The following is a 72,089-nucleotide window of genomic DNA, read 5'->3' on the forward strand; positions in this document are numbered from 1 at the left end:
CACTCGCCGTTAGCGGTTTGGGATCTGCAAAGATGATGTATTTTGTTTCTTTGATTGTTTTCCGCAGAAGACGCACCATGCTTCGGTTCTCTAGTCTTCCTACCTTGCTTCTTTTCGCACTCATCCTGGGTAAAACTTTTTAAACTTTGTTACGATTATATCATTTGTCATTTGGTGTTTAGTCGGTAGTGAAACCAGCCGCGGTGGCTCAGTGACTAAGACGTTGTGCTACAAAGTGCGACTACGCGGGGTCTATCCCGGTCGCGGCGACCGCTCCGTAGTAATTTACAGTAATATCCGTAGTAATTTACAGTTAATTTGCAACATATTGCACTGGCTTTGAAATGTGCGTGTGGTTTACTGTTACAAATTGTTTTACCAGAAAAAATGAAACCGTTTTTTGCACAGTGGGTACTGTAAACATAACACATGCCTTTCCGGCTTAATATCAGTATGTTTTGCTAAAAAGTAGTGCAGCGGTCACAAATAAACTTTTTTTTATTTCTTTTTATTTTATTTTTTACTAGCAGTTGATTTTTTTTGTACCTTTAGTTTCATCAGCATGAGGAATTTCACAGGTAGGCAGAAATATATGTGAAAATAACATTTCTTTCTATTACGTATTCTTACATGTCCCGCCCGGATGAGAGGATTATGCGTCAGTAGAGAAACCTACAAGTAATCTTAATGCATGTACAGTCGCGGACAAATGAATTGTAAACAGGATAATATGAACTAGAACGTACAAAATCAACGATAATGGATTGCGGAGACCAAATGTCAGCCTATTGGCGTGTATTTACAAACAAACATTTCCAAGCTTTGTTATTGTAATTGAGCCAAGCGACAATTTTTCTTGCTTACATAGAAATAGCGCAGTTGGTGTGTTCTGGTTCGTATTTTGATGCTCGAGTTGAATTTGTCTATGGCTGTACACGGCCGAGAATAAATGTTACATCATAACAAAATAACAATGAGTTGATGAAAGATTGCGAAAAAGCACGTACCAAGCCCAGTCAGCTACAGCGCTTGGCAACTCATTCCAGGAGACGGGTTGCAAGCCTTCCCCCCATTACCGCCGCCTCCATTTTGGGGAGGTGGAGCACCTCCTCCGTTACCACCTGGCGTCGGCTGGCGTAAGTGAGGACTGCATCCTATAGTACACCGCCGCAATCTGTAATTTCAAAGCATTTTAAACGTTACAGTAACCAACGCAAGAAGGCTCCACCGCGCCTAAGGGTAATGCCTGCGTCGTGACGGGGTGGTGACGCCATTTTTAATATTCTGCTTCTTCCGCATCACCCGCAAAGAAAAGTGGGAGCAAGCGCACTGCGAGCGGCACTGTTAGGAGCCGGCGTTTTCGGCTGACTGCACAATGATAACGGGATCGCTTGTTCCTTTTCTACAAAATAATACTCTGCCGAGTGCCCCACAGCATATCTGTGCAAATTGCTACCTTTAGACTGAAAGACGTAGTTGAGGGCACTCACATATTTTTTCTTTGTAACACCGTTAATCAGAATAGTAGGTTCATAAAAATTTACATCTACCTCAAATACGCAACAATACGAAATATATTACGTAAAGAAGGCTAACAAAAAAAATACGTACCTCTACCCATCCGTCACAGAGCTGAAACCAGAATAAACAGGTCCCCGTAACCAAAACGAAACACCCTCCAAACCTAAGAAAAGAGACGAGCCAAGTCATGCCTCTCACTTGCCCAAAAATGCCTACTTAGTAATGTTAGACTTTTATTTGTTGTAATACACTTAATAGAAGAAATTGTGGAAAATCTTGACAAAAAATGCAGACAGACGTAAAATTTATAAAAACGAGATCACAACATCAAAATACGTATTTATACACCCCCAATTTTAGAAAAAAGGAAATAAAAATCCCAAAAAAGAAAACGAAAGAAAAATAACAATCGTGAAAATTAACCAACTCTCAAACACCCTGCGTTTGGAACAAAAATATCTTTTTAAGCTAACGCATTTAAAAGGTATAGACGGGAAAATGGGGATGTTTCGTCGGAGTGAAAGTGTAAAACTAAATACAAATGAATCAAAAGAGTTAGAGGCATCCATGGAAATCAAAGATGAGAATTTCAGATGCGCGACGTATTTTTTTTCTATGACACTAGTGATAACAACCAGGTCGGCTCGATTATCCTACCAAAGAAATGGTGCCCACCCATTTACCATTTGACTTCTTAGACCGGCAGTTGTTTTAGGCGCGGTTTAGACGAAAATAACTTAGAAATACTCATCATCAATTCCAAAGAACAAAACCTGAGGACAATGCAGCAAGAACTACGCTGTTGTGGGACACTTGTGACAATGTGGAAGTCAAACGTTTGTGGGGCATGAACGTAAAGTGGGTGCAAGAAGATCGGAAATTATAACTATTCTTTTCTAGTAAGTTTCTGGTAAACTAATTTGTTTTCTTTCAAACAGCAATCCCCGGCCGAGCCCTTGACGACGGAGCTGCAGACGCAGTCGCCCGTGGAGAAGAGAATGCTGCAGAAAAGTAGAGCAAACAGTGGCGGCCAAAGGCCATGACAGCAATGTTACGCAAATAAAGAAATACACGTTTCCTTCGCTGCTTCCATCTTCTTCTACTTAGTGATTAGGGTTCTTTTGTTTAGATCACAGCCTACGAGATTCATATCAATATTATCACAAACCCTGACTCCAGTTTTGATACTTCAGTAAAGCGTGCTGTTGGTCCCGTGGTGCAATATGACATAAAGAATATAGCCCTACTTAGACACACAAAGGAAAAAAGACAAACAATGCGCATTGTGCGCATTGTTTGTCTTTTTTACTTTGTGCGTCAAGCTTGCGCTATAGTTTGCAAGACTTGTGTTTCGTTTACTTCTGTGATATGTTGCCATCGTTTGGGTACGCCCCCCAGAATTATCGGTGTTCGTAGCAGAGCGTGTTTTATATGCGAATGCATTTATTATCCGGGGGTTGTCTTTCTCCGTTGGCCGGCGTGCGCTGGCATTCCTCCAGCGCGAGCGCACGTGAGCGCACGCCTCGTAGTTCTGCCTTCGTCGTCGTCGTCATCGTAAATGCGAATGCATTTCTTAGTAGGGGTTGTCGTGCTCCGTAGGCGTGCGCCCTCAGGTGTTATCTCTCCGCGCTCCTCCTCGCCCCTAGCAACAGCTGTGGCGTGCCTAGCAAACGGAGCAGGTGGTAGCTCGGGCGGGGGCAGCGGAGGGCAAGGGGAGAGGACACGCCCGAGGGAACTTGATATCGCACGCCGTTGCTACGTCTCCCGTTCGAGACACGTCTGCGTACAAGGACTTGTACACCCTTACCTACACCGGAGACGGAGTCCTTGTGGTTACCGTGTACCTCGCGCCCAACCTCGCTCGAGACGCCGTTGCCGCGCAGCTGGACGCGGCTATGGAAAGTGTGCGCGTGCGCTCCAAACCCTCTGACCCCATAGTCTTGGTTGGCGACTTCAACGTTGACGTGCGCAAGAAGAGTGGCGAGTGGCTGGTCGAGTACATGCAGACCAGGCACTCTATTCATTGTCTCTCTGCCGGCTTCGACACGTGCCCCACTAGCATTAACGAGAGTTGCATTGATCTGGTCTTTACGCGAAACTGTGACGCGCGTATGCTTCTCAAAGACCCTTTGACCGTGCACTTTAGCGATCACAAGGCAGTGATTGTGGCCGTCAGGTACAACGATAACACAAACAGGTGCTGATGAATAAATGGTTATGTTCACACTCTCGTCATTATTACGCCATTACTCGCAACACATTCATCGGTGCACCCAATGCATTCGCACTTCTGCACAATTCCCTACGGGGAGGTGCGGAGGAATTTTCTTTGGCTTGTTCTTTTTGTGAGTCGCACAGGCTACTTTTTTGGATAGGGAGGCTGTATAGCCCTGCCCCACCTCTCCGACCCCCCCCCCCAAAAAAAAACACAGTATGTTGCTCTTTGATCCCCAGTTTTCCCGATCTATCTCGACGGTGCCAGAAAGAATAACGCCGAGAAATTAGTGCTGGCATGATAAACGCCGCAGCCTTCTTTTTGCTGACGATCGTCTGTGCACGTGAAATTCTTCATTGCTTCCTCTACGCTTGCGCATTACTCATGCTCATCGTGGAGCATACGTTAGCTCCAGTAAACCTTGTTTACTGATGTGAGCCTTCATTGTCCTTGGCTACGTGACAAGATAATTTGAGGCGTCAGTGTCCCCAAGTAGCAATGTTTGTGTAAGCTTCCTAAGCTCACGGGAGTCCGTGAATGATGAGTTCAATGCTTCGTCTAGCTGCGATTGCAAATCCGTAAAGGCTGGTTAATTTATAGTGATGCATCAACAAACAATATGAGGAGATGTTGCAAAATGCCAATATTCGCAGAACGCAACTCCGTGTTCTGAATCAACAAAATAAGAACAGGTAGATGCACAGGATTTAAGTACGAGGTGTCCCAGCTATCAAGCACCAAGATCCTAAAGAAACGCTATGGCGTTACGCGAAGAAAATCTAGTGCATAATGTTCACATTGATGTGAAAAAGCGGATAGCAATTTCTTCGTTATGAAGCCTAATTAATTATATGTAAATAAATATGTCACTCCATAAGTACAGTCCTAATCAATGAAGTATCAATGAAGCACTTGTGAGTGGGTACTCACAAGAGAGAGGTACCTAACTGCGGTATGTTCAGCGAAACATTAATTGCGTACTCATTTATTGTGACTGAAAAAGAAACCCCCGAAAATTTCCACGTATATGCTGTGTTTGTTGCAAATGTCGCGAAAGACGATAGTGGATTGGCGCCCCTGGTAATTAAATGTATCCCTTCTCTTTCCCGCTCACCTCTCATGCTGTTGCTCTCCCGTCTCGTTCCTCCCAAGATAACACGCTAGAGGTTTACTCAAGTAAATTTAAATCTACTAAATTCTACTGCTTGAAGACGGGTCCCCCGATGCCCGCGCTGCTGTACGGCAGAGACGCGCGTGAATCGAGGCGCCCTACTACAACGTTTATTGCACCACCTTGCGCTACTCCCCGAGCGTTCCAAGCGGAACATGAAACCTATCGAGTGGAATCTTTCGTTGGTATTGCCGCTTTGATTTCTTAAAATAACGCCAGGTAGCGCTGGCAACACGAGGTGTCGCGTTTCAGCAGTTGATGTATTGTTATAGGGAACGACTAAAAACCAACCGTCGAAGTCTCCTCGCCGTAACAGGGGAAGCTACCAGAGACGCAACTATGGACGATAAACGCAAAATGATAAAATAAATGAAACAGGGGTCCCAAAACCAATCAAAACGGCGAATGAGATGCCAGGAGATAAAAACAAATAAAGCACACAGGACTGATAAAGGGCCGAGTGGCAAGAAGAAACATGAAATCTGAATACAATGAAGAGAAGACGAAGTGAAGAGGCCAATATATATAAAGGGCTACATAGGCGAACCACGACAGAAAAATTGTCCGTGTATCTGCTCCTTTTGTTGCAAATGTCGACAAATGACCATAGTCTTTATAGAGTTTTGCTAAATAAATGCCTCCCTTCGATTTCCCGCTCACCAAACACGTTGTTCCTCTTGCGTCGCGCTCTTCCCAAGGTAAAGACGCCGAAGGTTTGCTAAAAAATTCCCCCGCATTTCCCCTAGGGGGAGAATGTGAAAGTGCGAATGCACGGTTGTCGGCCCGCTTGCGGCGCTTGCGCTCGGCCCCCGCAGCCCACCGCCTCGCCGCCTTCTCTTCCATCTCTTCCATCGGGTTTGTAGTATCACGTGTACACCACGCAGTTATCAAGCCGCTATAACGCCGCTGAGTCGCCAACGCACGCCGCTGACGACGTAGTTTGAATGCGTTAAAGATATAAGGCGCGTCACTAACACTAATATCACCGTCGCGTCCGTGGCTTGGTCGGTAGAGCGTCGCGCTGCGGCCGCAAAGTCCTCGGATCAAAACCTGGCGCCGGATGCTGTTTCTTTTTTAAATATAGAGGAGCACTGCGGACGCCGCCGCCGCCGCCGGCGGTGGATGGTTTGGGGTCGCTTATAAAGTGCATTACTTAAAACACTTTAAATTTACCGCTTTCCACTGCTCCAGGCCGGGTGTCTCGATGCCAACGCTGCCGTACGGCGCAGGCGCGCGTGAATCGAGGCGCCCTAGTTCAACGTTTATACAGCCACTTCGCCCTACTCCACGTGCGTTCCAAGCAGGACGTGGAACCTATCCAGTTGAACCTTTGGTAACTGTTGCCGGTTGATTTCTTTAAATGGCGCCAGAAGCTATAGTGGCACGGACAACATCAGGCGACGGCGGAGTGATTTTTTTTCTGCAGTTTATGAAGTATTTAATTTCGCAAAAATCAAGCATGTACAATTTATTAAATGAACACTGCAAATATACCTTCTGTATTAATTTGTTGTCTTATATTTGCGTAATGTGTCGTTCTTCTTCAACAATGTTGACAAGTAAGAACGTTACACCGGACTTTGACGGGTAGATTTAGCTGTGACTATATAGAACAATTGCGCAGGCCTTATTTTACTTTGGCCGGGTGGCTGAATCGAGTGACAGACAGACAAACAGACAGACAAACAGACAGACAAACAGACAGACAAAGAGACCAAAATTTCTGCGTTTAAGTAGCCCAAGAGAGACATCGCTTTAAAAAAACTGCGTCCTCAGAGGGAGATGATCAGTCTGTGTGATACCGTGTAAGTTCATCAGTTGTTTTCAAGAGAAATCGGACCGGCGTGTCCCGTCAACGACTTTTATTTTGACAAAACTCTCATATATAGCTCATTGTTTCCAGGCAAACGCGTATGTGAAGATATTTTGGGGAGAAAACGTTTCCCCTTCTCAATATATTCCCCAAACCGCCTCGTGTCAATGGCGCATTGAGCGGCTCCCGAAAAATTGGAAACGTGTATTGCTGTGTCATAAACTACTGCAACTATCACCCTAGTTTTTTTAGTTAACCCTTTGCATACTCTCAAACGATATAACATATTTGTGCTTGGCTTGATACGTGAATTTCTATATAGAAATAGCAAAATTTTGAAATTTGCCCAAGTGCGGAGCTTTTATTTCTCAGAAATAAACAAGCTAGCAAGTTGTTTTTTTTATTTTACTCATCTTTTCTTATTCATGTCTCACGCCAATTTTAGTTTACGTGGTCAAGACGCGTCAATATGATAAACTCCCTGTACGGCCACAACGCAACGCATTTTGGTATATTTTGAAAGCCAATAAAACGACATCTTCAATTTGTTTTCAAACTTTCACAAAAAAGTATGTTGCAATATATGTTGCACTATTTTTGTTGGTTTGCTGCTAGAAAGCGCCCCATATGGCCTTTTTCTCAGTATTGCCGAGGCATACCGAATTAGGTTGTTTGAAGCTTGTGACCACAAAGTTGGGCAATAGATGGCCGTTACACGGGCAAAATCATTAAATAAACATTATGGTGTGCATGGTTTGTTGAAATAGGATGCCTATGGAGTACATCACACCAAAATCCCATGTTGAAGCTCCTGGTTCCGGTTCCATTTTTTGTTGTGTGTGCAGTTATCTCTTGCTGGTGCCTCAACCACGCACATCGAGACCTGCACTTTTGAAGTTGTAAGTTTTAAATGATTGCAGTAATATTCTGGCTGAGAAACGGCGGAGACATGTAGTGATTCAAAAATGTCATTAATGAACCAAGACTGCATTTTACCCGTTCGTTCAAACTATATCCATTTCAGTTGTCCTATCTGGTACTCGCGCTGTCGTCAAATGTCCGTAATAGCACTCTTGCAAAATTGTCTGTTCACTAAACTGAAGTACACATGAAATGGTACCCGATTATTTCTCTGGCCCTTTATGTTACTGCGGAGCACCTATGACCGACAGGGGCGTACTTTACTGCCATTCACTCGAGCATGAAGCAGGAGCGCAGTGAGACTGATCCAAGAGGTCAACAGCGGGTTATCGGCAAAGTGTGTTAGATGCTAATAGTCTCTGGGAGGCAGCTGTCTGGTGACCTCAAAACAGGCTTGCTAGAACGTGCATGCTGGTTAGTCAGCTGAACAGGATCTTTTGTTACGGAGGACAGATATTTCACCCTAAGAAGTTCATTGTTGCGATAATTTTTTTTCTCTTGCCCTCCTAAATATTCTGCACAAAGCATGCGCGCCTCACTACTCTAGGGCTATTAGCCTCGTCTGGCTGCTCGGTGTGAGTATAAATCGCACCAGGCGATGATCAGGAAGACACTGTTGCTGCCTAGGGCAGTTTTTTAACCCGCCCGATGCAGTTTTCGCTCACGGTGGTTAAGTGTTGTATGTCTTGCTTGATACTTTTTATTGTGTGGAAAGCATGGAATCATACCTTTCTGAAACTGAGCGGGAAGTTCAGCCGCTATCCTTCAGTACTTACTTCCACAGGAACGCTTCCCCGGGCTCCTCAAGTTATTCTCAGCTCGTGCATAGCCAGAGCTCCGTGGTCGTTCCCGAAAGGCACGGATCTGATCTTACCGACTGGGCGTACGCGAGTGGGCTTACACAGCCTACAAACATGGAGCAGAGCATGAACAGATGCATCCAGAAGATCGAGTGGGCTTGATTGAACGACCAACTTAGGATGCTTTTCTACAACTTGTTAGAATGCTGGCTACTTTGTTCACCATAAATTTCAACAAAGCATGCTCACCGCAAAGTTTATGTAATGCTTTTTTTGTTTTAACAGCCATTTCTCGAACTACATTGCGGTCATAACCTTCTTACAAACCACTGTGGTATGCGACTGCAATACTGTAAAAGGCCACATTTGCAGCTTTGTATCTGCAAAACAGCAAAGATAGTACAACATCTTTTAATGAAGGCGATAAAAAGGTACCATGGCTTCTTGTTTGTGGAATAGCTAAAGCATCAAGAATAGCCTTTTTTAATTGGCTTTCGAAGTATATCAAAATGAGTTACCTTGCTGCAGTACTTAGGTTAACTCCATATTTAGGTGTCTTGACGACATAAAAAATAGGCACGATGCCCGAACAAGGATAGACATATAACACTGAGAAATTGCAACCACCTAGCTCTTTTTATTTTCGAGAAAAGATAATCCACGTCTAGGCAATTTTCAAACTTCACGCTATGAGCTATGTCAGATAGCGCAAATTGGCTGTGGCAATGTGCCAATACTGTGGTTTCTTGGAACTGTGGTTTGCATTCGCCAGGTTTCCCTGATTCTATTCTAAAGACTTCTTAATGTTTCTTGTCATTCTGCTGTAGGAGCGTGCCAATACTGTTGTTTCTTCGAACTGTGGTTCAAATTTTCATTGTTTTTTTGCAATGAGAGTAGAAATTCCCAGGCGCTTGTAGCTTCGCACATGCGTTCTTGTGCTCTCGCAGCCGCTCGTTCAGGCACCTTCCGGTTTGCCCTATATAGTACCTCCCACTTTCCAAAGAAATCTTTTACACGACGTGGGAATTGCGCCTCAGGGAGGGAGTTTTGTGTTTTACCCCACAGCGTAGTCGTTAAGCATCATCTTTCTTCACCCGCTTGCACGTTCCCTTCAGCTTTTGTGGTGCTGAGAAGGCGACTTTCACATGATATCTATCAGCGACGTTTTTCAGCCCGTGCGAGACGCTATGGATAGATCGGATGACTGCCAGCGGTATTCTGTCATCTTATTGGGTTTGCTGATACACTACGTTGAATTTTACGTTTTTTCGTGCATTTCTCCGCGGCGATTAGGATTATTCGTTATGGAAAGCCGGTTTTTCTGAGACGATGCGTTTGTACATTTGGGGTTTTTTTGCTGGAACGACCAGACCAGAAGCTAGAAAAGGCCTCCCAGCCGACTCAGGGAATTCTAAACTCGTGAAAACAGGAATCGCCACTGCATGCAGTATTCAACCTCTGTTCAAATCTTGTTATCACGCTAAAAAAACCCTTAATGTGCGGACGTGTGGCTCAAGGAAAGCGGCTTTCTAGAACCATTCCTTTTAGGCGTGGCGGAGAAACGCCTAAAAAAAGTAAAACGCGGCGTAGGTCATCAGCTTGAGAAGAATTCCATACATCGGACACGTCGCGCACGGGCAGGAGAACGTTATCGATAGATATGATGAGAAAGTAGTCTTCTCAGCTCCACAGAAACTGAACGAAATGTGCAAGCTCGTGAGCAAGAATGTCGCAAAACGGCTCGTTGTGCCGTAAAATACAGAAATTACGTCGTAAAGAGCGATTCAGAAAAAGTCTACAAAACCCTGTTGGACTGTGGGATCTCCTAAATGGGACAAACCAGAAGGTAACTGAACGAGCTGCTGCGAAAGCACAAGAACGCACGTGCGAAGCCACAACGGCTTGAGCACATAGCCGCTCATTGCAAAGAATGAAAACGCCAACCGCAGCTCGAAGAAGTAACAAAATTGGCATGCTCCTGCAGCAGAATGACCAGAGAACTGTAGAAGCCTTAAGTATGGCACCGGCGAGACATGAAACATAGGTCAGTCAGCCATCGGTGCTGCTAAGAAGGTACGAAATTCACTTTTTTGCAGAAAGACGCGCCGAGTGTGACTGTGAGTGAAAGACAAGAGAGGTGGGTGCATTGTGACAAGCTCCGAGTGACACTGCGGGAAAAAGATGTTGCGATTAAAACTAGCAAGAATTGAACACAGAGTTTTGTGTCGTGGCTTAGAGTGTTTTCTGTTTATACTTACGTTTACAATGTTTTTTGATAGGGTCGGAAAATAAACTAGTTGATAGTCGCGGTTCACTATGTGTGCATCTTGTGTTTCGCCGGCCTTCGCTTCGTTAATGTTAGCATAGCGCAGTAATTTATAAGAAGTAATGTAGCAACTAGCCCAGAATCAAGCTCTCATTGCGTATCCCTAGCGTACATTTTTGAAGCCGGAGTGCGCCCGCTCGAATAATTCACCGTAGTGCGAGTGACCAACGCGACCACAGGCAGCTTAGCGTACCAACCCTAAATATTGCTCCGTGCGAGCAATCCGCGTTGGCTTGAAATTATGATTCACACGCTCAGTTATGTTTTCCTGAGAGTTATACGTAGTTGGCTGCTTGTGCTTCACGCCCACGGCTAGACAATTGTCTAGAACCAACTTGATCGTGAAATGCGTATCGTTATCAGTGGAGTTAGGCGGGAAAGCCAAACCGCGCAAACGGTACCATGCGCCACGTTCATACAGTCTGTGTATTGACGATGCGTAGCTGGAACAGCTCTGCCCAGTTTGTCAAGTGGTTTTTTAGTACAAACAAGCAGTAGCAGTTACATCGTACTATTCGAGGGGGAGGGCCCATGATATCAGGAGCAATGACTTTTGAGGGGTCTCAACTTCGACTGAATGCATCATTCCATGAGGACCACCAACTGGGATCCGCTCTCTGACACGCATGACACATTTTGGCGTATCCCGGCACACCCTGCTTCATTATTGGACAAGTGACGGTGAGATGTAACTGTAATGCGTCTGCGTCCGAAGATGTGTCCTTCCAGTCCAGAATCACAGAAGTAACACTGGAAAGCATCTCTAAGCTTTCGTGGTACAACAGCGCGGGAAGGCGAATCAGGTACGTCATCGGCATGCAAAATATACTTTAGTAGGAGACCATCTGCGGACTGCACGTATGAGTCAAACTTACCGCTCTTAATCGCGCGAACAGCACCTAGTGTTATCACAGCGCCTTAAACAATCACCTTGCAGCTCAGTCTCTCAGCCAAGTCCGCCCAAGAGGGTCTGCCCTGCTGACCATCGTAACTCTGCGTGCATAACGTTTTACTGCGGCCGCCAGTGGCGGAACATCCGCGTCCGAAGATTACGGTAGAGGCGCGATGTTTGGGGCATAAGCGACTTGCCTGTCCAAACCGTTCCTTTGCCGGAGCGTTCCCCTAATGCTACAGCCATGATATTGCCACGTGGCCTGTCTAAACCATAAAATTGGAACCGCTATACACTTTTATGATTTTTTCAGTGCAAACACGGTTGCTAGAACTCGCGTTCGGCGCCTGTGTAATTGCGTTGAGCCACGGTGAGGGTACGGCTAGCAAATACGACCAGAAAAAGACCGCCATTGAACTCTTGAATAATCATTGCGGTGAATCCGGAGTAGCTTGCAATGGTCTGTAAGACAAAGTTCGTTGCTGTTTTGCACATTTCTCTTGAAGCCCAGATCTCAAATGACGCATTTTTCAACGCCGGCGAATCTCTGACGTCGTTCACGAGCTGTGTCCATTCTTTGGGAAACTCTTCACTCGTCAGAGGGCCAGGTGGCTCCGGATTTGAAACTACAGACAGTTGGCGTTGTTTATTCTTGGTGTGAGCTATTATAAACTCGCTGCATAGTTCACCTCTAACAAGGATACACTTTGATGTTGCAAAGCACCCTTTTTTCGGTTTGTTCTTGTTCTTCTCTTAAACGGTTGAGCGGCGTTCAGCCTCCATTTCTGTAAAATAGTTACCAGTTATAAGCTTGTAAATCTTGGAAACTGCACGCTCTAATCTCATGTCATAACAAAAGAACTGGTCTTAATTTGCAAAGGCCCTTGATTGTTGTCTCACCATTTATTTGTTGCGGCAAAGCCGGAAATTCACTCACTGTAGCCTCCCTCAATACAGCTTCTTGAAACTTCTCGGTATCGGATAATGCTGGCACCAAAAATAGGCTGAAAAAAATTATTACATGATAAAGAATTAAAGACATCGAGAAATGTAAAGATGTTTACCACCGGCGTCCCTTAAGGTTTGTCGATAATTTTTAATTGTTCTTAACAATGGCAAGTGTGGAATAATTGAGACGGAGGCTTTTAATGTAGTAACAAAAGTTATGCAGTGCCTCGCACCGCTTGAATTAAAACAAACGTCCTGACAATGGGTCAATTGGATTTTTAGATTTACGTATTTCATTTTCGATAAAGATGTGTGCTGGTGCTATGCACCACGAGCAAATAATCAACTCTTCCCTACAGATCTAGGCATTCAAAGCTTGCGAAAATGGGGATCGTAAATTTATGCCTCTGGAATGAAAAAAATAAATCATGTCCCCATTTAATGAGTCAGAGCTTTTGCAGTCAAGATGCGTGCTTGTCTCTGGCCGGGTACCAGAAACATTTGTTAATTTCGGTAGTGGAAGAATTGCTCAAGGAACAGAAAAAGGTGGCAATGGTGAGATCGAGGTACCGCCCGTGGAAAAGCAAAAAAAACGGCAGTTATACCCTACGTACACAAACTTCCCCACAATTTCAAAATGGTAGCCGAGCGGTCCCAAGTAAGGGCTGTTTTTTGCTTCCTAACAAATTTGTCAAGCTATGCAGACTGAGAGACCCCAGCCTTCCCATGAAACCCAGGTGGAACAAAAAGCATAAAAATTTCTTTGTAGCCTACGCAGAAAGCGTTGTTTACAGCCTTTACGGTGTTTCTTTACGGTGTTCTTTACGGTGTTCTCTAACACACAATTTCCACCGCATGGACATTTTTCATTTTCCTTTGTTAAGGGCAGACCTGTACTGACCGGCAGCAATAACTTGGGACAAACCCCAAAGTAAAGAAGAGATCACGTAAGCGAGATTTTTTCCGAACAATGAAAATGTCTGTTAATGTGCTTTCTATATTGTTCGTGGGAATTTAGTTGCCGGCTTACAATTAATTATATCGCAATGAAATGCTATGCCAGACCGTGGCGGGCTATAATTTTCTACCACCTATTATAGCGCGGAAGAAGGCACGTTTCCGGGTGCACGCTGCTTCGTCCAGCTCACGAGCAGCGGATTCGGTCGCGCTGATGCCTGCGAGCGGCAATGCAACCAGCGCTCCTCTATAACCCAGCCCTGCCTTTTGAAGACCGTCTCGCCAAGCATAACACGCCAGCATAGCGGTGATTAAACATATCAGATAGGGCGGCGGGGCCAGCGCAAACACTCTCTTTGACCGGTGCTCCATAATTCCCGTCGGCGCCCATACGAGGCGCAGCGATGCAGTTCGGCATAGAGTTCCTGTATATAGCTCCCCTACGGGGAGGAGTGGCGAGGAGCCGCCGGGCAAAAACTGGCGCACGATAATAGGCCACTTATCAGATCATCGGCCGCCGCTGCCGCCGCTTCCACAACCGCCGATGCCCAGTTGATGAAACTGACTGTGCACGGCACTGAAGGCCGGCTTTCTGTCGAACTCGAACCCGCAGCATGTGGCAATCAGGCGCGCAACACTTTCGCTACGCTATATATAGGAACTCTTGTTCGGCCACCGCTCCCGTGCTCTGTTTCCTTCTGCGCGGGCCTGTACGGTATCACTCCACCTAAGCGACGGAGGCGGATGTGAACTGGCGCGCGTGTTTTGAAAGGAGAACCTGTGAATGCGTTACAGGCTGTGCTTTTTCTCACCTTGTTTTTTGTCGTCGTCGCAATTGTTTCAGATGAACATTGTGTTGAAATATTCACGGAAACGGCTCGGGCTGTGTTGAAATATCTCAACCACGAGTTAGAAGCCATACAGAATCTTGCCGCCTGCTTAATCTGCTCACAGTACTCACCAACGCCAGCATCACTGCAGCAAAGCAATCTTTCAACATGCGTGCACTTGAGTCACGCCGGATCACATCCCGCATCTGCCTTCTTCATGCCTTTTATTATCACCCGAAATCTGGACACCCTATCTCGAAACCGCCACACCAAACGTCGTCCCTTATCAGCCACAGCGACGCCATAGCATGACTAACCAACCGTACTTCATCAATGCTCAACTCATTCTTTCCTAAAGCAATAACGCTCTGTAACCATTTGCCCTATACAATTGCCTCCTGCGCAGACCGCAAATTATTTCGCGAGAAATTGCTCAGCCAGGTTCGGTGATACATGCGTATCAAATGTGCCTCCTGTGTTTTAAAGCAAAGTTTTTTACCTCTACCCACCAAGGGTTCTTCGCGCCCGTTGGTGTCAACACAAAACTCCCGCGAACAAATAAAACAAGTTACTGGCACCGCCAGGATTCGAACCTGGAACTGATATAGTAACTTAATTGTCTTACCAAATAAGCTACGAGCTCACGCGAAAATGGAGGACAGAGGCGGTGCCCTCACCAAGCACATCTACGGGTTTACCACCTGTGTTCTTCCTGAATACCACGTGATAGCGTCACGCGACCTCTCGCGACGCAGTGAGCTCCGCCTACTGCACGTGTAGCGGCTATGTGCGCACCTTGAGGATGCGATAGGAGCTACAAAAATAAAAGGAAGTTCATACCGACGCATGGAATCTCACTTTCAGTACGCCAATATTCTAAAGCTTGTGGCCTTCATTGTTCACCTCAAAAATCGGAGATCCTTGTCGTCCGCCCTCAAGCCAAACGGCACATCAAGGAAGACACTAAAATACTCCTTGATGGCCAGGCCATCACTCCAAGCTCCATCATCAGGATCCTGTGCCCACATCTCCAGTCAAACACCAAGAGTGACGATCCTTGCAGGGACAGCATCAATCAAATAATACACCTTATCGGGCGGATTGCCACCAAGAAACGAGGCCTCAAGCAAGCCAATACGCTTCGAATATTTCAAGCTTTTGTCCTCTAGAGTGTCACTTAAGTAACTCCCTATCTTCTTCTTGGAGAGAAGGACATAAAGATGCTTGATATAATTATTTTAAATGCGGTTACGAGGGCCATTGGTGTTCCCATGAGTACGTCCATGGAGATGCTGCTTAGGAAGGGCCATCTTTCAAACCAGAAGCTCCGATTCAGCAGAACTCAGTGGTTCGCCGCGTACTTGACCAGGTTGGCTGGGGAGCACAAAATGTCGCTCCCAGGCTATTGGCTACAACAACTAACAAGTTCCCCTTTACCTAGAAATATGAACCTCTCACACCACGATGGGTCGCCGACAAGCACGCGCTCAATCCCTCAGCACCACCCTCGGCGTGAATCATGTAGTTATCGACATAGGCCCCTCCCATCATCGAGGGCCGCCGTACACCATCATTGTAGCTACCACCAGAACAACCACCTCGCGTGTGTCTCACTCAAGATAAAAGACATTACGGCAGCAGAAGAGCTAGCCATCGCCTTGGCTCTCGCTCAACCATGGGTTCGGAATGTAGTCACTGATTCCCAACAAGCCTAGCAGAATTACCAGTCGGGGTGGGTGTCCCAAGGTGCGCTGCGTGTGCTAAAAAACACTCACCAACGGGTTTCATAAAGCTCCTCCATGGAGGGAACCGAAACCACCCACCAACAGACCAGTGCTTTTACCCCGCGCCCCTCATGCTATGAAGCTGCACGAGGACAGTCACACGTTTTTCACGTTCGAGAACATAACCCAGCATTATTGCCTTCCGTAGAGACCCTACCTTAGCCTCACCCTGACCTTTCTAGGGAACAACCAACTACCCTACGGCTCATACAATCCGGCTCCTTTCCACACCCGACGTGTCTTCATTTAATGCACCCGAATCGCTACGGCGCTGAATGTGAAATTGCTCAGAAATTGAAACACTCCCCAAAAGAATCGAGGTGTGCAACTTTAGCCCTGGGAACCCTGCTTTTTTCCCGTCAACTACACAACAAGAGCAATGGGAGATGCTGCTGGCGATTCCCTCTCAGCCTACCCAGCGTCAGCTGGTGGACAGAGGACAGGGGCCGCGGAATGCATTGTAGGCTCCAGTGAAGCAGGAACCACTCCCCTGGTGGGCCGCGCTTTGGTCCGTTCATAAATCTGAAATGAAGTATTTCTCCCTCCTCCTGCTATCAATCTCTCTAAGATTTTGTGCCCTCTCTCGGCGGCGGCACAGACTGAGAAGTGAGGTCGTCTAATTCCGGGTGTGAGCTTCCTTTAATTTTATATAAAAAAAGCATCCAGTCATGTGCATCTCCAATACAATCAAACACCGTTCAGGAATCATGCATTGATTTGACCGTAGCAAAGAATATCTCTTTCAAGTAATAAAGGGTGTGGTTAAGTGCATTTCACTTGTCTCTGGTTTAACTTTTTGTAGAACCACGTGAGTGAATTTAAATGATGTCGCGTTCGTAATTGTTGTGGCCGCGGCTTACAGCTTGGCTTTCCAAGCATATTCACCGGGTGGATTAGCCCGCATTTTTTTTACTGCTGAATCATTTGGACTTTTGAACTGTAGTTTTTGTACTGTAATTTTGTACGTGCTGCTAGTATTGCTGTACCTTTGTGATTTTTCCTTTGTCTTTCTTCCTTGTCCATTCTAATCTTTTTCATAACGCTGTGTCATACGTTTTTGCACATGCATCCCCCCCCTAAGAAATGCACAGAGTGCCCTTAAGATGAAAATAAATGAAATGAAATGAAATGAAATATCCCCAGTAACGCACTACTCGCGCCTCACAGAGTAACATCCGGCCGTGGTGATGAGGCACAGCGGCTACTTCCGTTCTAGTTCTTATCTTGTGCCCGAGTATAGTGATACTAGTCGTGACTATCATTCATACATAAGCTGCAATCATATTCTTTGCCTGCAATACCTGGTACATCGGGTCCCATTGTTCACAGACGCTTTTTAACCCTGATGCGGTTTTCTTTTTTGTTTTGTAGTTTTTAACGAATAATAAGCTATACGTTCTGTGCCTGATTGCGTGACGCTTGCGCTCCGCAATCAGGTACAGTTTGCGCTTGTCCCCGCGTCATTCGTCTTGTGTGTAAATTTGTTGCGCTTTAAATTTTAACTATGGAGTACCAACTAGCTCGAACCCTCACGTTGCGCTCCGCGTCATAGGCGAAAACGTCTCGGTCCTTTCGGGGTTTTTGTTTATGGCACGAAATTTTCCGTCCACCTATAGGCCAACAGCTTCACTATAAAGGCAGTAGGATACCTGAAAAATTAAGTGATGCTAGTCCGAAAGTAAAAAGAACAGAAATGATTGCAAGGCGAACACAGCCTGGGAAAAACCGCCTCCCACTCTGCTGCGTATGTAATAAAGACTTTGCTAGTAAAGCACTGTACTACCTTCCCTTCTGTTTCTACAGAAAACTGCCCTATTATGAGGCGCGTTAGGGGCACAAGCGTGTGTTCACAATCAATGACGAGTCGCGAACGCCGTCTTTTGGCTCCACATAACGCGTTTTGTTCATTTCACAAAAAAGGTTAGATCAAATTGACTGCTTTATACATTATTTTGTCCCAGCCAGCAGCCACTTGCACCTGTCACGCTCCTTATCTCTATCCGCCACGGGACATCGCCTTAACACAACAGAACACGCGAGGACTGCAGAACTCCAAAAATCTCCAAAGCCTACGAATATACTGACAGCTGGGTTGAGCTTTTATGAACACTTGCGCTGGTTGACGCATATGCAGCCCTTCCCCTCTTCAAATGGGGCGTTTCCGCCTCGCAGTATAAAAGTTAAGTTACGGTCATAAGCTTTGCACAGCAAAAGAACTACCAACAATAAAAATCACTAGCTGTGTGCACAGCGCGTGTTATGGCCTAGGATTTTTACACTCGTCTAAATGTGCATCGAATTCACCCTGCACTCTTTCTTTTCACAATGAATGTATTTTGCCCCGTCATATTTATATCCCGTATTTATTGCACGTCTATGAAACGGTCCATTCCGCATTAAGTCAGTTATTCATACTGCCCTCTTTCTGTTCAAAAGGAAGTTATTTCCTCTGGTCATATTTTTATCCCGTATTTACCGCACGTCTATGAAACGGTGCATACGGCATTCAGTGAATTATTAATCCTGGCCTGTTTCTTTTCAAAGTAAGCCATTCTGCGCTGTAGTATATTTATCCCGTATTTACCATTCCTGTGTGAAACATTTAATACGGAATAAAGTAAGTTATTTATCCGGCACTCGTTCTGTTCAAGACGAAGTTATTTTGCTCTGTCATATTTTTATCTTGTATTTTTCGCACGTGTGTGAAACGGTCTATACGGTATTGATTCAATGTTTTCATCCTGCACTCTTACTTTTCAAAACTAAGGTATTTTGCCGTGCAGTATTTGTATCCCGTCTTGATTGAACTTGTGTGAAACGGTTCATACAACATTTAGTCAGTTGCTTTTCCAAACCTTTATGTAGCTAACGACACCAAAACGTATCCATTCATCGCGACTTCTAGCATGATTTTCTTTACGCAGTTCAGTGCATCTATCTTGGGCGAAACTTGGTGACGCTACCGAGCTTGCTCCTTGTATTTCATGTTATTACGAGCATCACGGTAGCCACGAACGATTCCAAATTACCAGTATCCTTCTTCACGGTGACATCCTTTTGTTTATCCAAACACTCGGTCTTTATTTTTTTCCCTGAGTACTTGATGACTGGCTATGAGTTTCATATTTTCAAATAATTGCTGCCGCTTCAGCCTCCCCATATTTGCCTCTTGATCTTCAACCTATCTCGCTTTTTCTATGTTGCTCCAACAGCAGACGACCTATTTACTCGTCGCTCTGCTCAACAATTTTCATTTCTGTTTTGACAGCCGAAAAGCATAGATGTGCTGATATCCCTTAGGAACGTTTATCATGAAACGTTTATCATCACGTTTATCACGCAGTTGTACTCTTACCGCCACAACGTGCATTGCCAAAGGAACATCAAGTAAAAAAGCAAGTAAAGATACTAATGAGCATGTGACAAACAGCATAATCAACAGTGAAACCTCCGGTGCTCCGTCAGCCCAGGGCAAGTACTGCTTCTTATGCGAAAAGGCTGCTCCATGCGGCTCTTGTCGAATACCGCAGCGTACCCTGTTCAACCGGGAACGGCGCCGCTATTCTAATAGATAACAACTTTCAAATGTTACAGGAGCTCAGTTTGCATTCCCCCTATCCACGCTCTGGACACCGTGAGGTACTCCGGAAAGGGGAGGCGTTCAGCACTTCTGAGCTTGAGAAATTCGACTTGTATTTTGGCATCTTCAATACCCGTGCAACTTATGATGGTTATTATTTTTTGCGTCCTGAAATAAAAGGCGTCACTTCGACATATGGACGACATATTTGTTTTTCCCCTGACATCGACACTCATCTGAACCGCCTGACTAAGTTGTTCCCCTGCATCGGCACTTATGGCAGAAAAACAACTTTAAGATACCGAGCTTTGATCCATGTCTGCACACCATACTGGGAACGTTATGTTAACTCCGACATTCCTTTTGCTGCTAGCCGCTACTAAATCATTTTTCATAACAGCCCAAAGCAAATTCGCTACCGAGAAATGTTTTGAATTGTTCGTAGTTCAGTGGCACTCTTCACAACTTGGATCCGATCATTCACCGTTTGACGTTTTTTTTTTTCAAAACCCGAGCCACGCTGCGTTTCTTCCCCTAGTTATCTATCTGGAGCCTTCGTCGCTCGGCTCGTCGGCTATAACAAGAATACATCTGTGTGTTGTACACGTCCAGTCGAACTGTGAGGAGGCTGACGGCTTGTGTTTGTCTTCACTGTAGGACCAGGGACTGCACTTCGTTTTTAACAATCTACTTTGCTCCTGTCAAACCACTACCAAGGTTTATAAGCAGCGCGATAACACCTGGATAAAATCTCGTTACATTACTCTCGTTTCATGCCCTGCACAAAAGTCTAGAATGCTACAACTGTAATTACACCACTTTTATTTCCGCGAAGCACAACACCACCGCGATTACGGGACGGAATCTCGGAAATTGTAGTCGCGAATAGATCCCTGTCTTCGCACAAACTCTTGTGAACCTTTCTACCCTGACGTTGGTTGAGGTCATACTGATATCGCTACGACTAACCAGCTGCTCCGCAAATTATATTACAGTTGAAGTATGCAAAACTTTTTCAGCGAATGCAAGCGTGTACTTCATCAACATCAATAAACAATTCGGGTCCCATGCAGGAGGACGGCCTCACCACGTGACTTACAGCCGCTCAAGTCCTGCGCGGCTCGAGTCCACATTTCACCCCTGAATTTCTCTATTTTTTTCATCCATCTGCTATGTGGTCTTCCTGTTTTTCTGGACCCATCCCTTCGTGTCAACCCTTCTACCATAATTGTACATGGGGAGCGCGTGCTCTTTGTCTCCGTATTCCCCACCTGCTGCCTTCCTGCGAAGCTTTTTGATCGTGTTAAATTTTATCCTCTACAACCGTCTGCAATCCACAGCTGCTGGCAACCGCCGTTGTAATCTGCACAGTAAGCTACCGCCCGGGTTACATCAAAAACAGCTGCGCTCCCGGAGCCCGCAGCATATGACGCCGCGTTGTACTGTTGCGTCGCTTCAGAGATCGCCAATGTGGTCCTCCAAAGCTCTCTGCAGTGGCTTAATGTAGCAGCCAGGCTTGTTGGAGGTAAAATACGCGACCTCTTTTGCAACCTCCTTGGTAAGGGTGTTAGTCCTGCGAGGCGTAATGTAACCTGTGGCTTCTAACATCACAAATTATCGCCTCCTAACCTTTACAGCAAGTGCAGGAGGCTATTTTGATCGGTTTGAGCAGGGCATCTATGGTACAGCATTGTGCTACAGATTACTAGCGGATCTAGTCTGCCGCGCTTTTTGTCTCTAGCCGTCATGGCAGCTCCAGAATATGTGAATGATGGCGGCTGTTAGACAGGCCAAAGAGAATTTACTTTAATTTTTTATATGTGCGAGCTGTGGCGAAGTGTCCTGAAATGGTGTGGGTTTGGCATGCCCTTAAAATATGGTCAGGAAGCTTTGCTTTATGCTGCGAACACAATTTTGTTTTGTTTCGCAGTGCATGCCAAGCAACGTTTCCTTCGGTTAAATGCTTCTCTCTTCTCTACTGGTCGAGCAATTATCGCTGAGGAGTGTCATTCCCACAGAAACGTGGTTTCTGTGCGGACGTTGTGACATTGTTATACGGGTGACCGAGCAGAGACGGTTGGCTTGCTCTTCGTCGTACACCGTAATAAGCATAGAATTTGCCTTGAAGTTTTTGCGCAGCAAGGTCACGTCCACATATCTGGGCTTGTTGATTGTGCCTTCACGAATCTTGTCTAGTGTAAGGTTCGGTATATCGGTCACACCCGCATCGTCGGCAGTGAGAGGAGCACTTGGTAACGGGGCAGATTCACCCGTTCCTGTTGCGTGATGCGGGTCTTGCGTTTTTCGTTTCAGAAAATCCTCCCGTCCTCGTCATCCGAGATGTCTAAGCCGCAGTCATCGTGGAGTCTTTTCTGAATTGGCTTGTCAAGGGCGGAGGGAGAAGAAGACAAGTTGTTTCGTAAGTCAAAAGGGAGGCCTCCTTGTGCCAGTGGAAGAGAGGCACCTGAAGAAAGCTCTGTTAGCGCGAGTGGAAGGGGCGCGCTAGCGGCCACAGCCATATCAAACGACTGTGCAGCATGGGGCACGTGTCTTTGGGCGGGCGGCACGTGCCGTCGAGCATGGGACCACCTCAGCACGCCGCTCACCTGCAGCCACCAGCCGGCTCCAATGCCTAACCCACAGCGTGGGGGGCTAGGAGTTGCCCGTTATACAGTCTGCTCACGTGAAACATCCATACTACGGGGTCGAGGTGTGCACGCCACACCCGCGAACTCAAAAATCACAATACATGAGCCTGAGATAAAATTAGGCCAACGAGAAAGTCAAATTCATCGGAGGCCGATCTGAGCGCAGCTTTACTTTCCTCGCCCCCTAGCGGAATCCTATGAATGAACGGAAAAAATGTTACAAGACAGCTTCAATTGAAAAATACGGGGAGCTTTTATTAGGGCTGGAATCCCATGTGCAATTTTTTCAAGATATGACTGATGTGAGAGCTAAATAATAGGTTTGGCCGAGTAACACACCAAGGAACAAAACGTAGTTGCGAATAGCGATGAGATTAGTGCCTACTTTTAATGACGGAACTGAGGGTGTTTGTCTGCGACTTTATTTAAGGATCATATATTTAGTATTTCGACCGATAACGCACAAGGAGCAATGACGGCACCACTTTACGGTACATAAGAGTTAGGTGTTGATCCTAGATGTAAGTACTGAAATTGATTTAGCTAAAGATGTCATTGTGGTATCGTCAGCGTATAATACAAAATGGCTTGAAGTCAAGCAATCTGGAAGATCATAAACATATAGCAGGAACAGCAACGGACCGAGTATGGAACCCGATGGCGCACCTTGGCTAGCAAAATAATTCTCTGCTGTGGCTTTTTATAGAATTCCATGTCCTACTCTGCCGGATTTCGCGAACGTAAAGGATATGATGAACTGCAACGTTTTCAGATATTTCGACATCGTACAACTCAACAATATCTCAAGGCTCCGATATCACTGGTTTCGCAATCTCGTGGAATCCTGCGATATCATTTACTGTACGATATCGTTGAAGCCTACAGTGTCATCAACTGTACATTCATATAATGTCGTGCAGCATATTGTTCAATTTATCATATATTTTTTTCTGTGGGGCTTCCGACGTTTGACTGAATGCCCCTCTTTTATCATACTGTACAATTCCAAAAATACATTGATTAAGTTGGAAAAATTGCAATTTAAAAGCAATTATTCTTCTGCACATATTATAGTCCGGCCATGTTATTATGGTGATATTTACTCGTGAAAAGAGATGAGACTTACTAAAATAAAAAAAGATAAAACCCCAAAGATATCAACAGCCCCAATAAAATCTGAAGAACAATTTGCATAGGATGACAGCGATCAGAAGTAAAAAAAGGATTCTGCGACCAGAACTACGGTACAACTTCTGTTGAAACAAAAACGATAAATGAAACGGAACGGCGAATTGTTTAGAAAAAATAAAGAGCCAGTGCTGCAAGCGACAATTACTGTACAGTCCTGTGAACGAGGAAGGGGGTTCGACTACCGGCCGCGGCGGCTGCTATTCTGATGGAGGCAAAAATAAAAACGTCCTTGTGTAGGAGATTTTGGCACACGTAAAGATCGACAGGTGGTCAAAATTAATCCACAGCCATCCACTACCGCGCGCCTCATCGCCTTCGTTGCGCCGCCGCGTTAAAGCCTACTATAAATCGGTCAATTACTGTATAGCCCTCTTTATTTACATTCAAGGAAATTCTACGCTATAGGATACCTGTTTCAACAATCAAACTAACCATAAATTTTGTCCCGTAATAATTGCTTACACCTATATCATCATAACAGTGCTCTGCGATTGAATCATAAGGCAAGCATTTAGGTCTCACAATGTACTAAATATCCCCGCCTCGACATTTAGGATTTTCAGCACCGAAAACATTTTCTTTTAACGATCTTAAGTAACTGGGAACACACCAAGTTTTTCCTATACTGATCAGAAAAAGGTAATACCCTACATGGTCAGCAGCGGAGTTAGCTATCACAAAGAATTGAAATATTTTCGAACGTAGACATTCAAGGCTGCAGTTATACTAAGTAGTATAATCCTTTTGCCTATTAAACAACATTCCTTAGCGTTATTATACAGGTTTTGACTCATTAGTTCGGGTCACGCGTGCGCTTGGGAAAAGCCGCCGATGCGCACTCTAGAAGCTTGGCGCTTGTTGAGAGTGACGCGGAGCGCACGAGCGTCCATTCTTTCTCGCAGGTACGAAGATTTTCTAGCTTCTTCTGGCGGCTAGCGGTGCTAGGGGGGTTATGGAAGCACCTCAGAGCAACTATTTCATAGCATTTCATTTGTCCAAGTAGGATATTTCCGGCCTTATGTGGCCATTGCCCCTGCATTAACGCAAATGCTGCTCGTGGCCTTATAAATACCCGGCATGTTTGGTTTGGTATTTCTCTGTTTTTGTGCTCTTTCATTTACACACGATAAGACTGGTGGCTTGCGAATGCCGTCGCCGAATGAAGCGTATATGAGGCGCAGTGATGGGGTGCGACGCTATCGGAAACAAAAAGCTAGCGAGGCGAATCGAGAACCCTTATTCATCTTGTTTATTTTGTAAAATACTTGACCACATAACTTATATCTCAGCACGCTTCCCGCTGCTGATAAAATAGGCGATTTGCAATTATCATAAAAGAATCTCGTTTATGCTGTCTTTTTTTAATTTAAAAATGATAGAAATACGTACTGATATAAATAGTCTGTTCGCTCTGCACGTCGGCATTTGTTCAAATGGCTCCACGGTTTAACATCGAAGAACGGCTTAAGATCGGTGGCTCCTCTTTAACGTGAGAATGTTTGCAACTTATGACTTCCCGAAAATTGTCCGGACTAAGAAACAGGTTTTCAACAACTGAAGAAACGATCAGTTCGCCCTCCTCTAATGTTTTGGACATCGTCCTTCCGCTACGCCGGTTATCTATACGCCGTTCTTTTTTATCCCGGTAGGCATGAATTTTTGGGCTACCAGCATTCCTTGACCTGTTAGGGTGCGGGAAATTTTCCTTTCAACAATACCTTCTGAAAAGTGGCAGATTCTATAATAGCGTTCTCCGATGCGATCCCGAGGTATCATTTTTACGAAGGGCGATTATCAGGGTGAACAAAAAATTTCTGAGCATATCTTTGGATCATTATAAGTTAGGAACTAGACCGCAACAGAAAAAAGCGAGATCACTTTTTAGGAATCGTGCAGATCGCCTCTGTGGCGGCAGCAAAAGGCGAGCTGAAAGATATGTTCAGTGTTCAAGTAGCATACAAAATAAATAAGACGAATAAATGTTCACGATTCGTCTCGCTGGCGTTTTGATTAACATAGCGTGGCACCTTATGACTGCTCTTCATTCACGCTTTATTCAGTGATGCCGTTTACAAGCCGCTAGTCTCATCGGGCATAAACTACAAAGCACAAAACATAAAAATATCAAACAAAAGATTTGATGCAAGTATATATCAGGATGCGAGAAGTACTTCAGCCAACGCCGGCACAGTCACCACATAATGCCGCAAGCGTGCTATCGGGATGAAGGGTATGCTACAAACACGCAACTCGGCGGAGTTTCAGTGACCCTCGCAGCACCGCTGCAGGAAGCGAAAAAAGCTGCGTCCCTGCTATTAGAAAAGGACGAACATGCGCCCCACGCCGGTGTCGACAACAGGAACGAGGCCTTCACAGTGCTCATCGATAGCTTTTGTCACGCACTCATGTGGTCCGTAATAATAAATCCCCGCCTGTACGTAAACTGGAAACGTTGGCGCTGTATATTGGCGTGAACCATGCCTCCTCTTTCCTTTACCTCTATGTTTATTTAAAGCCGGTTGTGTCCACCGCAGGACGTCTGCAGGAGACCCGAAGATCTCCAGTCACGCTTCTCGAGTCCCTCGAAGCCTATGGTTTGATTGTAAAATCATTGGGGGTGTTTTTAGCAAGACGGATCAACGAGGGTTACCGAATAAATTTTTGGTGAGGGAATGCTGTTTTGGGTGCCAGGGAGCCTCACCTAGTTTGGTTGAACCTACCTAGTACAGCCTTCCGTAATATCCGGCGCAGTTCTACTCCGGACAAGGCAGTGTTTATGAATTGGTCCAACGCTCTAGAGGCGGGGCGCGCACTCCTTAGAGGCATAGTGAGTCAGCAAGACTCCTCTTTCCTTAACTGTATTCTTTTGTTGCCTCTGGCCTCAGCCTCTGGCCGCCGCTAATGGCTTATATGTTTTTGAAGCGAAGCGCGCGTTAATTTTGCTGTCGTTTGAATGCCGCACATGCCATGTTATTCGGTAGGGAGAGTCTGTCGCCCAGTTGTCACAGGACTGGGATGTTCGTATTTGATAATCAGGGGATCTAATTCTATGGTTCCTGAAATAATAACTGTAAAGGTTAATTCTCGCTGTGCAAACGGCGCGCCAATCATTCGCGGACAGTCATTTGTGCGTCATTCTTTTACTGCACGTTCGCCGCATGCGTATTCCTTGAGAGCTTAGAGGAGTAAAAGTTGGCCCCAATAAACTTGTGTTCCTTGGTAAAGTCGGCATCGTCTTTGGCGACGTTTCAGCACACATAAGGTGGCTGAACTTTATATGTAGTCCCGACAGCTTGGGTTACTAACACAGGGAAACCAAAAGAACGAAATGACCGGACTGGGATAACAAAAATTTGAAAATAAAAATCGAAATGGGAAGAGCTTGTCAGTTTTAAATTCACTGTACGTATCTAACGCTTTCCCGGAAACCGCAGAATAGAATTGGAAACAGAGATATATATTTCTGCACCGACGACAGAGGAGAACCATGAACCCTGGTACATTACTTTGGATCATGTGTAAAATATTGAGACTTCTAAGACAGATTTGGGTATTCTTCCCGGATTCAAGAAATACCTTCGCCAATAAACTGCCAAAATATTCAATTGCAGCTGGTCGAGTTCTTCGACACAGGGTGCACCGAGCGAATAATATTAAACTATGCGACCACAGCGGTGACCTGATACATAATACCGGTTTACAGAAGTCAATATCAATGTCATTCATTTATAATAATTTTGGGTGCCGTTCTATTGTACGAATATTGTTGGCAATGTTTTGTTGATAATATTGCAGCTGATATTCTGTTTATTGTCATCTCTGCCTCTAGCAAGTTCGGAAACCTATCTCATATGCCTAGTTAAAACGAGCGATGGTTCCATTGTTATGTCGCTGTTCTATCTGCGCCAGATGTCTGTAGGAGTATCTGATGATGTAACAAGATACCACGGGCCACGGGATGACCATAAAAAGGTGGAAAAAACAGTAGACACAAAATAACGTACCCAAATTATTTATTGGTTACCAAACGCACCTTATCGCGTTGCACCAGCCTTGTGTATTACGTTACTTGATCTTCGCATCATGTAGTCAGGACAAGTTCTTGAGCCAGAAAAATCAGCATACACGGAAAACACTTACGCCAGCGCTGTTTCTGTCGCGAACTATGTCCGAAGCTACCGTGACGTTAACACAATGCCACGTCTTATACACGTGCTACAAATTAGTGTACCTGTGCGCTGACTGTGAAAGCACCCTTTTTTGTTAGGTGGCTTAACTTCCGGCCTTGTTTTTCTCATAAGATTTTTCTAGCATGTAGATTTGCACGACAAGTTGGCCAAGACTGCAAGCAACACATAATTTGCAAAAAGCTAGCAACCTGATGCGTATATCATGTCCAAACTGTCTGCAATATGTCGTAAATTCATGTAGTAATTACGCAAGGTGTTTCGGGTATTACCGAATTGAACGGCTCAGAAAATAATGGGGAATAAACGTTCATTGTTTTTGTTTGGAATGTGAGAACATTTGTCATCTCTACGCCAAAAGAAACCACATTATTATGATGCAAGCATCGTTGCTTGCATTGCGGGCATACTTATTCCTAAAGTAGACCGCCGTTCTAGAGGAGTGGGTTTTGGTTATTTTACTGACAAGCTGACCTCGTACTGATTTTAATCGTTATGTGTACAGGACAGTCTGGTGAAACGATTGCGACACGCGATGTGACCGTACCGTGGTGTTGAGCTTAGATTGGCACTAAGGCTCTATAATTTCTAAAAAGGACTACTTTACGGCCCACAATAAGTCGGAACAGGGAATTCTTTTAAACGCATTGCATGAATTGGTGCGCCTGTACCCCTCTTAACCGTCATAAGGGGACATAACAGAGTGCCTGTTTACATTTACGTAAGACAAAAATGGCTGCAAACAGCCAGGAGCTTGAGTCCCAACTTATGGCGGGAATGGCGGGATGTGTGTGCCGACTGGCCACAATAGTGAGATGCGACCGATCGTCGTAAGCCTTGGAAGAGGTTGAAGTAGGTGTTTTCGCTCGTTATGGTCTACCCACCAGGGCACATAATCTTCGTTTCAATGGAGGAATTCCCACTGTCAGCAAATGGAATATAGGTGGCATTGGTTCACTACGATGTCAGGAGATATAATGTACACGCCAGTAAACTGAAAGACAAAAATTAACCAATCGAATCTGAGTGTCACAGAGTTTTTGTCGAAGAACTCGACCAGCTGCAGTTGGATATTTTGGCAGTTTATTGGCGAAGTTATTTCTTGAATCCGGAAAGAATACCCAAATCTGTCATAGAAGTCTCAACATTTAACGCATGATCCAAAGTAATGTACCAGGGTTCATGGTTCTCCTCTGTCGTCGGTGCAGAAATATATATCTCTGTTTCCAATTCAAAACGTTCACAGCATATCCACGGGGTGAATGATGATGAGTGGGCGAAGCTCCTGAGGGGAAATCATAGGTAAAACCGTGGCTCTTGAGTGAAAGATCGCCCACTACATCTGTGTCCGAACGTAACGTCTAGAAAGTCTCGCTTAAACCGCGCGTCGGCACCTTGGGGCTGAGCTAGCCTGATGGGTTTTGCAGACGCTTCACGAGCTCTCACTGCATCGGGGTCTGCCTGCCGATACGCGCGCTTTCTCGTCGCTTCCCGTTCTCTGACGTTTTGGAGATCCTCTTCGCGCCACAGCCGTGCCGCTTCGCGTACGGCAGGGTCCTCGCGCCGTTGCCGTGACGCTTGGGCCTCTCGTTCTCGAACGCTGGGATCTTGGCGGCGTCGTCGCGCAGCCAGACGACACGCTTCGCCCTCGCGCTCTCGTACGGCAGGATCTTGGCGGCGGCGTCGCGCAGCTTCACGGAGCGCTTCTGCGGCAGACGTTCTGCTTCGCGGGCTCACACATCTGCAGCCTTATCCATCGGGCGACTCCGAGCGCGTGCCAACAGCGAACGAATTTTATTACAACGCTCCCCGCCATCTAGTAAACAATCCAAGAACTAAACTAGAGGTAGCCACGCCATCTAGTAAACAATCCAAGCGCATCTTTTTATCATATACAAGTACCGCCATCTAGTAAACAATCCAAGAACTGAACTAGAGGTAGCCACGTCATCTAGTAAACAATCCGAGAACTAAACTAGAGGTGGCTACATACATACGTCGAGGATAGACAGACCCACGCCTTCAGGAGCTTCGCCCCTAAACATAGCGACATTGAATTACTATTTTAAAAGCCGTGCAAAAATCAAGTACATCTGTGTCAAAACGACCACGTAGGGAAAATGGGAAGCTTTCTGGGATAGAGTCCAGCACCATACGAAGGCAGCATAAAGACAACAGATCTTATTCGTCGATAGTACAGCGTGAGACTGTGACTTCTTTATGCCAACTCCTGTTCGTTATCGAGACGCTTTACTGCGCTGTGGTTTTGCTCTAGTGTATTAGCCATACAGGCATTCAATGGCTTCCTCGAGCGTTCAACCTTCGTCATATTTAGCGGAAGGGGTGAATTTTGTTTCTAGTTGTGCATGTCTGTGCACCCCTGACGAAATCCAAACTGCATCGCCCTTGCCTGAATGGCGCGGTCGGTTTTATAACGCGAGGTACCCACGTTTATTTATCCGACTGAAAGAGTTTTATTTTTCTTCACTTCACCCAGAATCATCATAACGGCTACAAAAAGGAGCCTTTCCTGCAATGCATTTTGGATGCTCTGCGGGCGATTTCAGTGAGAGGCTGAAAGGTTTGGTATATATTAATTATTCTCAAATAAAATAACACCGGTGAGATAGGGAAATAAAATCATACACAACTTTAATATTTCTTGTAGAGTGCTTAGTTGTAGTAATATTAAAAAGACGATGTAAGAGGTTGTTTAAAAGCAGGTAAGACTACGAATGGTATAAAATAAGGTGTCAAAATTAAATATCTGTCGAAAACACATAACACGAGTAAGAAGAAACTTTGGGCCCTCAGCTTAAAATTATGATAGGCGTAGGGGAAAATTGTTGGTTTAAAACTAAATTAGGTATATCACCCCATAGCCTTGAAAAACTAAACAGATGTCCGTATAAGAAGTTTGGCTTTAATTACGGTGCCGCGCATATAGTGCAAACGCATTTACACACGTTGCCATTCTGCATAATAGAGGTCTAGTCACTCCGAAATTGAGGCACATTCCAAATTACCAGCTGCGGCTTATATAAAAAACCACGGCATATTACCTGGTGCCTATAAACAGATTCCAAATGCGCGAACGCGAAACTCTTCATAAGATATCAACTGCCATGTCGCGCGACTCTGAGGAGAGCAACAGCGCGGAGGCTAACACACAAGCTTTAGGAACTAAGAGCGCATGGGTGAATCCATTCGGGGTGCTGGAAGTGGAGTACTCTATATAGCAAGTCATACTGTTTCTAGCAGAGCTACCAATGTTAGTACGGCGCCAGTTCCTGAGCACAGCTTCCAGGGTTAAAATGACCTCACTCATACACCTCTTTAATCCGAGTATTTTGCGCGGGTACAGGTGCTCCTGGTACGTCATGCAAGGTGTTGGTTTGCGGGAAAGATTGTCGGCAGCAAGGCGATCTGCTAATGGCAAGTCTAACGATACTCCTACTAAGAGGGGCACTTAAGGTACAAACGAGCACCGTAGCTTTACACGTTGTGATTAGCATACAGCTGGAACAACCTGAGGGAGGTTTTGTCTAAGTGTGCGCTTCAGCCACTATGATTGCTACAAAGTTGAGATCATGCTGACTACGTGCCTAGAGGAATGTATTTCCGACAGCGCGTTTCTTGAAGTGAGTGGAGTTGAGGACTTGGGACCTGCCATGAAAATCCTTTCATCAGGTAAGACCAAGTAGATATTCGTCTGCCTAACATCACTCCTGCTGCTTCGCTACAACTAGTACTATAGTTCTAGGGTAAGGCATAAAAGCAGTGCTGCGGAGCAAGTGAGCAAGTTTTCATCAATTACCTTCTTAATCGAAACGTCTCTTCACTAAAACACGAAAAGCAGAACTTCTAAGTGACTCGTCAGTAAAAAAGATCCAGGAAACCACAATGCTGTGTGGAGCAGTGGAGGTGCTGAGGTTCAAGAATCGCAAAAGCTTCCATAACATAACTCTGACTTTGAATATAAATATAAATAGCTGTCACTTGGAAGGCAGAGCAGCGAGTTGCTCCGTGAGAGGAATGATAGACTCAATCCACTTGCCGGAAACCGCTCAGGCTCTTATTTCCGAAAAAGCGGCCGGGAATGGCATCACAGCGATGTTCGAAAAAAAACTGAATGCTATTACGAATATTGGTCCAAGATATTATCGAACCCTTTGAACCTACTTATGTTCAGAAAAAGAAAGCTACGCCATTGGTTCTTCCTACGTTTCTTGCGGCCAAACATATAGTCTGAGAAATATGTGCGTACTTGGTTTTGCACAGGAAGTTTTTTTTTTCTACACGGGACATTTCTCTTACACGGGACTTGTTATACCTCCTCATCAGGAGTACATCTTACCGATTTCTGCTGGAGCCGTTACTCAAGGAAATGTTGTGGTATGGCGCCCGAAAACGCAGATGAAAACCGTTTACTTCCATTGGAACAAATTTACCCATTATTGTAATATCTACTGTCCCGTCTTTGTGATCGCTCATCATAAATGTAAACGTCCTCCCTTCTACCGAAACCCGTGTTGCGATCCCTCATTCCTGCATCCCTCCAACTCGTATTTGTGTCTTCTAAACCTTAACATCATCACAAATGTCTTTGTTGAGCCCTCTTCTCGTTTGCTATCGCGGTGTGTTCCAATCGCTGCCGGTCTTGTCCGATTTACGCAAGGGAATGCGCTCATTACTGTTCAGAATACGACTCCAGAACCAGTTCCGTTCTCTAAGGTTGGCACAATTGGATCTGTTAATGACAAAATTGCCCCCATTCTACCGTCTTCCATAACTCTATAGTGCCCACCCAATTTGGTTACTGCCCCCCCACCTCTTCCTGGTACTGCCATCGGCCCCGATCTCACTCCTTCTTAAAGAAAATCTCTTGGAGACGTGCTTTCTAAATACCAAGATTCCTTCTACTCGTGCTCCCCCTCTCTTTCCCACATTTCGCAGAGCACTACATCGAAACGGATGGCCCCAACATCGTTGGGCGTCATCTATACTGTGTCTCTCCATTAGATAGAAAAAATTGACACCATCTTCCCACCAGGGGAACCATAGGTAGATGCGACGCATCGTGATGTTTCAGTTGCGTTTCCGTTATACTGTTTCCATTTAGCGTGTCAACTTGTTGTTGTTTCTATTATATTACGTACGGTTGCGCCGACCATCGCGATAGCAGGCCTGTTAGTCTCCATTCAAATCATCGGTGGTCATCGGATGTCATCGGAGCGGCGGAACGACTGAGCAAAGCGGCGCAGTTACCACATTTATATGTACCGCGCGTTAACGATGAGGGGAAGGAGAGAGATCAGCGCATGCGCATGCGCACCGACAGCTAACGCGAGCTGACGCACAGCTGGCACGGCGACGGGAGCGAGCGCTAACACGCTGATAGCGCTTCTGTGAGAGCGGCGTTAGCGCGCAGCTGGCGTGGTGAGAAGATTGGGGGAGGGCGCTGCGTTGAGACCGGCGTTAGCGCGCAGCTGGTGGGGCGAGGAGAATGGGGGAGGGATGCGGATTACGGACGCCGGAAGTCGCCGGAGGGAGAAGGCGAGTTAAAGAGATGCGTTGCATCTAAAATTGATGATTGATTGATTGATTGTGGGTGTTTAACGCGCCGACGCAACGCAGGCGATGAGGCGCGCCGTAGTGGAGGGCTCCGGATTAATTTTGACCACCTGGGGATCTTTATCGTGCGCCGAAATCTCGTACACACGGGCGTTTTTGCTTTTCGCCTCCATCAAAAAAGCGGCCGCCGCGGCCGGGAATCGAACCCGCGACCTCGTGCTACGTAGCGCAACGCCTTAGCCACTGAGCCACCGCGGCGGGTGTTGCATCTAAAATATTTAGGTCAATGTGGCCGACATGCTCATGTTCAGCATTATAGTCCCTCGGCAAGCCCGTGGTATTCGCCGGCCGTCTCTGTGGAGAAGAAGGATGGGTCAGTGCACTTCTACGTTGATTTCAGGGTGCTAAATAAAATTACTTGGAATGATGTCTACCCGATGCCTAGCGAGGGCCTCGGTTCTGGCAGCCTTGATGCCTAGGTAGCATAAGAGGGCTTCCCGCCAGTTAGCCGCTCATGACAGGTTGTAGACGTTCGTGTCACGCCCCGGGGGTTGAAAAGACGTTCCCCTTCTCCCCGTGCAGTCAGAGTGGCGCTGGCTACCACCCTCAAGTGTCAGACACAGTTCTGGTAAACATAAATACCCCTGAAAGTGAAGGAGTTCACAGTCGCCCAGATAGCCCAAGTGGTAGGGCATTCGACATGTAATCGAAAGGCGTGGGTTCGGTCCCCACTCCCGGCGCGTCTTTTTCTTTCTTTCTTTCTTGCCTTCCGTCTTTCCTATATTAGGAATAATGTAACGTCCTTACCCGTAATAAAAAAAAGAAAAAAGAAAAAAAAGAAAAAAGTTTAACAACACCCCTATGCCTCCTTTGGCGTTGTAGACTGCCGAATTATCTTTCTATATTCCCTCAACGAGCCCCTCACTTCCTAATTATATTATTCTGCGAAAGCCTAGCGAGGGCCTCGGTTCTGGCAGCCTTGATGCCTAGGTAGCACAACAGGGCTTCCCGCCAGTTAGCCGCTCATGACAGGTTGTAGACGTTCGTGTCACGCCTTGGGGGTTGAAAAGATGGTCCCCTTCTCCCCGTGCAGTCATAGTGGCGCTGGCTACCACCCTCAAGTGTCAGACACAGTTCTGGTAAACATAAATACCCCTGAAAGTGAAGGAGACCACAGTCGCTCAATTGGTAGGGCATTCGACATGTAATCGAAAGGCGTGGGTTCGGTCCCCACTCTGGGCGCGTGTTTTTCTTTCTTTCTTTCTTGCCTTCCGTCTTTCCTATATTAGGAATAATGTAACGTCATTACCCGTAATAAAAAAAAGAAAAAAGAAAGAAAAAGAAAAATGTTTAACAACGCCCCTATGCCTCCTTTGGCGTTGTAGACTGCCGAATAATCTTTCTATATTTCCTCAACGAGCCCCTCACTTCCTAATTATATTATTCTGCTAAAGCCTAGCGAGAGCCTCGGTTCTGGCAGCCTTGATGCCTAGGGAGCACAACACGGCTTCCCGCCAGTTAGCCGCTCATGACAGGTTGTAGACGTTGGTGTCACGCCCTGGGGGTTGAAAAGAAGGTCCCCTTTTCCCCGTGCAGTCAGAGTGGTGCTGGCTACCACGCTCGAGTATCAGATACAGTTCTGGTAAATATAAATACCCCTGGAAGTGAAGTAGAACACAGTCGCCCAGATAGCCCAATTGGTAGGGCTTTCGTCTTGTAATCGAAAGGCGTGGGTTCGGTCCCCACTCTGGGCGCGTGTTTTTCTTTCTTTCTTTCTTGCTTTCCGTCTTTCCTATATTAGGAATAATGCAACGTCATTACCCGTAATGAAAAAAAGAAAAAAAGTTCAACAACACCCCTAGCCTCCTTTGGCGTTGTAGACTGCCGACTTATTGATTGATTGATTGTGGGCTTTAACGCGCCGACGCAACGCAGGCAATGAGGCGCGCCGTAGTGGAGGGCTCCGGATTAATTTTTACCACCTGGGGATCTTTATCGTGCGCCGAAATCTCGTACACACGGGCGTTTTTGCTTTTTGCCTCCATCAGAAAAGCGGCCGCCGCGGCCGGGAATCGAACCCGCGATCTCGTGCTCAGCAGCGCAACGCCTTAGCCACTGAGCCACCGCAGCGGGTGAGACTGCGGACTTATATATATATATACATATATATATATATATATATATTTATATATACATACATATATATACATATATATATATATATATATATATATATATATATATAGTGGTTTGGGATAGGTGCGAGCCTGTGGAAGTAGTAAACGAATATATATACTTAGGCAAAATTGTGACCCCGGCTCCCAACTATTGGACAGAGATATTTCGAACGATCAAATGGAATGAACTGCACTCGGCAGGAATTCTCAGCTAATAAATTGCAGCCTACCATGTTCCTTTACGAAGGAAGTGTATGACAGCTTTATCATACCGGTACTCACCTACGGGGCAGAAACTTTGAGGCTCAATACAGGGTTGAACTTATATTGAGAACGACTCAGGGCGCAATGAAATGGAAGATGATAGGTGCAACATTAAGGACATGAAGAGAGCAGAGTAAGTCAGAGAACAAAGGCGTGTTAGGGACGTATTAGTAGAAATTAAAGCGAAGAAATTGACCTGGGCAGGGCTTGCACTGCGAAGGCAAGATAACTTTGGTCATAGAGGGTAACAGAGTGGATCCCTAGAGAAGGCACCCGTTGCAGGGGGCTGCCCATCGTTAGATGGGTCGATGAGATCAAGCAGTTTGCGAGGATAAATTGGTCGCAGTTAGCACAGGTTTGGGGTAAATAGGGAATAATTGTAAAGGCCTTTGCAATGCAGTGGTCGTAGATAGGCTGGTGATGATATGTATAATGTATGTAATATAATGTCACGTTCAATCTTTGGGATAACAGCATTATCAAGTAGGATGAACACGCTAATCCCCCGCAAGGGCACATGCAGTGTGATGGGGTACAGCTGAGGACGACGAAGGAGCGGGTGCTAGGTAGCGGCTCGTGTTCTTGGTTTTTGGTCGCGACATTGCTACCCACCAACCGTTGCTCTCTGTCTGTTTTACCTGGCACGTCAGGCACATCGCAAATAAATACTTTGCCCCTGCGTCTTTGTGAAGACAATTTCCCTGTGTCCCTATTTTAGAGGAGGCAACACCGGTGGAGGGTGTTCCCGATGCCCCGTAGGCACCGGACGTTAGCCCCGAGAGATCTTAGCCCATCCACACTCCGGTTCATCGGTGTAGCCGCCGGAAACTCGTCCTTCCTCCACAACAGGGCCCTCTCTTGGAGCCGGCACTAAAGATGCACGATTCCCAGCCAGAGGTAATGGTGCAGGCAATGCCTAATACGGTGACGTTACAGCAGCCCCGCGAACCCATCCACTTCTCTGGAGAGGCTTGCGAAGACGTTGAGGACTGGCTTGAACCGTTCAAGCATGTGGCGGCATTCAGAGAGTGGAGTGCCACCCAAAAGATCCAACAAGTATTTTTCGCAGCTTGAGGAATGTGCAAGAACCTGGTTCGAAAATTGGGAAGTGAGCCTGCGCAATTGGGAGGCCTTTCGCAGGAGGTAAAGGAAAATCTGCAAACTCTGACCACTGTGAACAAGCACAGCGTCTGGTGGAAGCACAAACGCAGAAACCTAACGAGAGTGTGGGTATGTTTGCAGAGGACATGGCCCGTCGGTTCAGTCAAGCCGATCCAGACATGGCAGAATGCAAAACATTACGCCATCAACCCCACCACCAGCCACTCGGCTATCACTGTGGCGAACCAGGGCATATTTATCGCCGGTGCCCCTACCGCGAAATTGGACTGCCTAGATTCTTAGCCCCGCTATTTGGCCGCAATTCTGGGAAAGATCGGTGGCACTTTCAGGCTACCGCACCACTCCGTAGATGGCGTTCGCCTTCTTCAGCTCTCTAAAGTCCGCCCAGCCGCCGTATTCCTGGAGGGCCACCTGCCCGGCGGTCCCCAGCGCACCACGGGAAAACTAGATGACCCAACTTTGGGAGGCCAAATTGGCAGTAGTCGAAGCTCCGAAGGCCTCCCTCTACCGCCGGCAGTTGGGGAACCTGAAGCAAAAAACTTCTACGTCGACGTAAATGCGCGAGCCGAACTCTTCGGACACGACATGACCTAGTGGACACCGGGGCGGACTACTCGATAATTATTCGGCAACTCTCTGACGGGATCAGAAAGGTCAAGACTCCATGGGATGGACCTCAGATTCGGACGGCCGGAGGCCACCTAATGACGCCTTGCTAGAAATGTACCGTGAGGTCTACATTGGCGACTCGGACTTCGCCGGCACGTTCGTCGTCCTCCCAGAGTGGTGCAGAGACCTTATTATAAGTATTGACTTCTTGCGTGAGCATGATGCGGTAATCCACGTCTGCAAAGGCTTTGCGAGATTTTCTACAAAAGAGAACACACCAGAACTTACCAGCAGCCTCCCCGACACCTGCGAATTGTCGGCGACGAAGTTACCGTACCACCAATGGCCTGGTTGCTTGCTTCCGTTAGGTGTGATGACCTAATATGCGGCCCAGGTATTGCCGAAGTCTTGAGTGCCCTTATTCTTGACTACGGGATCTCCATCGCTGGGAGTGTGGTGACGCTAGCGTGCGGCGAACCGGAGGTCCTGCTGACAAATTTTTCAAATGAACGTCGACGAGTCGGCAAGGGAATTTTGGTTGCCATCTTCAAAGTTATCGAAAACGTAATGGACTGCTTCGTTCTGCAGAGTCAAGCTGCAGCCTTGGTGTCAAATAAGCTCGTAATCGACGTTAACCGTATGCTCCCGCCGACAAAGCAACGCCAGCTTTCTTAGCTCCTAAATGGTTTACGAGACTTCTTTTCGTCGACTTCGGTCGTCCGCCAAAACCAGTTGGTCAGCACCGCATAAAACTGCTGCAAATGAAACACCGGTTCTGCAGAAACCCTACCAATATCCCGCAAAAGGCAGCCGGTGGACCAGATGCATATTGACGACGTAATTGAGCTATCGACAAGCCCCTGGCCGTCACCCGTCGTCGTGGTCAAGAAGGAGGATGGCAGCGTGAGATTTGGCGTCGGTTATCGCAAACTAAACCAAACCAAAACCAAAGAACCAAGCAAACAAAACAGACGCATATCTTCTGCCGAGAATAGATGACCCAATAGATCGATTACGACATGTGCGCTACTTCTTATTAATAGGCTTAAAGAGCGGATACTGGCAAATTGCAGTCGATGAGCGTGACCGTGAAAATACCGAACTTGTTATTCCCTACGGACTTTATGAGTTTAAAGTTCTTTTGGTTTGGCTCAGCGCCTGCCACATTTCAAAGAATGATGGACACGGTTCTGTATGAATTAAAGAGGCAAACGCGTTTGGTATGCCTAGACGACGTCGTGGTGTTTTCCACGACCTCTCAAGAGCACTTGGAGAGATTGACGTGTGTTTTCAGGCTGTCCGAGCTGCCGCTCTGGCACTAAAACCAGAAAAATGTAACTTCGGGTAAGAAGAACTACAACTGCTCGGTCACGTCGACGGTTCCACCAGCCCATCGGGTGAACATTGTGTGGACTCCCGCCCACTTTGCATTGGTGGGCAACAATTTTAAATGCAGGGCATTTCAGTAACTCACCATATCACCCGCGTTGACGTCCGTAGTCCGCATCGCTCCCCCTACACTATATAAAAAAATAATACTTACCGGCGCCAGGTTTCGATCCCACGACGCTGCGGGCGGAACGCATGGTACATGGTGCTCTACCGACTGCGCCACAAAGCCGACACGGAATGGAAGGTTACGCCCACGCCTTATATCCTTGACTCATTCAACCGTCGGCCACAGGTGCGCCCTCTCCCCCGCGTCTTCCTCACCTTCACTCCACTCGCAACGCCCTCTCTCGCCGAGTTCGGTTCGGGCGCACAACAGGTGGGAACGTGCGCAACACCCTCTCTCGCCGCGTTGGGTTCGCGCTTAGCAACAATTGGTTCACGCGCAAGAACAGGTGGGGGCACTCGCATTGCGCTGTCTCGCCGCGGTCGGTTCGCGCTTAAACGACATATGTCGTTCGCGCGTGCTCCGGTCGCTAACATCTGTAGCGTGATCGTGACGTCAACATCACGCGTTCGTGTGGTGGCTCTCTCGCGAGGGGCATTGGATTGGATTCGATTGAATTGGCTTGAATTGGCTTGGATAGGATTGGATTAAAGTGGATTGTGTTGGATTGTGGTGCGTCATAGCCGCGCCACGTTGCGTCATAGCCGCTCCACGTTGCGTCATAGCCGCGGCACGGGGTTCACGGCACGTTTCACGTTTCACCATCGACTTCATAGACAATGTCTACGCTGGAAGACAACAATTACAACAACAACAACCAATACGTAATCCATACGACTTGCAGGCGCGCCCCCCGCGGAAATGCTCTGCATTTGATCGTGCCCCTCGCGAGGGGGATGTTTTACAGTTATAACCAATTCTACGCATTTTTACACTTTTTCCTGGTTATAAAGCACAAGTTGTTAAGCTGACTAGTGCTTCTTCTGCAGTTAAACCTCTTCTCGCTGATGTGCCCCAAGGCAGCATACTGGGACCCCTCCTTTTCAATCTATATCTTAACGATATTGTAAACATTAACCGGGAAGCGAGATTTATTATTTATGCAGATGATGCTAGCATCTTCTTTTCAGGAAAAAATATCTCGAATATATTATCCGCATGTAACGACACCATGACAGTGCTACAAAAATGGGCAGCATCAAACTCCATGTGTATAAATCAACAGAAGACTAAAGCCGTTATTTTTCGGCCAAAAAACAAGGTCTCCCAGCACATCAAGCAATAGTACTGAACTCCTCTAATGTCGATATTGTCGAGAGCTTCAAGTGTTTTGGCGTAATATTTTCTTCTCATATGTCTTGGGACGAACATATAAGTTTTCTCACGGCGAAGTTAGCTTCAATCGCTGGTATGGTAGGCTGATTAAAACATTTGCTGTCAACGCGGACTAAATTGCTTCTTTATACCTCGCTTTTATTCTCTCATCTTAACTGTTGTCAGCTGGTATGAGGAACTCCAGCGCCCTCTAGTTTGCAGCGCATTTATCTACTGCAGAAAAAATTTATTCGTCATGTCTATAACGCATCGTACTGATCCCACACTGCTCAACTATTCCACAATGCCAGAATAATCAGTATTCACAACTTGTACAAATACCGACTGAGCGCGAAGTTTAAAACAGAGATAGGAGACAACCTGACTGCCTTGCCAGACCTTGCAAATTTGCAAAAAAAAAGTTTCTGACTACCCAACTAGATATACTGAATACTGGTTAGTGCATACTGCTCGTCTAAATACCGGTCAACAGCGTTTATCTTACACTTTACCGTCTGTTTTGAACGCTTACAAAGTAGATGGTTTTGATTTGTTTTCTTGTTCTTACCGGAATCTCCGGCTCATGTATAGCGCCCAAGTTTGAAGCCTTCGTGTGATTTCTTGCTATACCGTGTTTTTATTGTCACTGGAACTTGTTTTTTTTTCTTCTTCTTCTCTAAAGGAATGGAGATGATTTTTTTTTTCTCCAGTGTGTTCAGTTCATTTATAATGCCACGTACATGCGCTCTACTGATGTACAACCGTGTAGCTGCGCTGAGCCAAATAAATCAGGGGCTGTGGGCTGGTCAAGCTTCTTGTGAGCAGCTTTTTTCTCGCCGCCCTCCCATCTACTATGTATAATGGCAAATAAAATGATTTGATTTGATTTGAAGTTCGTTTTACAGCTAAGCTCTATACGGCTGGCTTGAGTGATTTTTTTTGCTCATCGACAGGCCCGAGACTTTGCTTACGGGGCCGCTGAAACAGGTGCTGTTCCCGCACCTCTTCTCACCTACCAAGAAATCACACAATACTACCAAACCACCTTCCCCAGTACTCAAACATATTTCACCAAAAGCCCAGAAATCACACTCAGACAAATTCAAGGAGGTACTTTTCCCCACCCCATTCCTATGCATTTACTCTTTACTACACAGTACTCTGATAGGGGTAAATTCTGCAAGAACGCAGGAACTCTGACTCACTTATTATTATACTGCACAAAAACCTCAGACATTCTGCCATTGAAGCCATCCCCTTCCCTTGAGCAGTAGGAGATACTGCTGAAACAGATAAAGAATTTGGAATGAAAGAAAGAAAGTGGAGAAAATCGCCCCGGCGGTACCGTAGTAGCTACCGCACCATACCGGTGTTCTGGAGGTCGTGGGTTCGAATCTCACCTTGCGGCCATTTTTTCTCCACTTTTTTTCATTTTTTCGAAATTTGTTATCTTTTACAATGACCTACCACATCCTCCCCTTTGCTTTCCGAGGTTGTCTTGACTGCCAACTCTTATTTCTGTGTTATTTTCAACAAGCCCCTCATTTCATATTCTGATTTGCTACATGCATAGCGAGGGCCTCTGTTCTGGCAGTCTTGGTGGCATATGAAGCTTAAGAGGGTTCAACGCTGGTCGACCACTCTCGACATGTCGTAGACACTCAAGTCACGGCCCGGGGGTTAAAAAGACCATCCCCTTCACCCCGAGTAGTCCGATTGACACTGGCTATCACCCCCAAGCCCAGCAAACAAAAATACCTAAACATAAATACCCCAGAAAGTGGACGATAAAATGCCCCACCGGTAGCGTAGTGGTTATCGCACCACACCGGTATTCTGGAAGTTGTGGGTTCTGATCCCACCTGGCGGGCATTTTTTCTCCACTGTCTTTCTTTCTTTCCAAAATCTTTATGTGTTTCAATGACCTACCACATCCACCCCTTTGCTTTCCGAGGTTGTCTTGACTGACTACTCTTATTTCTGTGTTATTTTCAACGAGCCCCTTATTTCATATTCTGATTCGCTCCATGCATAGCGAGGGCCTCTGTTCTGGCAGTCTTGGTGCCATAGGAAGCTCAAGAGGGTTCAACGATGGTCGACCACTCTCGACATGTGGTAAACACTCGAGTCACGACCCGGGGGTAAAAAGAATGTCCCCTCCACCCCGAGTAATCCGATTGGCGCTGGCTACCACCCCCAAGCAGAGGAAACGAAAATACCTAAACATAAATACCCCAGAAAGTGGAGGAGAAAATCGCCCCGCCGGTAGCGCAGTGGTTATCGCACCAGACCGGTATTCTGGAGGTCGTTGGTTCGGACCCCACCTGGCGGGCATTTTTTCTCTACTTTCTTTCTTTCCAAATTTGTTATCTGTTTCAATTGAAAGAGATATCAAAGAGAGAGAGAGAGAGAGAGAGACAGAGATAGAGAGAGCAATGAAACTAGGAAGATGGTAGGTAACAGAACAAAAGAACACTTCGAAAAATGCAGCGACCACGATGGTTTGCACTGTTTCTCCAGCGATTTGACTTCTTAAAGGCAACCTGACTTGCTTTGCCCTGACGAAAGCAATGGTATCTCTTTGCGGAAACTTTGGCAACAATTGCGGTCGCTACATTGTTCCAACTTTTGTTGTGTTATAGATATATATTATATGTATATATATATATATATATATATATATATATATATATATATATATATATATATATATATATATATATATATATATATAAATCTAGAGAAAGATAAACTCACAAAGCGCGCAAAAATAGTGTAAGAGTCCGATACACAGCGAGAACAATAACAAACAATGTTTACTTACGTAGCGGCAACGGGACTTGCCTTCATCAGAGTAAAGTTACATGATTTTGCTGTAATCATGTAACTTTACTCTGATGAAGGCAAGTCCCGTTGCCGCTACATAAGTAAACATTGTTTGTTATTGTTCATGCTGTGTATCCGACTCTTTACTTATTATAATATATATATATATATATATATATATATATATATATACATAAATTTATATATATATATATATATACGGAAGCAGATTGTTTGCATGTGCTTGAAATTATCTGAGGTATAACGTTCATGCTAGAAACAATTTCTGAGGGAGATATGCATCTGCGCGAATTATACCACAACGCAGGTTTGTAGAAGTCATATATACTAGAAAAAAAAGGCAGCGAAAAAAGACACACAACTTATAGGGATTAATTTATTCACATGCTATACACGATTTGGAGGGACGTGTATTTTAATTGTCACTTTCCACTTATTGATTAATTGATGCTATTTTCTGTCACGGCTATTGATATCTGTGCAGATGCACTGCTTTTGAAAATATCTCTAAGGTCTTGTGAAAGTGTGCTAAGCTTGGCCTGCCACAATCCGTTTCTGCCTATATTTCATTTTCTTCTCAAAAATCTCAGGTTCAGTCAGGTAACCACTGTCGTAGCAGTGCCGGTCTTAAACCTCTCAGTGTGTTCTGAAAGCGTACACTAAGACAGCTGGTGTGGGTTGCTTGGATAGCGTCTTATCAAAATGTTCACCCTCATAATCAGGTACCATTACTTCTGTAGCGGACGCGTAGTTCTAGGCGGCGCACTTTATCTGTTGGTAGGGCCGCGACAACAATCTGGAGTTCATTGTTCGCTCCTGTACACGTCCTGCCAACTCCAATATATCACCGGTTCTCGAACCCTCTCTTTCCGGAAAAAGGTTGTAATGGCAGTGTGCTTTATAGCCCACCGCCTGAATTCATAGTGGAGATTTCATACTTCCTTTTTTGGTGTCTATTTGTGCGTTTATGCCCACCATCCTTTTCTGATTGGAATGACCGTTTTTGATGTTCGCAAGTCGTAAATAAATGCCGAAGCCAAAAGGCCCTACCAGCCAAGCAAATAATTGGTCATTCTGATTTTCACACGAAGTTTCTGAGGTAAGTGAAAATGTTACGCCCACGTTATTTGAAGTTAACAAGCTTTGCGAACCTTTCATTTTTTGAAATCATATTTTCGAGAAGTTTTTCCTCAAAAGCATTATGCTTAGTATTTAAATGGCTGCTCGCAGCTTACAAATTACGAATACTTGAATTTGCAGGACATTGAGTTCTTTGTAAGTGCAGAACAAACATGTATGAATATTTACTCGCAACACAATGCTATCATACACTCAGATGAAGAAAAACGTTTTGGAAGAGGCGAAACGTTAGTTTTTTTATGTCCTTGATGTTCCATCCTAACGGTGATAAAATGTAAACCTTTGTGTATTTTAAGCAGGACAAACAAACCTGTTGTACAGACAATTATTTCGCTGATGCCTTGAAACAGTGTTTCTAAAACAAAATTTCACACTCGCCGTTAGCGGTTTGGTATCTGCAAAGATGATGTATTTTGTTTCTTTGATTGTTTTTCGCAGAACACGCACCATGCTTCGGTTCTCTGGTCTTCCTACCTTGCTTCTGTTCGCACTCATCCTGGGTAAAACCTTTTAAACTTTGTTACGATTATATCATTTGTCGTTTGGTGTTTAGTCGGTAGTGAAACCAGCCGCCTTGGCTCAGTGACTAAGACGTTGTGCTACAAAGTGCGAGTACGCGGGATCTATCCCGGTCTCGGCGACCGCTTTTCTGATGAAGGCGAAAAGTGAACACCCGTGTGTACGAGATTTTGGCGCACGTGAACGATCTATGCTGCAGCAGAGTGGCGAGTTGTGCTATTTGGTGAAATAGCATTTTGAAACCTGCAGAATGCGCAGCACTGAAAATACGCAACATGGACCAAGGGAACACGGAAAAGCGCTTAACCTGCGTTGACTTTGTTAATGCCGCGTTTTTTCAGTGTCACGCTTTCTGAAGGTTTCGAAAGAACGTTAAGGATCCTCAGGTGGTCCAAATAATTCCGGAGCCATCCACTACGGCGCGCCTCATCGCTGCGTAGAGTAGGCGGGTTAAACCCCACAATCACTACATTTGGTACCGAAAATTACTTCGAGTTTTCGACCTTCCTTTAAAAAGTGTAATCAAAGTATACCATGTGCACAACACTCAGTGTTCAGAAGATATGTCTTTAAAACTACATTGCTCGCTGCTAACAGCCCTTCTAGCAGCTAAGAAAAATTTAACAGAAGTGTAACGCCTGTTCTAATTTATAAATTTGTGCAGTACAAATATTTGGCACTATAGAAAAATAGAGCTCACCGATTTCGGGCAGGAACGATGTATTTTCAAAACAATATATCCGTAGTAATTTACAGTTAATTTGCAACATATTGCACTGGCTTTGAAATGTGCGTGTGGTTTACTGTTACAAATTGTTTTACCAGAAAAAATGAAACCGTTTTTTGCACAGTGGGTACTGTAAACATAACACATGCCTTTCCGGCTTAATATCAGTATGTTTTGCTAAAAAGTAGTGCAGCGGTCACAAATAAACTTTATTTTATTTCTTTTTATTTTATTTTTTACTAGCAGTTGATTTTTTTTGTACCTTTAGTTTCATCAGCATGAGGGATTTCACAGGTAGGCAGAAATATATGTGAAAATAAAATTTCTTTCTATATTTTATTCTTACACGTCCAGCCAGGATGAGAGGATTATGCATCAGTAGAGAAACCTACAAGTAATCCTAATGCATGTACAGTCGCGGACAAATGAATTGTGAACAGGAGAATATGAACAAGAACGTACAAAATCAACGATTCTGGATGGCGGAGATCAAATGTCAGCCCTTGGGCGTGTTTTTACAACCAAACATTTCCAAGCTTTGTTATTGTAATTGAGCCAAGCGACAAATTCCCTTACCTAGATAGAAATAGCGCTGTCGGTGTGTTATTGTTCGCATTTTTATGTTCGACTTGGATATGTCTATGGATGTACACGGCTGCGAATAAATGTTACATCATAACAAATTAACAACCCGTTTAGAAAGATTGCTAAAAAGCACGTACGAAGCCCAGTCAGCTACAGCGCTTGGCAACTCATTCCAGGAGACGGGTTGCAAGCCTTCCCTCCATTGCCACCGCCTCCATTTTGGGGAGTTGGAGCACCTCCTCCGCTACCACCTGGCGTGGGCTGGCGTAAGTGAGGACTGGGTCCTAAAGTACACCGCCGCAATATGGTATTTCAAAGCATTATAAACCTTACAGTAACCAACGCAAGAATGCTCCACCGCGCCAAAGGATAATGCCTGCGTCTTGACGTGGTCGTGACGCCATTTTTAATATTCTGCTTCTTGCGCATCACCCGCAAAGGAAACAGGAAGCGACCGCGCTGCGAGCGCAACTGTTAGGCGCCGGCGTTTTAGGCTGACTGCACAATGATAACGAGATCGCTTGTTCCTTTTATACCAAGTAATACTCTGCCAAGTGCACCACAGCATATCTGTGCAAAGTGCTACCTTTAGACTAAAAGACGTAGTTGAAGCCACTCAATTATTTGTTCGTTGTTACACCGTAAATCAGAATAGTAGGTTCATGAAAATTTACTCATCAACCTCAAATACGCAACAATACCAAATATATTACGCAAAGAAGGCTAACAAAGAAAAAAAAGTACCTTTACCCGTCCGTCACAGAGTTGACACCAGAATAAAAAGGTCCCCGTAATCAAAACGAAACCCCCTCCAAACCTATAAAAAGGGACAAGCCAAGCGATGCCTCTCACTTGCCCAAAAGTCCCTACTTAGTAATGTTAAACTTTTATTTGTGGTAAAACATAAATGGAGAAATTGTGGAAAATCATGACAAAAAAATGCAGACAGACGTAAAATATATACAAACGAGATCAAAACATCAAAATACGTCTTTATTACACCCCCATTTCAGAAAGAAGGAAATAAAAATCCCGAAAAAGGAAAGCAAAGAAAAATATAAATCGTGAAAATTGACCAACTCTCAAACACCCTCCGTTTGGAAAAAAATATCTTTTTAAGCTAGCGCATTTAAAAGGTATAGACGGGAAAATGGGGCTGTTTCGTCGGGGGGGAAGTGTAAAACTAAATACAAATGAATCAAAAGAGTTAAGGGCATTCGGCTCGATTATCCTACCAAAGAAATGGTGCCCACCCATTTACCTTTTGATGTCTTAGCCCAGCACATGTGCTAGGCGCGGTTCAGACGAGAATAACGTAGAAATACACATCATCCATTACAAAGAACAAAACCCCAGAACAATGCAGCAAGAACTACACTGTTGTGGGAAACTTGTGAAACTGTGGAAGTCAAACGTTTGTGGGGCATGAATGTAAAGTTGGTGCAAGAAGATTTGAAATTATAACTATTCTTTTCTAGGAAGTTTTTGGTAAACCAATTTGTTTTCTTTCAAACAGCAATCCCCGGCAGAGCCCTTGACGATGGAGCTGCAGGCGCAGTCGCCCGTGGAGCAGAAAAGGTTGCTGAAAACTAGAGCAAACAGTGGCAGTGAAAGGCCATGACAGCACTGTTATGCAAATAAAGAACATAAACGTTTCCTGCGCTGCTTCCCTCTTCTTCTTCTTAGTTATTAGGGTTCTTTCGCTCAGATTACAGCCTACGAGATTCATATCAATATTCTCACAAACTCTGGCTCCTGTATTGATACTTCCATAAAGCGTGCTGTTGGTCCTATGGTGGAATAGGCCATAAAAAATATAGCACTACCTAGACACACAAAGGAAAAAAGACAAGCAATGCGCAGTGTGCACATTGTTTGTCTTTCTTACATTTTGCGTCAAGTTTGCGCTATAGTTTGCAAGTCTTCTGTTTCGTTAACTTCTGTGATATGTTGCCATCGTTTGGGTACGCCCCGCAGACTTATCGGTGTTCGTAGAAGAGCGTGTTTTTGGCTTGTTCTATTTGTGAGTCGCACAGGCTACCTTTTTTTTATAGGAAAGGTGTATCGCCCTGCCTCGCCTCTCCTCTAGACCCCCCCCCCCAAAAAAAGGCAGAATGTTCTTCTTTGATCCCCAGTGTTCCCGATCTATATCGACGGTGTCAGAAAGAATAACGCCGAGAGGTTATTGCTCGCATGATAAACGCCGCAGCCTCCTTTTTGCTGACGATCGTCTGTGCACGTGAGATTGTTCATTGCTTCTTCTACGCTTGCTAATTACTCACGCTCATCGTGGAGCATACGTTAGCTCCAGTAAACATTGTTTACTGATGTGAGCCTTCATTGTCCCCAGCTACGTGACAAGATAATTTGAGGCGTCAGTGTCCCCAAGTAGCAATGTTTCTGTAAGCTTCCTAAGCTAACGGGAGTCCGACAATGATGAGTGCAATGCTTCGCCTAGCTGCGAGTGCAAATCCGTAAAGACTGGTTAATTTATAGTGATCAATCAACGAATAATAAGTGGAAGATGTTGCAAAACGCCAATATTCGCAGAACGCAACTCCGTGTTCTCAATCAAGAAAATAAGAACAGGTAGATGCACAGGATATGTATACAGGGTGAACCAGCTATCACGCACCAAGATCTTGAACAAACGCTTTAGCGTTACGGGAAGAAAACCTAGTGGATAGTGTTCGCATTGATGCGGAAAAGCCGATAGCAATTTTTTCGTTGTGAAACCTAATTAATTATATGTAATTAATCATCTAACTATATAAGTACAGTCCTAATCATTAAGGTATCAATGAAGCACTTGTGGGTACCCATGAGAGGTACCTAACTGCGGTATTTTCAGCAACACACTAATTGCGTACTCATTTATTCTTACTGATAAAAAAACCCGAAAATGTCCACGTATATGCTGCTTTTGTTGAAAATGTCGACGAAAGACGATAGTGGGGCTGGCGTCCCTTCCAAGTAAATGTCTCCCTTTTCTTTCCCGCTCACCTGTCATGCGGTTCCTCTCCCGTCTCGTTCCTCCCAAGATAACACGGTAGAGGTTTACTGAAGTAAATTTAAATCTACCGACTTCCACTGCTCGATGACTAGTCCCCCGGTGCCAGCGCTGCTGTACGGCAGAGACACGCATGAATCGAGGTGCCCTACTACAACGTTTATTGCACCACCTTGCGCTACTCCCCGATCGTAACAAGTGGAACATGAAACCTATCGAGTGTATTCTTTCCTTGGTGTTGCCTCTTTGATTTCCTAAAATGACGCCAGGTAGCGCGGGAAACACGAGGTGTTCCCGTTTCTGCAGTTGATGTATTGTTATATGGAACGACTAAAAACCAACTGTCGAAGTCTCCTCGCCGTAACAGGGGCGGCTACCAGAGACGCAACTATGGACGTTAAACACAAAATGAGAAAATATATGAAACAGAGGTCCCTAAACCAATCAAAACGGTGAATGAGATGCCAGGAGATAAAAACAAATACAGCAAACAGGAGTGATATTGGGCTGAATGGCAAGAAGAAACATGAAATCTGAATACAATGAAGAGAATACGAAGTGAAGAGGCCAATATATATGAAGGGCCACATAGACGAACAACTATAAAAAAAATTGTCTGCGTATCTGCTCCTTTCGTTGCAAATGTCGACAAATGACGATAGTCTTCAGAGAGTATAGCCAAGTAAATGCCTCCCTTCGCTTTCCCGGTCACCACTCACGTTGTTCCTCTTGGGTCGGGCTCCTCCCAAGGTAAAGACGCCGAAGGTTTGCTAAAATCACTTTAAATTTACCGCTTTCCACTGCTCCAGGCCTGTTGCCTGGATGCCAACGCTGCCGTACGGCGGAGCCGCGCGTGAATCGAGGCGCCCTACTTCAACGTTTATATAGCCGCTTTGCCCTACTACACGTGCGTTCCAAGCAGTACATGGACGCTATCCAGTTGAACCTTTTGTAACTGTTGCCGGTTGATTTCTTTAAATGGCTCCAGAAGCTATAGTCACGCGGGCGACAGCAGGAGACGGCGGAGTGAATTTTTTTTCTCAGTTAAAGAAGTATTTAATTTCGCAAAAATCAAGCATGTACAATTTAAAGGAACACTGCTCATATAACTTCTGCATTAATTTGTTGTCTTTTATTTGCGTAATGTCTGTTCTTCTTCAACAATGTTGACAAGTATGAACGTAACACCGGACTTTGACGGGTAGATTGAGCTGTGAATATATAGACCTATTGCGGAGGCCTTATTTTACTTTGGCCGTGTGGCTGAATCGAGTCACAGACAGGCAAACAGACAGACAAACAGACATACAGACAGACCAAAATTTCTGGGTTTAATAGCCCGAGAGAGACTATCGCTTTAAAAAACTGCGTCTTCAGAGGGAGATGACCATCTGTGTGATACCGTGTAAGTTCATCGGTTGTTTTCAAGAGAAATCGGACAGGCGTGTCCCGTCAACGTCTTCTATTTTGACAAAACTCTCATATATAGCTCATTGTTTCCAGGCAAAACTGTATGTGAAGATATTTTGCGGAGAAAGCGTTCCCCTTTCTCAATAAATTCCCAAAACCGGCTCGTGTCAATGGCGCATTGAGCGGCTCCCGAAATATTGGAAACGTGTACTGCTGTACGACATAAACTACTGCAACTATCGCCCTAGTTTTTTTTAGTAAACCCTTTGCATACTCTCAAACTATATAACATATTCGTGCTTGGCTTGATAAGTGAATTTCTATACAGCAATTGCAAAATTTTTGAAATGTCCGCAAGTGTGTGGCTTTTTTTCTCAGAAATAAACAAGGTAGCAAGTTGTTTTTTTATTTTACTCGCCTTTCCTTATTCAAGTGCCGCACCAATTATAGTTTACGTGGTCAAGATGCGCAAATATGAGAAACACCCTGTACGGCCGCAAGGCAACGCATTTTGGTATATTTTGAAAGCCAAAAAAAGACATCTTGAATTTGTTTTCAGAAAAAACTTTCAGAAAAAAGTATGTGTACTATATGTTGCACTATTTTTGTTGGTTTGCTTCTAGAAAGCGCCAAATGTGGCCTTATTATCAGTATTGCCTTGGCATACCAAATTTGTTTGTAAGAAGCTTGTGACCCCAAAGTAGGGCAAGAAATGGCCGTAACAAAGGCAAAATAAAATTAAATATTGTGGTGCGCAAGCTGTGTTGAAATAGGATGCCTATGGAGTACATCACACCTAAATCCCACACAATGAAGCTCCTGGTTCCGGTTCCATGTTTGGTCGTGTGTGCAGTTATCGATTGTTACGGCCTCAACCACGCAACTCGAGACCTGGACTTTTTAAGTTCTAAGTTTTAAATGATTGCAGTGATATTTTGGATGAAAAACGGGAGAGGCATGAAGTGATTAAAAAATGTCAGTAATGAACCAAAACTGCAATTTACCCTTTTGTTCAAACTATATGCATTTCAGTTGTCTGATCTGGTACTCGCGCTGTCGTCAAACGTCCGTAATAAAACCTTTGCAAAATTGTCTGTTCACAAAACCTGAAGTACACATAAAATAGTACCCGATTATCTCTGTGCCCCTTTATGTTACTGCGGAGCACCTATGACCGACAGGGGCGTACTTTACTGCCGTTCACTTGAGCATGAAGCATAAGCGCCGTGAGGCTGATCCAGGAGGTAAACAGCGGGTTAGCGGCAAACAAAGTGTGTTAGATGCTAACAGTCTCTGGGACGTAGCTGCCTAGCGGCCTTCAAAACAGGCTAGCACGTGCATGCTGGTTAGTCAGCTGAACGGGATCTTCTGTTACTGAGTACAGGTGTTTTACGCCACGAAGTTCATTTTTTGGATACTTTTTTCTCATGCCCTTATAAATAATCTGCACAAAGCATGCGCGCCTCACTACTCTAGGGTATTAGCCTCCTTTAGCTTCTCGGATGAGTGTATCGCACCACGCGGCGATGATCAGGAAGACATTGTTGCTATCTAGGGCAGTTTTTTAACCTGCCCGATCTAGTTTTCGCTAACGGTGGTTAAGCTCATGGTAGTATGTTTTGGTTAATACTTTAAGTTGTATGAAAACCATGATATCATATATTTCTGAAACTTAGCGGGAAGTTCAGCCGCTATCCTTCAGTACTTCTTTCCACAGGAACGCTTCCCCGTGCTCCTCAAGTTATTCTCAGCTCGTGTATAGCCTGTGCTCCGTGGTAATTCCCGAAAGGCACGGATCTTGTCTTACCGACTCGGCGTACGCGATTGGGCCTACACAGCTTAAAAAAACATAAAGAGGAGCATGAACAGATGCATGCAGAATAGCGAGTGGGCATGATTGAACGACCCACTTAGGATGCTTTTCTTAAACTTGTTAGAATTCTGGCTACTTTGTTCACGATTAATTTCAACAAAGCATGCTCACCGCAAAGTTTATTTAATGCTTTTCTTGTTGTAACAGCCATTTCTCGGGCTACATTGCGGTTATACCCTTCTAACAAACCACTGTGGTATGCCACCGCAGTACTGTAAAGGCCACATTTGCAGCTTTGTATCTCCAAAACATCAAAGATATTGCAACATCTTTTTAATGTAGGCGATAAAAAGGTACCATGGCTTCGAATTTGTGGAGTAGCTTAAACAGAAAGAATACCCCTTTTTTTCATTGGCTTAAAAAATATACCGAAAATGAGTTACCTTGCTGCAGTACTTAGCTTAACTCCATATTTAGGTGTCTTGACGACATAAAAAAAATAGGCACTTTGCCCACACAAGGATAGACTGAGAAATTGCAACTCTGAGAAATTGCAACCACCTAGCTTCTTTTATTTCCGAGAACAGAAGACCCACATCTGGGCGATTTTTATGCTTTGCGCTATGAGCTGTGTCTGATAGCGCAAATTGGCTGTGGGAATGTGCCAATACTTTGGTTTCTTCGAACCGTGGTTTGTATTCGCCATGTCTCCCTGATTCTATTCTAAAGGCTTCAAAAATCTGTCTTGTCGTTCTGCTGTGGGAGCGTGCCAATACTGTTGTTTCTTCCAATTGTTGTTCACAGTTGCATCGTTTTTTCCAATGAGAGTAGAAATTCCCAGGCGCTTGTAGCTTCGCACATGCGTTCTTGTGCTCTCGCAGCCACTCGTTCAGGCACCTTCCAGTTTGCCCTTCATAGTACCTCCCACTGTCCAAGGGAATATTTTAAACGACGTGGGAATGGCGCCTCACGGAGGGAGTTCTGTGTTTTACCCCACAGCGTAGGCGTTAAGCATCATCTTTGTTGTCCCGCTTGCACATTCCCAACAGCTTTTGTGGTGCTGAGAAGGCGACTTTCACATGATATCTATCAGCGACGTTTTTCAGCCCGTGCGAGACGCTATTGATAGAACAGGTGACTGCCAGCGGTCTTCTGTCATCGTTTTGGGTTGGCTGATACACTACGTCGCGTTTTACGTTTACGCGTTTACGTGCATTTCTCCGCGGCGCATAGGATGATTTGCTCTGGAAGCCGGGTTTCCTAAGACGCTGCTTTTGTACATTTAGGGTTTTTTTGTTGGAACGACCAGGCCAGAAGGTAGACAAAATGGCCACCCAGCAGACTCAGGGAATTCTAAACTCGTGCAAAGAGGAATCGCCTCAGCACGCATTATTCAGGCTCTGTCCAAATCTTGCTTTCACGCTAAATACCCCCTGAATGTGCGGACGTGTGGCTCAAGGAAAGCGGCTTTTCAGAACTATTTTGTTTAGGCTTGGCATAGAAACGCTTAAAAAAGTAAAACGCGGCGTAGGGCATCATCTGCAGAAGAACGAAGAAAGAAGGCCACTGGCAGTTATTCCATACATCCGACACGTCGCGCACGGGCGGGAGAAGGTCGCCTATAGATATGATGAGGAAGTAGTCTTCTCAGCTCCGCACAAGCTGCACGAAATGTGCCTAGTTCGTGAACAAGAATGGCGCGAAACACCTCATTGTGACGTAAATTACCAAAATTACGTAGTAAAAAGAGATTCAGAAGTAGTCTACAAAACTCTGTTGGGCTGTGGTATCTCCTAAATGAGACAAACCAGAAGGTAACTGAACGAGCTGCTGCGAGAGCACAAGAACGTACGTGCGAAGCTACAACCGCTTGAGCACATATAAGCTCATTGCAAACAATGAAAACGCGAACCGCAGCTCAAAGAAGTAACAATATTGGCACGCTCCCGCATCACAACGACCAGAGAAGTTATAGACGCCTTAAGTATGGCACCGGGGAGACATGGAACATAGGTAAGTCAGCCATCGGTGCTGCTAAGAAGGAACGAAATTCCCTTTTTGCAGAAAGACGCGCCGGGTGGGACTGTGAGTGAAAGAGAGGAGAGGTGGGCGAATTGTGTCAAGCTCCGAGTGAGACTGCGGGAAAAAGATGCTGCGTGTACAGATAACAAGAATTGAACAGAGGGTTTTGTGTGGTGGCCTAGAGTGTTTTCTGTCTATACTTACATTTACAATGTTTTCTGATGGGGTCGGAAAATAAACTAGTTGATAGTCGCGGTATCGTATGTGTGTATCTTGTGTTTCGCCGGCCTTCGCTTCGTCAATGTTAGCGTAGCGCAATGTTTTATTAGTAGTCATGCAGCAACTAGCTCAAAATCAAGCTCTTATTGCTTTACCCTAGCTTAAATTTTGGAAGCCGGAGTGCGCACACTCCAAAATTCGCGGTAGTACGAGTGACAAACGCGACCACAGGCAGCTTAGCGTACCAACCCTAAATGTTGCTCCGTGTGAGCAATCTGCGTTGGCTTGAAATTATGATTCACACGCTCAGTTATGTTTTACTGAGAGTTATATGTAGTCGGCTGCTTCTACTTCACGCCCACGGCTAGACAATTGTCTAGAACAAACTTGATCGTGAAATGCTTATAGTTATCAGTGGAGTTATGCGGAAAGCCAAACCGCGCAAACGGTCCCATGCGCCACCTTCATACAGTCTGTGTATTGACGATGCGTAGCTGGAACAGCTCTGCCCAGTTTGTCAAGTGGTTTTTTAGTACAAACAAGCAGTAGCAGTTACATCATACTCTTCGAGGGGGAGGGCCCATGATATCAGGAGCAAGGACTTTTGAGAGGTCTCAACTTCGCCTGACTGCATCATTCCATGAGGACCACCAACTCGGATCCGCTGTCTGAAACGCATAACACCTTTTGGCGTATCACAGCACACTCTGCTTCATTCTTGGACAAGTGACGGTGCGATGTAACTGTTATGCATCTGCGACCGAAAATGTGTCCTTCCAGTCCAGAATCACAGAAGTAACACTGGAAAGCATCTCTAAGCTTTCGTGGTACAACAGCGCGGGAAGGCGAATCAGGTACGTCATCGCCATGCAAAATATACCCTAGTAGGAGACCATCTGCGGACTGCACGTATGAGTCAAACTCACTGCTCTTTCGCGCGCGAGCAGCACCTTGTCTCGTTATAGCGCCTTCAACGATCACCTTGCAGCAGTCTGTCAGCCGAGTGCACCCAAGAGGGTCTGCCCTGCTGACCATCGTAACTCTGCGTGCATAACCTTCTACTGCGGCTGCTAGGAGCGGAACTTCCGTGTTCGAAGATTACGGTAGAGGCGCGATTTTTTGGCCCTAAGCGACTTGGCTCGGCAAACCGTTCAATTTCAGGAGCGTTCTGCAAAAGCTGCAGCCATGTTACGGATGCTAGAAATCGCGTTCGGCGCCCGTATAATTCGGTTGAGGAGAGTGAAATGCTGGGCTTGTTGGTTCATAATGTTGCAAAAACAAACCAGCGGCAAGAACACGCAGGACAAGATACGCAGCGTTATGTTTGTGTCCCTCCTTCTCTCGTCATGCGTGTTCTTGCCGCTGGTTTCTTTTTTGCAAAATTCGGTTGAGCCACGATGAGTGTACGGCTAGCAAATACGACCAGACGAAGACGGCCATTGAAATCTTGAATAATCATTGCGATGAATCCGGAGTAGCTTGCATTGTTCTAAAGACAAAGGTCGTTTCTGTTTTGCACTTTTCTCTTGAAGCCCACATCTCAAATGACGCATTTATCAACGCCCCCGTACATCTGACGTCGTTCACGAGCTGTGTCTATTCTTTAGGAAACTCTTCACTCGTCAGATGGCCGGGTGGCTTCGGCTTTGAAACTACGGACAGTTGGTGTTGTTTATTCCTGGTGTGAGCTTTTATAAAATCGCTGCATAGTTCACGTCCAACAAGTATACACTTTGATGTTGCAAACCACCCTTGTTTTGGTTTGTTCTTGTTCTTCTCTTAATTAAGCGGTGGAGCGGTGTTCAGCCTAGATCTCTATATAATAGTTACCAGTTTTTAAGCTTGTAAATCTTGGAAACTCCATGCTCTAATCTCAAGTCGTAACAAAAGAACTAGTCCTAATTTGTAAAGGCCCTTTATTGCATGTCTCACGGTTTACTTGTTGCGGCAAAGCCGGAAATTCACTCACTGTACCTTCCCTAAATACCGCCCCTTGAATCTTCTCAGAAACAGATAATGCTGGCACCAAACATAGGCTGAAAAAAATATTATATGATAAAGAATTAGACATCGTGAAATGTAAAGTGGTTTACCACCGACGTCCCTTGAGGTTTGTGGATAATTTTTAATTGTTCTTATGGGCAAGTGTGGGATGTTTAGACGGAGGCTTTTAATGTGTTACAAAAGGTATGCAGTGCCTCGTACCGCTTAAACTAACACATAAACGTCCTGACAATGGGTAAATTTGATTTTTAGATTTATGTATTTCACTTACCATAAACATGTGTGCTGCTGCTATGCACCACGAACAAATAAACAACCCTTCTCCTACAGCTCTGCGCATTCAAAGCTTGCGAAAATGGGGATCGAAAAATTACGCCTCTTGAATGAAAAAATTAAATCATGTCCCCATTTAACGAATCAGACCATTAGCATTAAAGATGCGTGCTTGTCTCAGGCCGGATAGGAGAAACATTTGTTAATTTCGGTAGTGGCAGAATTGCTCAAGGAACAGAAAAAGGGGGCAATGGTGGAAAAGCAAAAAACGGCAGTGTATACCCTACGTACACAAACTTCCCAACAATTTCAAAATGTTAGCCGAGCGGTCTAAAGTAAGGGCTGTTTTTTGCCTGCTAACAAATTTGGCAAGCTATACAGATTGAGAGACCCCAGCCTTCCCATGAAACCCACGTGCAACAAAAAGAATAAAAATCGCTTTGTTGCTTGCGCAGAAGGCGTTGTTTACAACCTTTACGGTGTTTCTTTACGGTGTTCTCTACCACACAATTTCCACCGCAAGAACATTTTTTATTTCCCTTTCTTAGAACAGACCTGTACTGACCGGCAGCAATAACTTGGGACAAACCCAAAAAAAGAAGAGATCTCGTAAGCGAGATTTTTTTCCGAACAACGAAAATGTCTGTGAATGTGCGTTCTTATTGTTCATGGTAATTTAGTTACCGGCTTACAATTAATTATATCGCAATGAAATGCTATGCCAAACCGCGGCGGCCTACAATTTCATACCACACCTATTACAGCGCGCAAGAAGGCACGTTTCCGGGCAAGCGCTGCTTCGTACACCTCTAAGCAGCGGGTTCGGTCGCGCTGATGCCTGCGAGCGGCAATGCAACTAGCGCCCCCTCTAGCGCTGCCTTTTGAATACGGTCTCGCCGAGCATAACACGCCAGGACAGCGGCGATTAAACATATCAGATAGGGAGGGGGGGCAGTGCAAACACGCTCTTTGACCGGTGCTACATGGTTCCCGTCGGCGCCCATAGTAGGCGCAGCGATGCAGTTCGGCATGGAGTTCCTGTATATAGGTCCCCTAGGGGAGCAGAGTTGCGTGTGCATCCTCCATCTTGAGTTCCAGGTTTTGCGGGAAAGCCACCCTTTTCGCGTGAAAAAGCTGCCACCGGGCGAGTGGCGAGGAGCGGCCGGGCAAAACCTGGCGCACGTTAATAGGCCGCTTATCAGATCAGCGGCCACCGCTGCCGCTATTTCCACAACCGCACATGCCCAGTCGAACGGAACTGACTGTGCACAGCACTGAAGGCTGGCTTAGGAACCCGCAGCACGTGGCCATCAGAAACGCAACACTTTCGCTAAGCGATAAACAGGAACTCTAGTTCGGCCACCGCCCCCGTGCTCCCTTTCCTTTTGCGGGGGCCTGTACGGTATCACTCCACCTAAGCCACGGAGCCGGATGTCAAGGGGCCCGCGCGTTTTGATTGATTGTAGGGTGTAACGCGCCGACGCAACGAAGGCGATGAGGCGCGCCGTAGTGGAGGGCTCCGGATCAATTTTTACCTTTGACCACCTGGGGATCTAGGGGGGGAGAGAGCGGCCGCCGCTGCCAGGAATCGAACCAGGGACCTCGTGCTCAGCAGCGCAACACCTTAGCCACTGAGCCACCGCGGTGGGTCCCGCGCGTTTTGAAAGGAGAAGCTGTGAATGCGTTATAAGGTGTGCTTTTTCTCACCTTGTTTTATGTCGTCGTCGCAATCGTTTAAGACGAACATTGAGTTGAAATAATCGCAGAAACGGCTCGTGCTGTGTTGAAATACCTCACACACAAGTTAGAAGCCATACAGAATCTGCTTTATCTGTTCCCAGTAGTCCACCAGCGCCAGCATCACTGCAGCAACGCAATCTTTGAACATGCGTGCACTTGAGTCACGCCGGATCACATCGCGCATCTGCCTTGTTCGTGTCTTTTATTATCACCCGAAATCTAGACACGCTATCTCAAAACCGCCACACCAAACGTCGTCCCGTATCAGCCATAGCGACGCCATAGCACGACGAACAAAAAGTACTTCATCAATGCTCAACTCATTCTTCCCTCAAGCAATAACCCATTGGAACCCTTTTCCCGATACAGTTTCCTCCTGCGCAGACCGCAAATTCTTCCGCGAGAAATTGCTCAACCAGGTTCCCTGACACGTGCGTATCAAATGCGCCTCCTGTTTTTTAAAGCAAAGCTTTTTACCTCTACCCCCCAAGGGTTCTTTCGCGCCCGTTAGTGTCAATAGAAAACTCCCGCGAACAAGTAAAACAAGTTACTGGAACCGCCAGGATTCGAACCTGGAACTGATACAGTAACGGAGCGTGAGCCTGTTGTCTTGCCAATTGAGCTACGACCTCACGCAAAAATGGAGGAGAGAGGCGGTGCACCATGGAGGAAAAAAAAGCTTAGGAGAGGCCCCCCGCTATCCCCGCGCATTGGCAAAAGTGTGGAGGAAGTCACGTGTTTTCGGCGGCCATTGGAAGTCACGTTAGCAACGGCGTCCTAGCAACAGCCCGCCCGCCGTTCGCCAGTCATGGAGGAAAGGCAGCGCCTGCCTTGTCGTCCGATTGCGACGATTGCTGCTTCGCTTTGCTGCGCTGTGGTCTTGCGGAACTCGAAAAGGATGCTGCGAGTTGCGACAGCTGCGCCGATGTGAATATGTCATTTAATTTCTACTTGCAAGTGCACCTTGTACTGCGTAAAGCTATTGCTCCGGTCGCGATCACGACGCGCCTATTGAAGTGCAGATATCGTGAACGCGCCGTCCCGTCGTACGCGCGGACACCCGTCAGGTAGATTTTCGGGAAGTGATACACGGTGTGCAGTACGTAGGCGACTTGCAACCGAACGATTCGCAACTCAATTTTTTGGTTATCGCCGCTGCAATATATAGTTTGCTAGGCCGGCAATGCGCGGCAGTGCTTTTGCAACTGTTACAAGGTAGATTCCCAGTTGATATAATTCCATCGTCCTATTACCTTAGTAGGTGTCCGTCTGTTGACTGGAAGAGTGCTGGATCTGGAATCTGGATCTTTTTGTGGTATCGCTCTGGATTTCGCTTTTCAACGCTTCATACTGCGAGGTTAGTGTATGAACGTTTTCAACTGATATCACCTTGAATTTATTGACACTGAGACAAGTTGAAACTTGGCGAAAAAAAGTTTATTGACGCCACGCACCCTCTCATTTTTTTTTACTCAATAAAACGTTTTGCCTCCTCCTCCTCCTCCTTCGCGAAAAATTCTATCGAAGGCACGCGAACAACGGTAAAAACATTCCACAATTTTTTAGCGTGAAATCTGCATGAAGTACTGCTTACCTATATATATTGAACGGCCGTTTAATTGACTAGTCATCTCTGGGATTGACAGTGAAACTGCAACGCAAACTTGGGCACTTTCCAGTCCGGTAGCCGCACGGCGTTCGCCCACTGTTTGCGGCGTTCTCCATCGCTTGGGAACCTATAAACGGCGGCGACTGCAAACAAAGGATGAATGCACACCAATGTACAGCAATACTTGTCAGCGGAATGATGCACTAACCGGTGGAAAGTGGCGCCCAATTCCTTGGGTACCGATCGCGACTTGCAGCCTGGCACCAAGCATTGCGGCATTGTTGGAGCGAGCCGCTTCGCCAACCTGCTGCGGCCACACTGAAGACGTGTAACAGTGTTACCACGCATTTAGGTTCATGGTCACGCGCTGCAAAACGGCCTTCTACCTGCCTATCAGCTGATTTCCGCCGGCTCGGCGCTGGCAGATGCAGACGACAAGAGAGGCGATACAGGACGGAGGAGGCGGAGAAGGTGCACCGAGAGAGAGAGGCAAAAAGAGTCCGCCAATGGCATGGAGGGCCAATGGTCCGCCATTCGACTTACAGAAATGGCGTTTCCGGCTGCGCTGGGTGTGACGTCAGGGCCTCTCCTAAGCTTTTCTTTCCTCCATGCGGTGCACTCACCAAGCACATCTGCGGGTTTACACCCTGCGTTCTTGCACAATACCACGTGATAGCGTCACGCGACTTCTCGCGCCGCTGTGAGCTCCGCCTAAGGCACGTGTAGAGGCCATGTGCGCACCTTGAGCATGCGATAGGGGCTTCAAAAACAAAAGGAAGCTCACACCAACGCATGGAATCTCACTTTCACTACGCCAATATTCTAAAGCTTGTGGCCTTCTGTGTTCACCTCCAAAATCGGAGATCCTTGTCGTCCGCCATCACGCCAAAAGGCCACCATCAGGACCCTGTGCCTACATCTCCAGTCAAACACCAAGAGTGACGATCCTTGCAGCACCTCAAACACAGCATCAATCAAATCATACACCTTATCAGGCGGGTTCCCACCAAGAAGCGAGGCCTCAAGCAAGCCAATACTCTTCGATTAAGTCAAGCTATTGTCGTTAGAGTGTCGCTATATAACTCCCTATCTTCTTCTTGGCAAGAAGGACATAAAGCTGCTTGATAAAATGATCATAAATGCGGTTAAGCGGGCCATTGGTGTTCCCATGAGTTCGTTCACGGAGTTGCTGCTTAGGAAGGGCCATCTTTCAAACCAGAAGCTCCAATTGAGAGGAATCAGGGGTTCGCCGCGTACTTCCCCAAGTTGGATGGGGCGCACAAAATGTCACTCCCAGACTCTAGGCTCAAAAACTAACAAGTTCCCCTTCACCTCGAAATATGAACCTCTCACACCACGATGGGCCGCCGACAAGCACGCGCTCAAGCCCTCAGCACCACCCTCGGCGTGAATTATGTAGTTATCGACATAGGCGTCTCCCAACATCGAGGGCAGCAGTACGCCATCATTGTAGCTACCACCAGAACAACCTCCTCGCGTGTGCCTCACTCAAGATCAAAGACATGACGGCAGCAGAAGAGCTAGCCATCGCCTTGGCTCTCGCTCAACCATGGGTTCGGAACGTAGTCACTGATTCCCAACACGCCTAGCAGAATTACCAGTCGGGGTGGGTGTCCCAAGTTGCACTGCGTGCGCTGAAAAAACACAGGCCAACGGGTTTCATCCAGCTCATCTAGACGCCTGCTCACGCTTCCATGGAGGGAACCCAAACCACCTACCAACAGGCCAGTGCTTTTACCCCGCGCCCCTCATGCTATGAAGCTGCACGACAACAGTCACACGTTTGTCACGTTCGAGAACATAACCCAGCAATATTGCCATCCGAGAGCGATCCTACCTTGGCCTCACCCTGACCTTTCTAGGGAACAACAAACTACCCTACGGCTCATACAATACGGCTCCTTCCCACACCCGACGCGTCTTCATTTATTGCGCCCGAATCGCTACGGCGCTGAATGTAAAATTACTCAGAAGTAGAAACACTCCCCAACAGAATCGGGGTGTGCAACTTAAGCCCCGGGCACCCTCCTTTCTTTCCGTCAACTACACAACAAGAGCAATGGGAGGTGCTGCTGACGATTCCCTCTCAGCCTACCCAGCGTCAGCGGGTGGACAGAGGACAGGCTTCACGGAATGCATTGTAGGGTCCACTGAAGAAGGAACCACTACCCTGGGCTGCGCTTTGGGCCGTTCAGAAATCTGAACACAAGTATTTCCTCCTCCTTCTGCTGCTATCCATCTCTCTCTGATTTCGTGGCCTCTCTCGGCGGCGGCAGAGACTGAGAAGTGAGATCGTCTAACACCGGATGTGAGCTTTCTTTAATTTTATAAAAAAAAAGCTTCCACGTATGTGCATCCCCAATACAACCAAACATCATTCAGGAATCAAGCATTCATTTGACCTTAGCAAAGAATATCTCTTTTAAGTAATAAAGGGTGTGGTTAGGTGCATTTCACTTGTCTCTGGTTTAACTATTTGTAGAGCCACGGGAGTGAAACTAAATGATGTCGCGTGGGTAGTCGTTGTGGCTGCGGCTTACAGCTTACAGCTTTGCTTTCCAAGCACATTCACCAGGTGGATTAGCGCGCAATTTTTTTACTGCTGAATCTTTTGCACTTTTGAACTGTAGTTTTTGTACTGTAATTTTTTACTTGCTGCTAGTATTGCTGTACCTTTTGTTGTTGTTGTACCTTTGTTATTATTTCTTTATCTTTTTTCCTTGTTGGGTTCTAATATTTTCATAACGCTGTGTCCTGCGTTTTGCACATACCCCCCCCCCTTAAGTAATGCACCCAGTGCCCTTAAGATGAAAATGAATGAAATGAAATGAAATGAAATATTCCCAGTAACGCACTACTCGCGCCTCACAAAGTAACGTCCGGCCGCGGTGATGAGGTACAGCGGCTACTTCCGTTGTCGTTCTTATCTTGTGCCCGAGTATAGTGATACTAGTTGTGCCTAGCCTTCATACATAAGCTGCATTCATAATCTGTGCCTGCAACACCTGGTAGAAGGAGTCCCATTGCTCACAGGCCATTTTTATTCCATAATGCGGTTTTCTTTCTTGTTTTGTAGTTTTTAACGTATAATGAGCTATATGTTCTGTGCCTCATTGCGTGACGCTTGCGCTCCGCGTCATAGGCGAAAACGTCTCGGTCCTTTCGGGGTTTTTTGTTTATGGCACGAAATTTTCCGTCTACCTATAGGCCAACAGCTTCACTTTAAAGGCAGTAGGATACCTGAAAAATTAAGTGATGCTAGTCCGAAAGTAAAAAGAACAGAAATGAGTGCAAGGCGGACACAGCCGGGGAAAAACCGTCTTCTACTCTGCTGCGTATGTAATAAAGACTTTGCTAGTAAAGCACTGTACTACGTTCCCTTCTGTTTCTATAGAAAACTGCCCTATTATAAGGCGCGTTAGGGGCACAAGCGTGTGTTCACAATCAATGACGAGTCGCGAACGCCGTCTTTTGGCTCCACATAACGCGTTTTCTTCATTTCACAAAAAAAGGTTAGATCAAATTGACTGCTTTATACATTATTTTGTCCCACCCAGCAGCCACTTGCACCCTTCACGCTCCTTATCTCTATCCGCCACGGGGCATCGCCTTAACTCAACAGAACACGCGAGGACTGCAGAACTCCAAAAATCTCCAAAGCCTACGAATATACTGACAGCTGGGTTGAGCGTTTATGAACACTTGCGCTGGTTGACGCATATGCAGCGCTTCCCCTCTTCAAATGGGGCGTTTCCGCTTCGCAGTGTAAAAGGTAAGTTACGGTCATAAGCTTTGCACAGCAAAAGAACTACCAAGAATAAAAATCACTAGCTGTGTGCACAGCGCGTGTTATGGCCTAGGGTTTTTACACTCGTCTAAAAGTGCATCGAATTCACCCTGCACTCTTTCTTTTCACAATGAATGTATTTTGCCCCGTCATATTTATATCCCGTATTTATTGCACGTCTATGAAACGGTCCATTCGGCATTAAGTCGGTTATTCATCCTGCCCACTTTCTGTTCAAAAGGCAGTTATCTCCTCTGGTCATACTTTTATCCCGTATTTACCGCACGTCTAGGAAACGGTGCATACGGCATTCAGTGAATTATTAATCCTGGCCTGTTTCTTTTCAAAGGAAGTCAATCTGCGCTGTAGTATATTTATCCCGTATTTACCATTCGTGTGTGAAACGTTCAATACGGAATAGAGTAAGTTATTTATCCGGCACTCGTTCTGTTCAAAACGAAGTTTATTTGCTCTGTCATATTTTTATCTTGTATTTATCGCACGTGTGTGAAACGGTCTATACGGTATTCATTCATTGTTTTCATCCTGCACTCTTACTTTTCAAAACTAAGGTATTTTGCCGTGCAGTATTTGTATCCCGTCTTGATGGAATTTGTGTGAAACGGTTCATACAACATTCAGTCAGTTGCTTTTCCAAACCTTTATGTAGCTAACGACACTAAAACATATCCATTCAAATGCGACTTCTGGTATGATTCTCTTTACGCAGTTCAGTGCATCTATCTTTGGCGAAACTTGGTGACGCTACCGAGCTTGCTCCTTGTATTTCATGTTATTACGAGCATCACGGTAGCCAAGAACGATTCCAAATTACCAGAACCTTTCACGGTGACATCCTTTCGTTTATCCAAACACTCGGTCTTTATTTTTTTGCTGGAGGACCTGATGACTGGCTATGGGTTTCATGAGCTCAAATAATTCCTGTCGCTTAAGCCTCCCAATATTTGCCTCTTGATCTTCAACTTTTTTTATCTCGCTTTTTCTATGCTGCTCCAAGGGCAGACAAACTATAGTTACTCATCGCTCTGCTCAACCACCTCATTTCTGTTTTGACAGCCGAAAAACATAGATGTGCTGATATCCCTTAGGAACGTTTATCATGAAGGTCTATCACACAGCTGTGCTCTTACCGCCACAATGCGCATTGCCAAAGGAACATCAAGTAACAAAGCAAGTAAAGATACTAATGAGCTTGTGACAAACAGCATAGTCAACAGTGAAACATCAGGTGCTCCGTCAGCCCAAGGCAAGTTCTGCTTCTTATGCGAAAAGGCTGCTCCATGCGGCTCTTGTCGAAAACCGCAGCGTACACTGTTCAACCGGGAACGGCGCCGCTATTCCAATAGATAACAACGTTCAAATGTTACAGGAGCGCAGTTTGCATTCCCCCTATCCACTCTCTGGACACCGTGAAGTACTCCGGAAAGGGGCGGCGTTCCGCATTTCTGAGCTTGAGAAATTCGACTGGTGTTTTGGCATCTTCAATGCTCGTGCTACTTATGATGGTTATTATTTTTTGCGTCCTGAAGTAAAACGCGTCACTTCGACATATGGACGACATATTTGTTTTTCTCCTGACATCGACACTCATCTGAGCCGCCTGACTAAGTTGTTCCCCTGCATCGGCACTTATGGCTGAAAAACAACTCCAAGATACAAGGCTTTGATCCATGGATGCACAGCATACTGGGAACGTTATGTTAACTCTGACATTCCTTTTGTTGATAGCCGCTACTAAATCATTTTTCATAATAGCCCAAAGCAAATTCGCTACCGAGAAATGTTTTGAACTGTTCGTAGTTCAGTGGCACCCTTCACAACTTGGATCCGATCATTGACCGTTTGACGTTTTTTTTTTTCAAAATCCGAGCCACGGTGCGTTTCTTCCCCTAGTTATCTATCTGGAGCCTTCGTCGCACGGCTCGTCGGCTATAACAAGAATACATATGTGTGTTGTACACGTCCAGTCGAACTGTGAGGAGGCTGACGGCTTGTGTTTGTCTTCATTATGGGTCCAGGGACTGCACTTCCTTTTTAACAATCTTATTTGTTCCTGTCAAACCACTACCAAGGTTTATAAGCAGCGCGATAACACCTGGATAAAATCTCGTTACATTACTCTCGTTTCATGCCCTGCACAAAAGTATAGAATGCTACAACTGCAATTACACCACTTTTATTTCCGCGAAGCACAACACCACCGCGATTACGGGACGGAATCTCGGAAATTGTAGTCGCGAATACATCCCTGTTTTCGCACAAGCTCTTGGGAACCCTTCTACCCTGACGTTGGTTGAGGTCATGCTGATATCGCTACAACTAACCAGCGGCTCCGCAATTAATATTACAGTTGAAGTATGCAAAACTTTTTCAGCGAATGCAAGCGTGTACTTCATCAACATCAATAAACAATTCGGGTCCCATGCAGGACGACGGCCTCACCCCGTGACTTACAGCCGCTCAAGTCCTCCGCTGCTCGAGTCCACATTTCACCCCCGAATTTCTCTATTTTTTTCATCCATCTGGTTTGTGGTCTTCCTGTTTGTCTGGACCCATCCCTTCGTGTCAACCCTTGTACCATAATTGTACAATGGGAGCGCGTGCTCTATGTCTCCGTATTCCCCACCTGCTGCCTTCCTGCGAAGCTTTTAGATCGTATTAAATTTTATCCTCTACGGCCGTATGCAATCCACAGCTGCTGGCAACCGCCGTTGTAATCTGCCCAGTAAGCTACCGCTCCGGTTACACCAAACACAGCTGCGCTCCCGGAGCCCGCAGCATATGACGCAGCGTTGTACTGTTGCGTCGCTTCAGGTATCGCCAGTGTGGTCCTCCAAAGCTCTCTGCAGTGGCTGAATGTAGCAGCCAGGTTTGGTGGAGGTAAAATACGCGACCTCTTTTGCAACCTCCTTGGTAAGGGTGTTAGTCCTGCGAGGCGTAATGTAACCTGTGGCTTCTGAAATCACAAATTATCGCCTCCTAACCTTTACAGCAAGTGCACGAGGCTATTTTGATCTGTTTGAGCAGGGCATCTATGGTACAGCATTGTGCTACAGATTACTAGAGGATCTAGTCTGCAGCGCTTTTTGTCTCTAGCCGTCATGGCAGCTCCAGAATATGTGAATGATGGCGGCTGTTAGGCAGGCCACATAGAATTTACTTTAATTTTTTATATGTGCGAGCTGTGGCGAAGTGTCCTGAAATGGTGTGGGCGTGGCATGCCCTTAAAATATGGTCAGGAAGCTTTGCTTTATGCTGCGAACACAATTTTGTTTTGTTTCGCGGTGCATGCCAAGCAACGTTTCGTTCCGTTAAATGCTTCTCTCTTCTCTACTGGTCGAGCAGTTATGGCTCAGGAGTGTCATTCCCACAGAAACGTGCTTTCGGTGCGGACGTTGTGACATGGTTATACGGGTGACAGAGCAGAGACGGTTGGCTTGCTCTTCGTCGTACACCGTAATTAGCATAGAATTTGGCTTGAAGTTTTTGCACAGCGAGGTCGCGTCCACATATCTGGACTTGTTGATTGTGCCTTCACGAATCTTGTCTAGTGTAAGGTTCGGTATATCGGTCACACCCGCATCGTCGGCAGTGAGAGGAGCACTTGGTAACGGGGCAGATTCACCCGTTCCTGTTGCGTGATGCGGATCTTGCGTTTTTCGTTTCAGAAAATCCACCCGTCCTCGTCATCCGAGATGTCCAAGCAGCAGTCTTCGTGGAGTCTTTTCTGAATTGGCTTGTCGAGGGGGGAGGGAGAAGAAGACAAGTTGTTTCGTAAGCCAAAAGGCAGGCCTCCTTGTGCCAGTGGAAGAGAGGCAACTGAAGAAAGCTCTGTTAGCGCGAGTGGAAGGGGAGCGCTAGCGGCCACAGCCGTATCAAACGCACTGTGCAGCATGGGGCACGTGTCTTTGGGTGGGCGGCGCGTGCCGTCGAGCATGGGACCACCTCAGCACGCTGCTCATGTGCAGCTACCAGCCGGCTCCAATGCCTAACCCACAGCGTGGGGGGCTAGGAGTTGCCCGTTATACAGTCTGCTCACGTGAAACATACATACTACGGGGTCGAGGTGTGCACGCGACACCCGCGAACTCAAAAATCACACATACATGAGCCTGAGTTAAAATAAGGCCAAAGAGAAAGTCAAATTCATCGGAGGCCGATGTGAGCGCTGCTTCACTTTCCTCGCCCCCTAGCGGAATCCTATGAATGAACGGAAAAAAATGTTACAAGACAGCTTCACTGGAAAAATACGGGGAGTTTTTATTAGGGCCGGAATCCCATGTGCAATTTTTTCTTGATATGACTGATGTGAGAGCTAAATAATAGGGTTGGCCGAGTAACACACCAAGGAACAAAACGTAGTTGCAACTAGACATGAGATAAGGGCCTACTTTTAATGATGGAACTGAGGGTGTTTGTCTGCGACTATATTTAAGGATCATATATTTAGTATTTCCACCGATAATGCACAAGGAGCAATTACGGCACCACTTTACGGTACATAGGAGTTAGGAGTTGATCTTAGATGTAAGTTCTGAAATTGATTTAGCTAAAGGTGAAATTGTGGTATCGTCAGCGTATAATACAAAATGGCTTGAAGTCAAGCAATCTGGAAGATCATAAACATATAGCAGGAACAGCAACGGACCGAGTATCGAACCCTATGGCACACCTTGGCTAGCAAAATAATTCTCTGCTGTAGCTTTTTATAGAATTCCATGTTCTACTCTGCCGGATTTCGCGAACGTAAAGGGAATATGAACTGCAACATTTTCAGATATTTCGACATCGTACAAGTCAACAACGTCTCAAGGCTCCGATATCACTGGTTTCGCAATCTCGTGCAATCCTGCGATATCATTTACTGTACGATATCGTTGAAGCCTACAGTGTCGTGAACTGTACATTCATATAATGTCGTGCAGTATATTGTTCAATTTATCATATATTTTTTCTGTGGGGCTTCCGACGTTTGACTGAATGCCCCACTTTTATCATACTGTACAATGGCAAAAATACAGGGATTAAGTTGGAAAAATTGCAATTTAAAAGCAATTATTCTTCGGCACAATTTGTAGTCCGGCCATGTTATCCGGCCATGTAGTCCGGCCATGTTACCGGGATAAAAAAGAACGGCGTATAGATAACCGGCGTAGCGGAAGGACGAAGTCCAAAACATTAGAGGAGGGTGAACTGATTGTTTCTTCTATTGTTGAAAACCTGTTTCTTAGTCCGGACAATTTTCGGGAAGCCATAAGTTGCAAATATTCTCACGTTAACGAGGAGCCACCGATCTTAAGCCGTTCTTCAATTTGAAACCGTGGAGCCATTTTAACAAATGCCGACGTGCAGAGCGAACAGACTATTTATATCAGTACGTATTTCTATCATTTTTAAATAGTCTGTTCGCTCTGCACGTCGGCATTTGTTAAAATGGCTCCACGGTTTCAAATTGAAGAACGGCTTAAGATCGGTGGCTCCTCGTTAACGTGAGAATATTTGCAACTTATGGCTTCCCGAAAATTGTCCGGACTAAGAAACAGGTTTTCAACAATAGAAGAAACAATCAGTTCACCCTCCTCTAATGTTTTGGACTTCGTCCTTCCGCTACGCCGGTTATCTATACGCCGTTCTTTTTTATCCCGGTAGGCATGAATTTTTTGGGCTACCAGCACCCCTCGACCTGTTAGGGTGCGGGAAATTTTCCTTTCAACAATGCCTTATAAAAGCGGCAGATTCTAATATAGCGTTCTCCGAGGCGAACCCGAGGTACCATTTTTACGAAGGGCAATTATCAGGGCGAACCGAAAATTTCTGAGCATATCTTTGGATCATTATAAGTAAGGAAGTAGACCGCAACAGAAAAAAGCGAGATCACTCTTTAGGAAACATGCAGATCGCCTCTGTAGCGGCAGCAAAAGGCGACCTGAAAGATATGTTTAGTGTTCAAGTAGCATACAAAATAAATAAGACAAATAAATGTTCACGATTCGTCTCCCTGGCGTTTTGATTAAGGTAGCGTGGCACCTTATGACTGCTCTTCATTCACGCTTTATTCAGTGATGCCGTTTACAAGCCGCTAGTCTCATCGTGCATAAACTACAAAGCACAAAACATAAAAATACCAAACAAAACATTCGATGCAAGTATATATCAGGATGCGAGAAGTACTTCAGCCAACGCCGGCACAGTCACCACATAATGCCGCAAGCGTGCTATCGGGATGAAGGGTATGCTACAAACACGCAACTCGGCGGAGTTTCAGTGACCCTCGCAGCACCGCTGCAGGAAGCGAAAAAAGCTGCGTCCCTGCTATTAGAAAAGGACGAACATGCGCCCCACGCCGGTGTCGACAACAGGAAAGAGGCCTTCACAGTGCTCATCGGTAGCTTTTGTCACGCGCTCTTGTGGTCCGTAATAATAAATCCCCGCCTGTACGTAAACTGGAAACGTTGGCGCTGTATATTGGTGTGAACCATGCCTCCTCTTTCCTTTACCTCTATGTTTATTTGAAGCCCGGTTGTGTCCACCGCAAGATGTCTGCAGGAGACCCGAAGATCTCCATCCCGCGTCTCGAGTCCCTCGAAGCCTATGGTGTGATTGTAAAATCATTGGGGGTGTTTTTAGCAAGACGGATCAACGAGGGTTACCGAATAAATTTTTGGTGAGGGAATGCTGTTTTGGGTGCCAGGGAGCCTCACCTAGTTTGGTTGAACCTACCTAGTACAGCCTTCCGTAATATCCGGCGAAGTTCTACTCCGGACAAGGCAGAGTTTAGGAATTGGTACAACGCTCTTTAGGGTGGCACGCACTTCTTAGAGGCATAGTGAGTCAGCAAGACTCCTCTTTCCTTTACTGTATTCTTTTGTTGCCAGCGTCTGGCCGCTGCGAATGGCTTATATGTTTTTGAAGCGAAGCGCGCGTTAATTTTGCTGTCATTTTAATGCCGCACATGCCATGTTATTCGGTAGGGAGAGTCTGTCGCCCAGTTGTCACTGGTCCGGGATGTTCGTATTTGATAGTCAGGGGATCTAATTCTATGGTTCCTGAAATAACGACTGGAAAGGTTAATTCTCGCTGTGCAAACGGCGCGCCAATCATTCGCGGACAGTTGTTTGTGCGTCATTCTTTTACTGCACGTTCGCCGCATGCGTATTCCTTCAGGGCTTAGAGGAGTAAAAGTTGGCCCCAATAAACTTGTGTTCCTTGGTAAAGTCAGCATCGTCCTTGGCGACGTTTCAGAACACATAAGGTTGCTGAACTTTATATGTAGTCCCGCCAGCTTGGGTTACTAACACAGGGAAAAGAAAAGAACGAAATGACCGGACTGGGATAATAAAAATTTTAAAATAAAAATCGAAATGGGAAGAGCTTCTCAGTTTTAAATTCACTGTACGTATCTAACGCTTTCCCGGAAACCGCAGAATAGAATTGGAAACAGAGATATATATTTCTGCACCGACGACAGAGGAGAACCATGAACCCTGGTACATTACTTTGGATCATGTGTAAAATATTGAGACTTCTATGACAGATTTGGGTATTCTTTCCGGATTCAAGAAATAACTTCGCCAATAAACTGCCAAAATATCCAATTGCAGCTGGTCGAGTTCCTCGACATAGGGTGCACCGAGCGAATATTATTACAACGTGCGACCACAGCGGTGACCTGATACATATTACCGGTCTAAAGAAGTCAATATCAATTTCATCCATTTATAATAATTTTGGGCGCGGTTCTTTTGTTACGAATATTGTCGGCAATGTTTTGTTGATAATATTGCAGCTGACATTCTGTTTATTGTCATCTCTGCCTATAGCAAGTTGGGAAAACTATCTGATACGCCTAGTTAAAACGAGCGATGGTTCCATTGTTATTTCGCTGTTCCACCTGCGCCAGATGTCTGTAGGAATATCTGATGTTTTAACTAGATACCACGGGCAATGGGATGACCATAAAAAGGTGGAAACAACACTAGAAACAAAATAATGTGGCCAAATTATTTATTGGTTACCAAACGCACATATCGCGTTGCACCAGCCTTGTGTATTACGTTACTTGATCTTCGCATCATGTAGTCAGGTCTAGTTCTTGAGCCAGA

The 72,089-nt window shown here is 45.7% G+C and overlaps 1 non-coding gene across 1 annotated transcript; it reads left to right on the forward strand.

Annotated features, from left to right (window-relative positions):
• The first annotated feature begins 35,040 nt into the window (after positions 1-35,040).
• Trnat-ugu (transfer RNA threonine (anticodon UGU)) lies at positions 35,041-35,112 on the forward strand. The gene has a single exon. It is a non-coding gene; the product is annotated as a tRNA-Thr (tRNA).
• The last annotated feature ends 36,977 nt before the right edge of the window (positions 35,113-72,089 follow it).

This window comes from Haemaphysalis longicornis, unplaced genomic scaffold (assembly GCF_048455015.1).
Source record: "Haemaphysalis longicornis isolate Haplotype H1 unplaced genomic scaffold, Haemaphysalis longicornis Haplotype H1 scaffold_7, whole genome shotgun sequence".
Lineage (NCBI taxonomy): Eukaryota > Metazoa > Arthropoda > Arachnida > Ixodida > Ixodidae > Haemaphysalis > Haemaphysalis longicornis.